The sequence below is a fragment of the Lonchura striata genome, chromosome 4 (genome assembly GCF_046129695.1).
Source record: "Lonchura striata isolate bLonStr1 chromosome 4, bLonStr1.mat, whole genome shotgun sequence".
In the NCBI taxonomy this organism is placed as follows: Eukaryota; Metazoa; Chordata; class Aves; order Passeriformes; family Estrildidae; genus Lonchura; species Lonchura striata.
The window spans coordinates 44771873-44834523 of NC_134606.1; the positions used below are offsets into that span (position 1 = coordinate 44771873).

General features: G+C 40.9%; 1 protein-coding gene across 1 annotated transcript; it reads right to left on the reverse strand.

Moving 5' to 3' along the window:
* Positions 1 to 31208: 31208 nt before the first annotated feature.
* Positions 31209 to 60201, reverse strand: CENPC (centromere protein C). The gene is made up of 19 exons (XM_021532613.3): positions 60094 to 60201; positions 58759 to 58805; positions 57661 to 57722; positions 57248 to 57336; positions 56131 to 56221; positions 55813 to 56032; positions 54747 to 54950; positions 54192 to 54571; positions 52696 to 53533; positions 52115 to 52147; positions 50869 to 50942; positions 49713 to 49781; positions 47840 to 47944; positions 46918 to 47016; positions 44216 to 44320; positions 43787 to 43941; positions 43273 to 43363; positions 41815 to 41884; positions 31209 to 31443 (listed from the first exon to the last, which is right to left on the reverse strand). Exons 1-19 carry the CDS (start codon positions 60106 to 60108, stop codon positions 31401 to 31403), a joined length of 2790 nt encoding a protein of 929 aa, XP_021388288.3. The 5' UTR covers positions 60109 to 60201; the 3' UTR covers positions 31209 to 31400.
* Positions 60202 to 62651: the final 2450 nt, after the last annotated feature.

Here is a 62651-nt window from a genome sequence, read left to right on the forward strand (position 1 = left end):
ATCCCCTGGGACGATGGAAGGGAAAGGTGCTAATGATACAATGTCCATTTTGCAGCTGCAATGTACTTCCAGAGAGAGGTAATCTAATTGGTACCATATTACTTTAACAGCAAAATCAGTGATAGGAACATGGACAGTGAAGTGCTCGGTCATTTGAGGAGAGTTCATATGAACTGTGATGGCTGGGCTCATTGCTGTGAGCTCTGAGGAAATTAGATAGAGGTGAGCTAAGAAAGAGGAAATCCTGAACTAAACTAAAGCCTGTGTGGATCCCAGAAAAGGCCAATAAATTTTCTCTCTTATTCTTCATCTATTGGGATGTTTTGTTTTTTTTTTTCAAAACCTGTAGCTCAGGATCTCTCTGGTCTAAACACTTCACTTTTTGAAGTCCTGGGGAAGTTGGTGTATGGTCTGGGGAGTCTCCACTAAAACAGACCTTATACATAAATCAGTGCAAGGCATGCCAGGGTGCACCAGCCACTCTGGGTCTGCAGATGTCCTTTGGGCATTTAGCCTTCGGCATCATCTGTGCAATGGCAGCACCTCCAGCCTCCTGGCTCTGATGACACTGAAATGGTCAGAAACCACAGCCCGGCTGACAGAGTGCAGCTGATGCTTCATTTGAATACTCACAAGGGGAAAAAAAAAAGGTGGGGGGAAAGCTCTTCTATTCAGTTTGTTCCTTCTATTATTCTTCTTTGCACATGCTGCGTTTGTTTTTGTCATTAGGTTTCTAGTGTCCCTAATAAGATATTAATGAGATGCTAATTCAACATGCAAATTACAGGAGACTGGCATGGCAAGATTGCTATATTTAGAGCCAGAGCAGGATTTTAATGGCTGTCTTCACCCATCTTGTGCCTTTTGTCAATTGCTTTCTTACTCCAGTGAGTAGTCTCGCATCCCTGAAGTGTCTAGGTGACCTTGGAGGTTAGGAAAGACACAAAAAATCTGGACTGTATTTCCATAGCAGTAATGAGAAAATCTCACTATGTTTCAAAGACACTGTGAAAAGGAAGCCCTCTTCCTTTAAAAAAAAAAAAATTAAAAAAAAGACCTTGGAGCAATAGCAAGGGGAAGTGAGAAATGGCATGCTCATTGCCACATTGCAGAGCTCAGGAGTGATGCCAGGATCCAGGTCTGACTCTGTCACACAGCTTGGTCTGGAGGAGTGGAGCAGAGGAGAGGAATCTGTGTATGTCTTGTGGTCCAGTACACACAGCATAGCCTGTCTCATGGCTGAGGCGCAGGCAGGGGCTCTGTTCCTCCATCCATAGACACAGTGAGAGTTGGCTGCCTTGAGCTCACAGCAAGCAAACTCCTAAAATGAAATGCTCCCTTAAGAAAGCAAGCAAGCTGAGTGCTCAGGTATTGAAGGATACAAAATACTCAGGATGACATCATCCATTCCTACCACCTTTGCATTCCCATGATGTGCATCTCTCCTGATCAGTGTGAAAGAGCACATTCTCATACTGAACTTGAGGACTAGCTCTGCAACTCATACTAGAATTTGAGGCTTCTATTCTGTCACCTAGAAATTGAGAATAAGGATAAAGTCTTCTATTCACAAATGTTGTAGCACCACAGACCACAAGAAGATATTTTTAAACACAGTAGCTTTAAAGGTACTGAAGCCTGAGAGAAGACCTAGGTAGTAAAAGCAACATGTACTTTCTTGCCAGAAGCTGTTATCAAGTATCTCACTTCAGAGGTTATCATGAGAGGTTTTCCTCTTCAGAAGCTTGATAACCATGTCCCACTGCAGTTTAGGGTCCATTTTCAGAGTGCTGGGACACCCTGTCCTGAAGCAACTGAATTCTGCTTCTGATCATACCAAGGGCCAAGTCCTTCAAACTACCAACTCTGAAATACTTTTAAGAAGAAACTGATTTTTAAAATTATTATTCTTATTACTAAAAGGTACCACCACCAAGCTCACTATCTCATTTGCTGTCACCATGTTATCATGTGCATATCAGATACCCCCAGCTTTATGACAAGTGCACACCCAATCCCTGCCAACAGCCAGTCACATTCACAGAGAGGCTTTTGTGTGCTTCTCAAAAGCTTAAACCATCTTTTTCCAGTCTATATGGACACATGTAAAGGGGCACCCAAAGGGACTGGCATACAAAGTTACCATGTTCACAAAACAGCACTCTCAGGTTGTGGAAACCAGTCACAGCCCCTGAACCATGTGTCTGCTTGGGCAGGCATTGCCTCATTCAGTATTTGCGGCTTCGTGTACCAGGCTTCTGGCTCACAAACAGCATTTTTAGTGTTACTCTATTTTTAGATATTACCCTGAATTTCTGGCTGAACCTTAGCTTGCAGACAGACAGCCCCATGGCTCTGGTGCTTCTTACAGGTTTTGATCATTTGCATCAACTGAGAAACTGGCTCCTATTTTATGGATTTTTTTTTTTCCCTCTGAATCACAGTCTCCAGACTAAAATGGTACCAAAATCTCTGCAGACTTCTCTCTCCCCCAGTGGTTTCAGCTAGTTTTATTGCTCTGAGGCATCAGGCAGTTTTGTTAATAAGAGTAAATCCTTTTAGCCTCTGGTTAGTGCAGGTTGTGCTGTGATTGACAAGGTAATAAAAGTGTTAATGAGAGAAACTGGCACAGCCAGAGATCAATAGTTGCCAATAAGAAAAACAATTCTGATACTTAATTTTGTAGAATTCCCCCAAAGCAGTTGAAAATACATCACAATCGGTCTATTTTATTGTTTAATAGATGTTCTCTCCCTGGTGGTCTCAGATAGAGATCAAATTAACTGGAGATTGGGTGAAATGGCAAAGAAGAGAGGAGGATTCTTGTTCCTCCCAAGTTTGCAGGACTGTTGGGACATGGAGCTCTAGGGCAAAGCCATTTCTGAAATAAATGTGTTTGGGGCTACCTTTCCCATCCAGATGATTTCCCAAATCACTCCTTTATGCACACTTTTCCTGCAGTACAAATACAGGGGGGAATAGCACACAATGACAGATGCAGTGCCAGTGGTCACATTGAAGTTACAGCCAGAGGATCAACCATAATCAAAATGCTGATTCAACAGTGCTGTCCCAAAGGGCAAAGATACAGCTATGCTGAAGGAGTCAGGGAAAATGCCCTTTGGAAAAGAAACAATTTTAAGATTAGTACCAACCTAGGTTTCTGAGAGTTAATCAGAGTGGAAAAAGCAGATGAAGTGCATACAACTTGTACCATAGATTAACATCAGTGTCTTGCTAACCAGCTCCCATAGACAGCACACCCTGTGTGGCCCTAAATACCCTGTAACATCCTAAATCTCCTCTTACAAATCTGTCTGGTGGCAGATGCATATAAAAGCCTAATCCCATTTCAAGGGCAGCTGTTAAACTTAGGAGAATGTGTGCTGGCAGTAGGAAACACTGCCAAACTGGAAATGCAGTGAGGGGAGGGAACCAATTTCAGGAAGGGTACAGAAGGGCTGTAAGTCAAGTGGAAGAGAAACTGCTCTGCATTTGGGAAAGTATGGAACAGGGGAGAAGGACCAGTCTTTAGCTATACAAAAATGACTGTGAATACATTATCCAGAGGCCGGTTGAATTATGCATGGATGGTAAGACTCTTTGGGCAGCTTAATGACAACAGATTGTGCGGTCCCACTGGTTGTGCACAGGGAGTACCAACAAAGTCAAAGGGAAGGACAAAAAGAGGCCTCTTCACGTGGGCTGTGCTCATGGGGGACACTGCTGTAAAACCCCTTCTCAGGCAGGACAAAGAAACTGTCAGTCCAGTTCTTACAGCAATTATTTATTTTATATATACATTATTATTTGACAAAAAATTTTAATTTCTACCCCTGTATTATGAGGGGTTTGAGGCATTTTGCTGGACCGTGGTACAGAGAGGAGCAGTAGAGGACACTGGTACAGGGCTGACTGAATGCCAAGCCCACCAGTCATAAAAAATTAGTGGCAAAACTTCACTTATCTTGACAAACAGAAGAGCCTGGGCAAAGTTGAAGGCTTTTAGAAATAACTTCACCCTTTTTTTATGTGTAGGAATGATATGCAGGCTCTAATGTAGACTCTTCTAGTATTACATCTTACAGGTGTCTGTGGGCTTTTGGGCAGGCTGGCAAATGCAGATGCTCTCACTTTATAACAGGAAAGTTCTGCACAGTGATAAACCCAGGCTAATTAGGCTACACAGGTATGCAGACAGCAGCATAACAGAGAAGTGCTCTTTCCTGAAAGTTTTGGTGTGAGCTCAAAGGTGCTGTGAGCCACACTCTCACCTGGCAGGAAAGGAGTCATGACTGAATTTTCCAGCATGAGCCCTTGATTTTTTGACTAAAACTACACGGAGCCAACCTGCAGGTCCAGTTGGGCATGCAAGGTCTCCAAATGTAGTCTCTGACAAGGTATGTATGGATTTCTGTGGAGCAAATACAACTATAGTAGAGCCAAAAAGGCTAGGCAGAACCAAATCTGTTCTTCCTTACTCCTCCCATCCCATAGCATAGTTAAACAAATATTTCTGCCTGTAAAGAGAGGGGAATAATTGGAATCAAAGGGCATGAAGGGAGAGATCAGCATGAAAGGATACCCAGATGAAACCAAGGGGTTTGACTTATCCCTTTGGCTTTATCCCCCTTTTCTCATCCTGTCTGTATTAATGTGGTGCTAAAACCTTATTGTCTGACTGCATTATTATTAATGACAACTGGTATCCCAGAGGTCAGGGTGGCACTGCAGCTTGCCATTCACTTTAATTATCGATGCACATCACCAGCTTCAGAAATAAAAAGAGATAAGATGAGGATTATTGAATCCCATCTTATGCTGTGTGTTATCGTACACTCTACATCCTGATCAGTTCCTATCAGCTTTTCTCAGCTCACTGCAGGAGGGGAGGGGAAAATAAAGAAGGTTTTCCTTTTATGTTTTCATAAAATTAAATTTTGCCTACATCTTTACAAGTTTGGCCAAAGCAAATTCTGACTATCACATTAATCGCTACATTTGCCCAGTGATTTGGCTCGTGACCACAATATTTAGGTATTTAGCTCTTTAGATATCCAAATATAAAGGTATTTAGCTCTTCAGAAACACAAATCTTTAGATGTGTCTACATCTAAAGTAGTTGTTGCTGTACTTCAGGACTATCACTGAGACAGATACACAGCTTAGTCTCATTTGGTGGGAATGGATCAGAATAAAGAGAGCTTAAAGATGCAGACAAAATTCACCATTCTCTGATGAAACACACCATTCACTGTCATTTTATCCAGATTCAACACTGAACTAAGCAAGCTGACTCAAAACAGGGGTGGGAATGCTTTTTCATCAACAACAAAAAAATAATATCTCAAGTGTATGAAGTATTTTCCCAGCAGAGTCCTTCCAACCCAAAGAACCATCTCTTACAAAGCATATTCAAAGAGAAAGAATTGCTGGGTGAAAAGAAATTAACAGATTCTCTGCATCTGCAGAGAACTCGTTCCACATATTGGGCCTTCCACTATAATAATAACAATGTATTATTCATGGAAATGTATGCAAAAGCCAAACAAGAGGAGCTATCCATATGCACTAAATACCCATGCTAGTTTTGAAAGGCAGCTCAGAAGGAATGGTAGTCTTTTATCTATCCTGTCATTTACAAGGCAGGTAACCCAGCTCTCAAGTTCCAACATATTGCACACTCCCAAACGTAACTCATGGTGTTTGTTGTTGATAAAACAAGACCAGAAGAAAGGGGGTTGGAATGAAGCTTCCTGTGAGGAATACTGCCCACACCAGTATATGGCTTTTCCCCATTTTCATGCAAGGCACAGGTAACCTTGTTAGTTTTTTTATACACCTCCAATTACAATCAAGAGGCAGATAGGCCTGCCACATGAGTTAAAGAAAAGGTCTTTCTGAACTGAATCAATGAAATATATATATTTTACCAATGAAATATATATATTTTACATGTATATACATGGCTCAGCTCTGCTCCCTTTCAAAGCATGATGATTACCTCTCACAGATGCAATGACAAGAGGCGCCTTTGGCAATCCCACAGTCCCCTTCTCCTTCTGAGAACTGGCAGAATAAAGGGGAAGAAAAGCCCAGAAGCCTTTTTTAGCCTCCTTATTTTTCTTTGTCACATCATTAAGGGTTCAATGAATCTCCAATTAAATTTCCCTGACTGCTGTCACCATTTTGATTGATAGGTGTCCTTGGATCAACCTCAGTAGGGCATGTTGTTGCACCGAACTCCCCCTTTCCACTCACCATCCATTATCAGCCCCTTGTCATCATTACCTTCACAAGTCACTTCATTTACCACAGAAACGGTGTCACCAACCGATAGGGGAAATAGAAAAACATTTGTTACAAATAGGGAAAAACATTAATAAATCAGGTTGGGCTTCAGCCTGAAACTCATGGAGAAATAGTTTATCTCCGCTGTGCTTGTTCACCAGTTGCCCTTATAAAAAACTCTAAACACACACACACATAAATACTCATGCTCAGAAGGAAAAATAAACAGGGCAGAGCTGTGTGCAGATAAAGCTAGAACAGGTTTTACAACTTGGGACTTTCTTCATTTTGAATCCCCCAAAAAATATGGGTCCTTGAGTTAACTTCAAAACCCTGATATACTAACAAGATTTAAGCTATAGAGGCTGAGTCTTTGCTACTGACACTATCTGGAGATTTTCTACCAAAACAGTTTTTCATCAGAAAGCAAACACTTTGTCAAAATTAAAGCCATTTTTACAAAAAAGTTCATTTATGATGGACTCCTGACTGAAAAAAAAAAAAAAACAACATAAAAAAGCAGGAAGAAAGGGAGCAGGGTATTTTAGGCTTCTAGAAATCTTTTTTTTTTTTTTCACGTCATCTGTTTAGAAACCTTTTAATAAAACTGTTTAGAAACCTTTTAATAAAAAAAGCATCATTAAAAATGAAATGTATGAAATAAAATTTTAAATTTGTGAAAAAATAATTCAAATTTAGTTTAAACTTAAATCTGATTTAAAAGTTACATAAAAATTTTCTTCTGACTTTTGCAGCTTTGGGTCAGAATTTGGCTCTATTTAGGAACTCCTCTGAAACTCAGAATACCTGCATAGGGTGGGAGCACCATTCTGTGTTTGCCACCAATGCAAGGAGTTGTACACACAGATTTCAGGTTACATATGAACTGACCTAGCTAGGACAATAGCCAGGTTTTTGTTTCCTGTTTGTTCAGGATCTGGTGGAGTAGGAACCTGTTTGTGACAGACATGCCTATCCCTGCTGTGATTTATCATACAAAAAGGTCTTTATACATTTCACACCAAGGACTGTATCCCCAAGGACTGACACAGAACCACTGCTGCAATCCCTCATCTTTTTTTCTCTGATCACCATGAAAGGATGGGAACACTCCTAGATGCCTGGCAATTGACAACTCAGCAGGGAAGGCCTGCCCTTCAAAAACAAATAAGTAAAACCAGAACAGCCTTACTAAATTATTTGTAAATGAAACCTTGCTGCAAGTGTTCTGCAACACACCATCATTCCCATTGCAGCAGCAGCTCCTGGTACGGGAAGCAGCCAGCACACACTGCCCTAAAACCCTTAGGGCTCAAGGAGCCACAGCTGCCTCTCATTTGCATGAGTTTCATCTTTTGCTAGAGGTTTAACACCACAGTAAGAGAACATGTGTGTTCCTGAAACATGCTGGACAGTTTTACCCAAGATCCAGTCCAGTCCTTACCTGTAGTTCCCATGAGCTCCATCTATTCCCAGGAAGACAGCCAACGTCACAACAGGGGAAGACCAGCTTTTCCCTTAGGAAGTGTTTGGAAGACCATCTCAGCAATTAAAAAGCTTCACCACTATTGAAATTAAGAGGATTAATGGTTTTAAACCCCAGGGATCCCTGGTTCATCAATCCACCAGCACACACTTTTTCCTATCTGCTTATAACTAATTTTAGCTGATGCATCCAGGAGCAGTAGGAGAGTGAGTTCACACAGGCCAAGGGCTGCTTGGTGAGCAGAGGCTGCAGGTTTGCAAAGGCCACTCCAGAGCACCACAGCACCTCGCAATTTGCCCTGATTTATTATGCAATTAGCAGTGAGTGCATCTCGGTGCACTGCAAGAGACAGCACCAGCAGAGCTCAGTGTTTAAAGCTGACTCTGTACTCAAACACCTAAATAACTGCTCTGGTTTTCTTCACTGATTTCAATGCAAATTTTGTCTGAAAACGAACTTCTACAGATTCTCAATGCAGAAAATCTCAATCAAAGACCACAAACCACGAACCACGATTTTAAATGGATGACTTTCATGTAGCTTCATCAGACTGAATGCTACAGACACAGAGAAGAAACTTAGTTTACTGTAAAGCCACAGTGCAAATGCTTACTGTGGAATGGAGATGCATAGACAGAGAGCAGAGATGAGGAATTCCTGTGGGAAATCAAGTCATATGGTAGCTATAAAAACCAGACACACATGGAGACGTGGAGAAGGTTTTCAACACGTATGCATTGACCATGATAAACAGTGGGCACACAGGAGCTGCTCTCCATACCCAGACCATGGCACCAGGCGGCAGAAGATGGGGTGAACATAACCTTGCAGAGGTCAATGTGGTTTTAATTGCCCAGTTTTCTCTGTACTTGCTTTTGTGTAGCTAAAATCCTCTGTTTGTGGCAAAACTCTCAACTCTTGGGACCCTCACAAGATGGATCAGAAAAATGAAAAAGTCAGCCATTGCATTTCTACAGAATATTTGTTCCAGTGGCTGCCACTTTCTTGGTGGAAAAAGTGAGATAGGGCAAGATAATTAATTTGGGGCTTTTTTGGACGGGTATTCTGAGGTTTCTGAGTGTGCCCCAGCTCCCATAGCCTATTGAATGTGCCCTCAAGGCAGCTTCTTTTCCCTTTGTAATTCACAGCAGCATCTCTGTTTTCTGTGCATTATTGAAAGCCTCTAACCCAGCAAATACTTTTTTAGGGTGGAATCACTTGTCTTTGACTAAAAAAACTTCTTCTAGCCCTTACAGGAACATGGGCAAAACAAAAGCCCAGAGAAAGGAAAAACTTAAGTTAATCCTGGACATGAGTGTACAGAGGTGAATGAGAGTCTTTCACCAATAGGAATGGGATGTAATGCTGCTCTTGCAATCACAGGAGAAACTTCCGCTGCCACAATGTGTCTTTTTCCAGTATTTGTACATTTCTTCCTCTCCTTGCTAGCAAACTGAGAAGACACAGAAATGCCAAACTGCTAAAAGAGCCAGACCAGGTATCAGAGAAATAAAAATGAAATAAAACCCAATTGCACATACCTTTTAGTGATGCTGTTTGTAGATGTCCGAATTGCAGTCATAAAACTAGGGAAAAGGCACTGAAGGGATGGGAGAGCTCTCCCCAGCACTGCAGGCCTTGAGCAAACCCTGGGCTCCCCTTGGGCACTGGGTGCTGCACACATTTTCCTCTTGCTTTGCTCAAGTCACCAGCTTGACCACATGAAGAAGAGTTTACTTAAAACTATACCAAGCAATAACTCAGCCTTTTTAAAAAAAAAAAAAAATTAAAAATCAACTATCATTCACAGTCTTAAGACCACATTTGTCAAGAAACATCGGCAAGTTCTTCCCTCCTGCAAAGCCGGGCTGCTACCTCAGGTGAGTCGGCCCCGAGCATCCGCACCTGGGACCCCGGGACACCAGAAACAAGGCCTGGAGGAGAAGCTCGGCTGGAGGACATTTTTAGCCCACAGTAGGTGGGAAGCAGCGTGTCTGCACTGCCCTCACACCTCCATTCCTGCGGCTGGGTGCCGGTGGCTGGTGCAGCCTGCGGAGCGGAGTCCCGGGGAGCTCCACCCGCCCGGCGGCAGCCCCTTGGCAGCGCCGCGTGGGAAATGCATCCCAGAAAGGGCAAAGAGCCGAGTGAGGAGTGAGGGGGGAATGTGGAAAACGGCCCCGAAAGCACTGTGAGGAGAGCAAAAAGAGGATGGGTATAAGGTGGTACCCCTGCAGCTGGTGGAGCAGAAGACCCATGCCTGAGCTGAGGAGTGTTTCCTGCAGCTGTGACTTATTTAAATCAATCATCATTAAATTATCATTTTTGAGAGATGGAAAACAATTAAAAGATTATTCCTGATGACTAAGCAAGCCTAAGTGCCATGAAAATGAGTTGTTCGGCACCATCACTATCAAAAATGAAGTTCACTTTGGATGTGAAATACGTCTGATGAGCATGATGAAGAAAATGGTGTTAATTTGGGCAAGTGAATAAAATAAGAATTTTCTGACTATCTATCAGCTGTTTAACAGGGTATCTGCTATCAAATTTAGAAGTGCAAAGGGGAGAGAATTCAGAGAGAGGAGGTCTTTTCAAGTTCAGCATAGTTCGGCTTTCCTGGACCTTACTCAGTTCAGCACAGTTCAAATCATGAAGAGAAACCATCAGGAACTACAAAAAAAATAACTGATTGCAAAGGTCTTCTGAAATTATTTCCCAGTGTTAGATTGAAAGGAGATTTTATATTTTTTCCTCACACACACATCAAAATAAAGCTCAGACAGGAAGATTTTTAAGAGTCTGAAAGCTACAAACAGTGAAGAGGGAATTTGCTATGCCTGCAGCTGGGCTGGAAACTTTTAGTCTGAGTCCTACCACACATTTCAGTGAGCACAGAGCTTTGCTTTAAAGACCTAAGGCAAAAGAACACACACCACAACTCGGTGAGCTGCTTCCAGAGTTAATTTCCTCATTGTTAAAATCTGCCTTTTGTTTTGTAGCCCTCAGCTTCCAGCCTTCAGAGCTCAACACACCCTTGTGTGCTCGACTGAAGAGCTCTTTAGCTAAAGGAAACATGGCTACATTCAGTCTTTGATCAAATCACTTTCTGGTTTTTTCTTTGTCAAAGGGAATGGGCAGAGCTTCTGGGAAGCTCCTACATCTTTCATTGTGAAGTGCAATCATGGAAAATGCAAAGTGTTATTCCAGAAGCATCTTCATAGAGGCTTGATACAGACCTTATCCTCTTAATTTTGCGCTTCTTTTAGAAGACTGTCATTCAGCTGTACCTTCTTTGAGGACTTATAATCACACTAAAAACTGAAGCTGGGCACTCCCTCATATTGGCACAAGAGGCCAGCTATTTCCCAGGTCTGCATCTTACAGAATTCAGGGAACCTCACACACTGATTAGAAGGAGGTTAACACAGACCAAACCATTAAAAATATTAAAATATTTTTGAATATTCAATATACACAACAGTGGGTTTTACTAACTTTAAAGCACTATTTCAATTAGTGTCTGGTTGTTTGGGTTTTTTTCCCATTAACCTAATTCACTACAATTTTCTTTTCAATAATAACTAAAATGAAGGATTCCCCCCAGCTGTTTGTATGAAGGAAGGCACAGACAGGAACAGTTTGATGTCCGTTTCACTGCAATTGTGAGTAAAAATGCAGATAAATTAAAATTATGCATAATTATTATCACCATTAACACCATCTGTCATCACCCAAATGTGCTGGTGGGTATACTGTCTATATTTTTTTCATGTACATACACACACACACAAACCTGGATATAACCACCCCCAGGGAGCAGATTCTTTGGGACAGAGTATCTCTGCTCTGCTACTGGAGCATCACAGTCCCAACTCTCTTGGAGCTGCTGGCTGCTCTTGTAACACACCCACCAGCACTTAGGGGAGAAAACAGATGCAAAGCAACCCATGGCTCCCAGCCCCTCCAGTCATCTAAGGAGGCAGAAGGTCCATAAGTTGAGACCAGATTCAGACTTCCCTTTGTAAGCACAAAAATAATGGTTTAAATATATGATATCCAGCTCCTGAAGGGAAAGACCTCCTGTTTTATTCTGCTCCCATGATGTCCCACAGCTGTGCATTTGAACAAGACTTTTTTCCCCCATTGTTAAAGAGTCATGACATTTTCTTGATTTAGCACTTGAGGTTTTGTTTGAAAATATGAACCACCTAATTTGTAAATCTTAACCAGCAACATGAGCCATCTGTGCATATTTATAAAGTACACTGGCTGGAGATACGTTAATGATGGAATATAGCACACATGCATATTCCTGCTTGGGATATATTTTTTAAATGCTCTTTTTCTCCAGAGGAGGCAAATGACTAATTGCTTCTGTTGTTTAGGTGCTTGAAGTGGAAAATGGGCATTTCTGCTGTTCTGACTCCATTTCCAGGTGTTAAGTCCACACATGTACAATAAACATAAAGTAACCAACAAATGTTCAGACCTTGGCAAAAACTCCCTCTCTGCCCTCTTGCCCTAGGCGAGGACTAATTGCTGCCTGCATGTTTATGTCAAACTGTCCCAGATGTTTTATGATTTACTCTTGTGAAATGAAAATAGATCTGAAAACATGTGAATGAATTCAAGGTTAATCACACTTCTGCTACTGACTCTAACTTCCCTGCTGCACACCTTCATAAATAGGGGTACTGTCCATGTTTTATCCTCATCAAAAAACAAATTCAGGTTCCTAAAGCATTATCTCTTTGGAATTTAAATGACCAAATACTAACCATGATGTTGAAACAATATCATAATATGTTACATTGCCATAAAGTTTCTTGGTCTAGCTCTGCATACTGGAAAAATCAAGACGAAGCCATGGATTTCTGATCACATATGATCCTAATAGCAACCTCAAACCACGAGTACCTCACCCATTTCCCCTGGGCTTGCTCCAAGGCCTCCTGTATCCTGGGAATTCATGCCAAAAACCAATGGGAGCTGTTGATGAGAGAGAGAGATGTGGTCACAGTTCTTGTCTTCATGTGGTGAATCTGGACTCCTTCACTGAGCAATCCCATCACCAGGAAAGAGCATTGCTGACTCTCCTTTCAAACTTCATAGCTGTGCTTGAAGAAACTAAAGATGCATTTGACCAGACAGGTAAACAAAAGAATTTTGTGATCCTCCTTCTATTCCATAAATAAATGTATGCATTGAAAAATGACGCATGGTTGGACTGACCCTTTCCAGCTCATTGGCTGCAGGAAAGTATTTTGAAAATTACTTTAATACATATTTACTCAATGGACCAGAATTATTCACTTCAGCACATGAATATGCCTTATTAAAAACTGCTTACACACAGATTACCCAAACCAGTCCTTTTATTCAACTCTCCAAGGCATGTATGAAATACCGTGTTCATTACATGTAAGTCTGGGAAACCATTATTTCACCTGTCTTCTCCTAGAGAAAAGAGAATGCCTTAAAAAGAGCAGAATAAAAATGATTGCAATGAGTGCTTCAGATGTCATGAACTGGTTGGAGAAAGTCTGCCTGTAACTGAAACTGAGCTATGAGCCAGCCTGGGGTGGCAAGTTCTTAGCAGGGCCTGTTGTGACAGGACAAGGGGGAATTGCTTTAAAATGGAGGAAGGTAGATTCAGATATGGAAGAAATATGGATTACTATGAGGACAGTTAAACACTGGAACAGGTTGCCCAGACAGGTCATAGGTGCCCCATGCCTGGGTTAGGCTGGATGGGATTTTGAGCAACCTGATCTAGTTGAAGATGTCCCTGCTCATTGCAGGGAAGTTGGCCTGTAAAGGTCCCTTTCAAATTAAAGCATTCTATGAATCTATGTTTCTTCCCATACTCCATATAAAACTTCCTGCAGAGGATGCAGGCCCCCAGGGTGCAGAGACACTTCTGCAAAATGTTCCAAAACAGGCTCATTTTTCAGTGGGATAAGAAAACCTTTCCATTATCCTCATCCTCTGTGGCAGGTCAGCCCACCCGCTATGTGAGCCTGCATCGCTTGATGGGCTGGGGCCGAGCAGCCTCGGGGAAAAGTGTCTTAATTGCTGGTAATGCAATAGCTCCACTTAGCACCAGCAAAGCAATTCAAAAATGGAATCAAACATTTTCTGGATACACATCCAGGGAGCAGCCGGCTGTGTTGGCATGTTGCTCCATTACTTAACCACTGGGTCATATATCTGTGACTACAGATGGCTTTTACATCCGCACCTCTTAAGCAGCATCTGATACCATGACCGAACGCTGGCCCAAAGGGAGAGACACAGTCATTCTGACCAGAAAGACTTTTTCCTTTAAATTAAACATCATCTCAGGCAAGGCATCAGAAGGTTTTTCTGTGGCCCCATTAGACCCAATGGAAATAGCCTTTCTCAGCTCCAGCATGGGAAGAACTACACATCTGCCTTGCAAATTCCAGGGATGGGCAAATGAAATTACCCTTCCATCAATCTCTCACCAGCACACCAAGACACCCACACTGCTTCCTATGGAGTACCTTTAGTGTTTCTTAAAAACATTTTTTCTCCAACTCCCCTTCATCTCAGTTTTTTCCTTCCAGGCATCTCTAAGGAATCTACAGCCTCCAGGGGCAGCTGCAAAAACATCACCATGCCAGTATTTGCAGTGTAAATCTGTTGAGCTTAATGCTGACAGAGCTACAGCTGCTTAGCTATATGACTGCACAGGGAAGGCAACACAGAAGACCAGAAAAAAAGTGCTTTGGTCTACCTGAACCAACATACCAGCAAAGTCAATGACAGCACAAAATATGAAAGCAGAATGGGACTACAAACAGACCCATGGGGCATCAACTCACCAGGTACCAATGCAAAAGTATTCATGCTATGGAACCTGCTGTAGGCCGGGCACTCTGTGGCCCAGAGAAGAAATGGTGCAGACCATAGACTCATGGTCCCTGGCTCATTGTACATACACAGGCTTTGAAAAATGCCTTGGTGAACACCTGTGGTCTCTCACTCTCATCCTCAACCACAAGCTAAGTGTCCAAATGCCCCAGCTTTATCAGAACTACTTATTTGCTTGAATATTTTTATATAGGGTTATATTGTGAAGAATTGTTTTGTTCAAGGAGAAGAGTGATGGGTGAAAATTGCATAAAGCTCCTCAGAATGTATTTCCTTATTTGCATGTTTCTCATGCAAGGGAAGCCACATATGGTAGCAAATATTTTACAAAATATATTCCACTTGTAGAATAAAACTCCAAATTATTCCATGCTATTAAAGACCCATGGTATATAAAATGAGATGTGAGCAGTACCACATGACACACTTCAGGTTAACCAAAACAATTTGTTTAACTCAAAATGAACCTTCTCACTCCATGTTTGAGGATAGGCATTTCATATTGCTGAAAGCAATTTCTCCTAGAATTAAAAACTAGGGTATTTATTTTTTATTTCCCAATTTCACCATATTTCCATATGCTACTTCAAAAAATCTGTCCTTTCTTTCATGCAAAACTGCTTCTCGGACAGACTTGGAAATAGAACATCAACCCAAACTGCACTCTTATAGCAAACATAGCACTCATTCCAGCACAGGTGAGACATGTGTGAGAAGAATTTTGCTTTCTTCCCATATAAATATTTAACTGGCTCAGACCCAATTTGCCTAAAGGATCAAGCCTTCTCTTCTCATTGATTGCTCTGCTAACTTCTTATTAGTGCTGGAGATCATCTCCATGTCTTTAAAAAGAAAGCTGGAATAACCTTGAAAATGAAGAAATATTTACTAGAGAGAAAGAGGAACGAGGCTTCAATGTTGAGAAGAAAATTAGTTTGAAATCTTAATTTTAAAGCAAGGTGGGAAATGGAGAAGTTCCTGGGGTTCTTAAAAAGTTCCCAACCAAGCACTTTTTTTCTTTTTTTTTTTTTTTTTTTTTTTTTTTTGAAGCTATGAAGTGGGCTACCTCCCACTTCACTAACAGGTGCATAAAAAAAAAGGAGAGGTTTAAGAGGATGCAATTTGATTTCAGGGTAAGAAACAGACCAGCAGCTAGCTTTTGAAGATAACTATTGCTGGATGCTACACAAACCTGTCCCTTAAGTAATGCCATGTACTGAGAATGTTGTCCTTTGCATGTCCCTTTCAGTGTTGTGCCCATGGGATTACACAAAATGTATGATTGCTAGCTGAGATCCTTCAAAAACGTGGACAGAATATGGTGTCCCAAACTTGGAAAAATACAAGTGCAGAGAAATTTCCAGAGTCAGCTCTGGTTTGGGATGTTTGTCCAAAACCAAGTCATTTTAGCTCAGCACTGTATGCTGATCCTTCCCCCTGATCCAAGTCAGAGCTGTTACAGTATGCCACTTGAACATGGACTTAGGGGAATATATACTCTCAGCATGAATCCAAGGGCTCAGAGGGGCAGGTAGGATGGACACAACTCCAAACTGCTGCTGGAAACAGGAATTGGTTCCTCACTGCATTCACTTCCATCCTTAAACAGGTGTTTTTCTCCAAGGCATCAACCTTTTTCATCTCACAACCTTGTGGAGATAAAGCTTGGCACTTGGTATATTTCTTTGGTGCTTAAATCTGTCAAAATTCATCATAATTTACAAGAACTGTAGAGGAAAGATAGGGAGACATCTTGTCCCAAAGACCATATTTAGGATTGTTTGGCTCAAAATAACACATTGCTCTTTTCAGCAAATGCTGTGTGCAGGTAGCAAACTCTAAAACAAATAATTTAATTTCTAAAATCTGAAAAAAATCCTTCTGTGATAAGATTAAGAAGCAGGTAAGAAAGCAATTCTTCTGGGAGGAAAAAAAAAAACACAGCTGTGAAATAACCCTTAGGGGCTTTAGAAGGAAGGCTTGATCTTAGGTGATACATGTGGTCCTGCCTGAAGAGATGGTGCTGGATGACTTGTGTGGGGCTCATTCAAAAATTCCTGGTTACCAGCATCCTCAGTGCCTGCAAACATGTGTTGGAGCCAGGTTTTAATCGAGAGCTCAGAAAAAGAGCATGTTTTCCACTGGGGAATTTGGGTGGCATAAATCTGTAGGCTTAACAGGTTTGAGTCTCAAGGGTAGGCATGCTCCCATTGCAAGCGCTTTCCTTACAGCTAGATAAAAGCTTCCCATAAATAAAGCTTTGAAATCTTCCAGGAGAAGTTAGCTATACAAATTTGGGCACATGAAGCTTAGTGTAAGCAATAATTCCACAGATTTTTATTAGAAAGTAGATATATGGGAGCAGCAATACATGATAAATCAACATATTTGCCTCTTTACTGGCTTTTATGATAGGCATTAGCAGTAGTGACTGTCACAGAGATCATAACAGCTTTATTTCCACCATTACTGTAAGACAAAATCAAATCTAAGCAGTTGATATTATTTTTAAGTATAAAATCTTTTCCCTTGCTTTGAAGTGGTGACAAAATCATTCCTGGTAAACATCAAATTCAGGGGGAGGATGGAAGTGGGGAAGAGGGAGGGAGGGAGGAAGGGAAGGAGGGAGGGAGGGAAGGAGGGAGCGAGGGAGGAAGGAAGGGAGGGAGGGAAGGAGGGAGCGAGGGAGGGAGGAAGGGAGGAAGGAAGGAAGGAAGGAAGGAAGGAAGGAAGGAAGGAAGGAAGGAAGGAAGGAAGGAAGGAAGGAAGGAAGGAAGGAAGGAAGGAAGGAAGGAAGGAAGGAAGGAAGGAAGGAAGGAAGGAACTCAGTCTCATTTGCATCCTTTTGGTAAGATTTTCTTGGAGCCTTGGAGGCAGCTGACATGACTTGCTCAGTGCATAGCCATCACAGTGTCTCCCTGATAAATTGGGAGGTTTGGAGTTATTGATGGCATCACAGGAACTGCTGACCTCTCCCACAGGGTTCTGGCATGACTTTTGCTGTTGCAATGTGGATATGACCAGCAAAAAAGTGTTTAATCTTTTTCAGTTGTCTCCTTGAATAAATCATCTTATATATAATCTGATTATAATTTAATATAAATACAGAAATTAAATAGATAATTGGTAAATAGGGCTTTAACAGCAAAATTATTATAATACAGGGTAAGAGAGGCTAGACTGTCTTAAAAATTTTTCTCTCTTTCTAGGGTAGGACTTAAAAGACAATTACAGAAGTTTTCCACCTAAACCTAGATCTGTAAAAGTCCAGGCACTCAGCTCTGACTGGGAAGTCCCCAGAGCTCTTTACAAGCTTAAGGAAGAGGAGGCTGTTTTGTTGGTATCAAAGTAATGTGGCCTTGCACCCTTCTTTATCTGCTCACTCAACATGTACCATGTAGTGAACAACTTGGTGAGTTGAATGCCAAATGGATGCTTTATTTTGCAGCTGCCCTTTTTGAATTCCCGTTGTAGGCAAGACTGGAAGCAGTGTCACGTAACACAATAGCACTACACAAGGTGAAAGGTAATTTTATCCACTGTTTCATCTTCCATGGCCACACTCATCATAATCCCACCTCTTTCAGACTCTCTTGCCTTCCACAAAACAACCCGTGCCTACCCTGGGGAATCATCGGACACATAATTGCAGTCTTCCTCCTTTGTGGTTAGTCCTGCAAAACAGTGCTTGGTCCATATGTTGCTGCTGACACTATAGAAATGATGCTATGGAGTAATTACAGGAGGGGACACTGGGAGGGGGGAGCTTGGCGTGCTGCTCTCCCACGAGGTGCGCAGTTGCGAAGCAACCTGACACATCTGCCAGGGCTGTCTAAGAAACTATTAACCAGTTGCTACCTCCTGTGCTCAAGAGCTGCAGGCAATTTTACAGTAATAGTTTCTCGGCTTCTTGCACGCAGGCAACCGCGGTGCCGAGGTACTGACTTAAATATGTATCACGGAATGGCATCCTTAATAGAGGCTTTACAGGAACAAAATGTATGTGGGTAATCCCCAAAGGCTGGGCCAAATGACAGCTTCGTTATTGCTCTGAGGATGCATGGCAGGCTCCGTGGGCCGGGAGCAGCCATGGGAATGGACAGCTTTGATTCACAGGAATGATTCTGCAGCCCACCTACAAGGACCCAGGGGTACAATCAAAAGCACCTGTGCAGGGAACCCTTAGTGCACCATTATTGTGTGTGTTGGGTTTGCACGGCCAGGTTGGGCAGGGTACAGTAGGAGGATGTGCTACAGGGGTGGCTTCAGTGAGGAGTTGCCAGAAGCTTCCCCCATGTCTGATAGAGTCTGTCCCAGCCAGCTTCAAGACAGAGCCACTGCTGGACAAGGTTTAGCCCATTAGTGGTGACAGTTGCATCTCAGGGATGACAGATTTAAGGGGCAAAAATTACCTCAAGAGCAACTGCAACCAGAGAGTGGAGCCCTGCAGACGTTGCAGCCCATGATGAGGCAGCTGTGTCCCTGAAGCCCATGGCAGGTACATGGATGAGAAGTGATCCCATGAAGGACTCCATGCCTAAGCAGATGGGTGCACAAAGGAGTCTGTGACCCTGTGGAAGCTCATGCTGGAGCAGGCTCCTGGCAGAACCTGTCACTCTGTGGAGAGAGGAGCCTGCGTTGGAGTAGGTTTTCCAGCAGGACTTGTCACTCCACAGGGAGCCCACACTGGAGCAGTCTGTGTCGGAGTAACTGCATCCCATGGAAGTGACCTACACTGGAGCAGTTTGTGAAGAGCTCCAGCCCATGGGAAGACTTGTGCAGACAAAAGATCATGAAAGACTGTCTCCTGTAGGAGAGGCCCCATGCTGGAGCAAGGGAAGAGTGAGAGGATTCCTACCCCTGAAGAGGAAGGAGCAGCAGAGAAAATGTGATGAACTGACCAAAATCCCATCCCTGCACACAGTTGGAGATAGAAAATTTGGGAGGAAATTTAAGCCCAGGAAGAATGAAAGATGGGGGAAAGTTTTTCAATATTTAGTTTTTATTTTCATTACCCTACTCTGATTTGATTGGTAATGTTAAATTTTTCTCCAAGTTATATTTGTTTTGCCTGTGATGGTAATTACTGAGTGGATCTCTCACTGTCCTCATCTCAACTCATTAGGCTTTTGACATATTTCTTCTTCCCTGTCCAGCTGAGGAGGGGACTGATAGAATGGCTTTGGTAGGCACCTGAATTCCAACTATAGAGAAGCAGAGGTGAGTTTTTGGGAGCCTGGAGCTCTGGCTTGAAGAAAGGACCACGAGCCAAGTTCTTCCACAAACACAAAAAGAAGGCAGACTTCTATGCAGTAAAGCTGGGCTGAGTATGGAACTCCCCAAAGTGGTCTGACAATGCAGTGAATAATTTGCCTTTTTGTTTTTTTAGTAAGAGTGAAACTGAACATGAAAGCAAAGGCAGTTCAGGCATATGAATGTGCAGAATTAGGTTTAAGGCTCATTGCAGGTGAATGAAGTAGGAGATCATGCTGGTAAATGTTGGGAAGCTGATTTAAAACATCTGAAAGCTTAAATGGCACTTAATGCCTCCAGAAAACTACCTGAATCCTCAGAGCAAGGGCAAAGTCTAAATTTGCACGAGATGTATATCCAGTACCCAGAGACATCTCCTCCTGATGCACAGCTTCCCCTTCACAATATTCCCTGCCCAAATGGAGGCCAAAAAAAAAAAAAAAAACCCACTAAAGGACTGGGCTCTGGAGGGGATGCATTAGTTGGCATTATTTTCTTAGTCATTGAATTTCAGCGATTCAGAACAAGAAGCAATGCCTCTCTCCACGGCTTTAATGACGTTTGCTGTCAGAGACGTGAGCCACAGGAAAGGACAGGGCTGTAACTTTATTTTAAGCCGGATAGGCTGTAGCTAAATCTCCTGAATCCTTTTCAGCTTTGGAAATGGTTTTCCCCTATCTCTGCCTTCTACCTGGTACCTTCACATTGTTTGTGCTAAAAGGGGAATGATACTTTTAATCTCAAAAATGCCTTTGGAGCTCTGGAGTGGATCGTTTTAAAGCCAACAGTGTTTAAAGCACATTAATGAGGGTATTCACCATAAAACAGTTTTATTTCTGTGTGTAACTGATAAACATGAATATGAGAGAATATAAAGGAAAAGAGGTGGGGAAACAGTCCTGCCTGGAAAAGCAAACAAATCACAGGTCCATGGTAAAAAGGATATCAAATTATTATAACACTAAAGCCAGCTGTGAATCTTCTGGTGGAACATATTTTTCTTTTCTTTTTTTTTTCTCTCCATGGCTTTAAGTTCACAGCTCAGAACTTTGCCTGGTGTTTGGAAAATTATAGGCAGACTACATTGTGAGAATAGCATTATAAGTTTTTTAAAACAAAAATGGTAGCTGATGCTCATCATGCTGGCTTATTCCTGTGCAGACTGGATAGTAAAAAATAGATGAGGGTAGTAGCAAACATGACTGTTGCCTCCTAGCAGGTAGAAAAATTAAAGAAGAAAATTTTAGGACTGTTTAAAAATTAAGATAAAAACAGGTCAGGTTGGTTCTGAGGCCCCAGCCATCTCTTTTTCAAAGCTATCCAGATGAAATAAGGTTTTGATGAGATAGCCACAAAGAGGTGAACTGGGTACCACCTTTGTTTCTTTACATGGAAAAGGCAAAACTTACAATCAACCTCACACAAAAAAATATACCAAAAATATATACCAAATAAACTTTGAGGGCTTCCAGCCATACAATGTCCTGGTGTCACTGAACCCAATGCTCCTTTTGCTGTTTACTGTGATGCGATCCTGAGCTCTCTTGTTACCATTTAACCACGCTTTGGTGTGGTTGACTTCAGAGAATCACTAAAATGTTACAGTGAGGTGCAGAGTGAATTCTTGTCTGTATCCCTCACAAAATATAAAAAGAAAAAGGAAAGATTTTGACAAAGAATAACTATTCTGCATCAGCTCTCCAAACTAAAATGAAAAACAGTTTAAATTCTGGATGTTTGAAGGGAGTGTATTTATCAAAACCATTTATATGGGGAGAAAAAAAATACACAAAGAAAAAGAATCATGAACTGTTTCTTCCAGACAAATTCTCATGTTTGATTAAATCTATTTCCGACGTGCAAAAGAATGAAATATATCAAGCCTAGGAAATAAATGCGTGAGCAACTTTCAAGAGTAATCAGGATTTACAATGACCTTTTATTCTAGGCAAGCAATGGCAAGCACTATGATGGATACAGAGAAAATATTACTGAGAAACAAGGAAATTTGCATCCAGGACCAGCAGGAGCAAAAAGGGCACTGAATTGTGCTCGCTTTACACAGAGGTTTACAGTGCCGTGTTATTGCAGACAAATGAAGGGCTTGCATTAAAAATGCATAATTTAATCAAGAGAAAAACTACTAATCAGATTGAAATATGCAGACCTGATATTGGTTTTTTAATATTAGTGTTATTAAATTCTGCTATAGTTTCTCACAAAATCACCCAAATGTAAATTAATATAAGGGGAAACGGTTAACAAAATTACAGGCCCAGATCAAACATTCCTGCTCATTCGCAAGCATCCTGCTGACTTGTGATATTGGGGATGGCATAAAAGGCTTAGTATAAAATACAACATGCACTGATCTAATAGTACTTTTCCCAGCCAGAGCAGCTTGAAGTGCACCCTCATGTAGTTGTTGGCTTGAGTTGAGCGGCAGCAGAGGATTGATGCCAGCATCTCTGCCTTGGCCAAACACAAAACTCCCCCCTACATGTGCCATAGCCCAAGCACGACTACAGGACTGCCAGCTCCACCCAAAGTCAGCCTGTGCTGTGAGGAGCAGGAACTTATTCCCTGGACAAAATCAATGTCTAGAATTAAGATCTGCACCAAAAAAACAGGGCTGAACATTCCTCCAATTTAACATATTAAGAAGCACTAAAAGTATCCCCCATTTGTGCAAGAGTCACTGCCGCTGCTCAGCATCTGTCAAACCCAAGGCTCTTCCTCCACTGCTGCTAAAGTGCAAGTTTCCAAATCACCCATTTTACAGGAGTGTGAAACAGCTGGGCAGGCAGGTACTGTCACCTGCCAAGGGAAATAGCACCTTGGACTTACATCTAGGAAAATGCCCCAAGCCCCTTCTCTCATTGAACATTTCTGATGTGGCAAACCTCAGCAGAGAGATCTGCTTGTCTTGAAACTCCAGTAAGAAACTAGGGGCTCATGTTTTTGTCTACACACCTGCTTTACAGTGCTTCAATCACAGCAAGGCAGTCACCCTGTAACACCATTCTTCAGAAAATGAAGAATTATTAATATTAACTTGGTTTATAAGGGTTGCTCCACTGTTTCAAAGAAAATTACACTTATAATTATGTTCCCCTTGCCAGTTAGAATATAAACACTGTAGAATAGAGATTCTGGAGTTTTTGTTTGCACAGCACCTTGTATCATAAGGTCCTATCTTTCATGAAGATCTGAACACAAAGTGCTCACCAAGCCACTTCCCATCCTTTACCTGCTGTCCTAGTTAATTGGGGAGGCCCCAGCTGACAGGAGGTGAACAAGCAAGACACCCAGATACAAGAAGGGCAAAAAGGAGGATTCCAGGAACAACAGGTCTGTCAGCCTGACCTCAGTGTTGGGGAAGTTTACAGACATTGTCTTGGGCACCATCACACAGCACAGACAGGACAACCAGAGGATCTGGCCCAGCCAGCACAGGGTTATGAAAGGCAGGTCCTGCTTGACCAACATGATCTCCTTTTGTGACCAGGCAGCCTGATTAGTAGATGAGGAAAAAGCTGTGGATGTTGTCTACCTGGACTTCAAGTAAAATTTTGGACACGGCATTCTCCTAGCTGGTCATGGCTTGGATAGGTGTACTGTTTGCTAGGTCAATGATCTTGGAGGTCTTTTTCAAACTTAATGATTCTGTAATTCTATTTTTAAAGAAGCACTGAGTATTTAACATTGATTCCCAGTGACACTTTATTTGACATCCACCTAAGAGAGAAAGAAAAGATGCACAGCAGGAAAACAAGGAAAATTAAACAGCATATGTGACCAGTAATACACAAACTGCTCATTTTGCAAAAAGAACTGTAGACTATTTTAGACTGAAGGCTGATGTGTCAGTCTCACCTCCTACTTATTTTTCAATTGATGTGATACACCGTATGAGTGTTTCTGACACTACTTGCACCAGGGCATAAATAAAGCTAAGCTAGATTCCCTTTTCTTCCTTTTTTCCCTTCATTTTTGCCAGCTGCTACCCCACTTATCTCAGGTCCTGCACAAACATAACACCATAGCATGGCACACACATGGCCATCAGCAGCATCAGATAACGGTCAGGAAGCTGCTCTCGATTCCCTGCTGTGTTACATCAGTGCTAATGAGAAGTAAATAATAGTAATAAATCAGCTTTCTGCAGTTGACAGTAAGGTGTTCAATATTCACTGAAGCCACTGGAAACTCAGGCTGTTTCCAGAGGCCCCTGCCTAGCAAACACCATTTATTCTGGAAGAGCCAGCTACCATATTCTGTGGTATAAACTTCAAAACAGCCCATCCTGCCATACTGGGAAATCCTTTTCAGACAGCAGATGAATGAAGTTGGGGGAGACACCTCATGGGTTACACCCTATCTAATGCAGCATTTGCCTGGCTTGACCTCCCCTCTCTAACCATAGAAAGGCTGCAGCAAAGCCCTTCTGGTTCATAGGCTGGGTCAGGGGCTTGCAGATGCTGATAAATCTTGAGGGGGCCATAAATAAGCATGCCCTAGCTCAAAGGACTGCATTAAGCCATGCCACCACATGATCAGCACTAACTCGGACAGCCCTCTGAGCTGCAATCCCACCTTACTTTTGCTTCCTACCATAGCAGCCTATTCATGCAAGTATATCCTTCCAAAGGAGAAGCCCAACTCTTTCTAAAATAAGGTTTCCTATAACCCCTACAGAAATCTCACTGCCTCAAGCAGTGCCTTTGTCTTACTGTAAACGTTTCTGGCTTTAACCAACACATTAGGCAGCATTAGTCTTAACTTGAGACAGAAAATGTGGGGTAGTTCCTAGGCAAATAAACATTATCCCAGATGGCTTCTTCTGTCTCTGACACAGAGCTGGCAGCACCAGCTCTTGTATTTGAGGGCTTTTGCTGTTCTGGACCTCTTAAAAACTTTGTAAGAGACTAGTGTTATTACTTAGGACTGAGATATGACCTGAGGAGTCAGGCGGCAAAGGCACTCTGACAGAATGATGTCACAGTAGGGACAACACCATGTGCCTCAGCTGGAATGGGATGTCATTGGCTTGGTCACTTGTAAGCAAAAACTTTAGGAAGCTCCCCAGTAAAATGTAATAGCTCAAGATGTCCATTTCCTCAAACTCTTTAAAAAGTCCCAAGCACTTCCATTACTCACTTTTCCATTGCCTTTTTGATGCGCCCTTTACTCCATGGAGGCTGCTACATAGTTAATAGCTAGGAATTGAAAACATGGAAGGAACACATATGAGCAAATCAAGATGCCAATTCTTGAACATTCTGAAGGTTTTGGGAACAAAATGCTGGGAGGAAGACAGCGATTGAACTCCACTTCATTAGAGGGAGAACCATTTCTAAAAGAAGAAATAATCATCAAGATGGAGATACCACTGTTCAGCAACAGGTCTGAAAGGGAATAAAAGATGGGGTTTTCCCTGAAAGCCTTGCAGCAGCCATGTCCTGCGCTTTATTGGCCTCTAGTGGAAAACAGAAGCTATGTCTTGTGATCACAAAACTTCATTTACAGAATACAGACAAATACACCTCTGCCCACACAGAGCTTGAATACATACCCGGTGCAAGAATGCAAGGCATGTAATGAAAAAGGATGACTATTCTGTATCAGGTATGTACACAGTCTCAGTTTTGCTATCATTCAAGGAAGAGATTGAGTTAATTTTTTTTTTCCTATACATGTTCCCATTCTAGTGTGCTCCTACCTTGTCTGCCACAAAGGAAATAAAATTTCACTTGCAGAGCCACCAAGTTTGTTATATTTGGACTAGAAACGTAATACCACTATATGTGCTCCACTGAAAGTTAACTCTTGCAGCATTCAGACCACAGCAGTTTGGTTGCAAATAACAATCTAAACCAGGATTTCAGTTGCTGTATTCTGTAAACACAAGCTCTCAAAATGAAACTATATGCCTGTATGCAGCAGGCAGTGAGTGCAACAGCAGTCCTGCCTAGATATAAATTTAATGACTCAAAACCCATGGCTCCAGTTTCCATGGATATAAATAAGATGACACCTCTCCTCAACTCTTTAAAAATACAAACAATAATCAAAAAAAGCACTATGCAGGATCACAGGAATAAACCTCTGAGAAGGTGAGTGATGGAAGGCAGAAGGCTCAGCACAGAGCTACTGGATAACAGACAGCAGCAAGACATCTTATTGTGCAGAGCAGAACCCTCAAAATCAGGGCCAGCTGAAAAAGCAAACAGTGCCCCCAAGCAGAACCATGCACATCAGCAATGAGCAGATACCTCCTGAGCAGTGCAGGGGTGCTGGTGCTATCCTCCTCTGGCTGAGTATAATCTCTCTGCATCCCTCCAACAACTCCATAAACTTGGCTTGATTTCCTGCCTCCTCCAATGCCTGCCTTCTGGAGCCCAGGGCAATGAAGCAAGATTTGCTCCCTGGGAAAGAGCATCTGTCACAGCAGTCTGGAGAAGGTGGAAGGCAGATGGAACCTCCACCCTCCACATGGAGCAGGCTGCTTGGCTGGCCTTCAGCAGAGGTACAGTCCTGCCACTACGTTGTGTCTTCAATCCTCTGCAGATGCTCAGTCCTTGGGAGCCATGGCACACAGGAAAAAGGAGAAGAGCAACAGGCATTCTCAAACATGAGAAAAAAATTCTTCAAAACTTACTTTCAGTGTATTTTGACTGGGTTTTGTGTCCACTTGCTCCTGCACATTAGCAGTTTCTGTGCTTGCCAAGGTTGCAGGGAGCTGCTATTAGAAGTTTGTTTGGAGGCTGAACTACCAAAAAAGGTGCAAACAAACCCCATGCCAAAACAACACAGCATTCATTCATTCAGAGCAAGGTGATGTGAGCATAAAAATTCTGAAAAAAATTTTTTTTGAAAGACACAATCTTCTGACTCATTTGTTTTAGTCAAATTGACTTCATTCTCTTCAGGGAGAGAAGGGAAAAGACCAACATCCAAAAGACACCACTTCAATACATTTTGTGAATTCAGAAATGTTTGCACCCACTACCTTGCGTGCCTGTGCAGAAGAAATGCAACCAGCAGCAGGGAAGCTACCAGGCTATCTTCTGTTTAAGTATCCTTGGCTCAAGTGCCTCTTTTCCTGCAATATTTAGCAGAGTAACCTACAGCATCCTGATTTTAATGACATAAATGTAAAATAATCAAGCACAGGACTTCCAAACCATGAATCCTCATCAGGGCTGGCTAAACTCCCATTTGTAAATCCTACAGATTAGTTCTATTTACTTACATCGTTAAGAAAGAGAAAAAAAAAAGAAAAATATTAAATACAATCAGCCTGAGCTGGAAATGGGCTTCTCTCTGTCTCTTGCACAGTCTGGGATCTCAGAGCAGTAGAAAGCAGACATGATGGCAGCAGGACTGATAGGTGGCAGAGCTTCACCAGGCTGGGGCAGTGCCTGAAGCAAAGCAAGGCTATTGTAGCACCAGAAAGCTCTCCTCAGTGTGAAGACAGGCAGCCAGGAGAGCTGTCTACACCTCACTCACTTCCATCTTAATTCCTTAGGCTGCAAAACATTTGGCACTGGTTTGATATATAGTCTTTCACTTAAGCATGCATATGGATAACACTCAGCTGAAAACAGAAAAGAAGAAAAAATAAAAACGACACTATCCTTAACAGACAAGTTAAATCTGCTTATCTGCAGAGGAATGAAAATCTTTTTTTAGTAACAACTGAATCCCATGAGAAAGCAGTCACAGATGGGTACCAGCAGACCACATACCAGCGTGACCAAGTGGCTTCTCACAGGAGAGAAACTGTTTAACTCATGATACTGAAAATACACAAGAGATTCAAATGGTAAAGCTAACACTGAGCTGCTGAAGACATGTAATAAATGTGACATTTAATAATCTCTTCCACCACCACTGATCAACATGAAGCTTCCATTGCTGCTCCCAAGTCCCAAGTACAAACATATGCCTTTATGGCCACCATGTGTCACAGCACAAGTAAACACCCGAGCTCAGAGCTGGCTTAGCAATCCCCAAACAATGACTGTGGCTTGTGGCACATGCCATGCCCAAAACTGGGCTACTGTATGAACACCATCACCTTCGCTTGGTATGAGCCACAGGATATCCCACTCCCTCCTGCTGTGCAGTGGGGAAACATGGATGACTGGGGTAATTTTTAAGACCCGCATTCCGCTTGCTATCCTCCAAGATAAAATATTTAAGTTGAATTCTCTCACATGCAAAAAAAAATTCAGCCTCATCTTCCAATGTGCCCCTATGAACTATGCACCTCACCTGTTTATCCCTTCTTACAGCTCCTCAAACTGTGACCTTCCAGGGACATGACAAACTCCAAACAATACATCCATGTAACAGACAAAGAAGCTCCTTGGTTCCTAAAAGTTTATATTGGGTCGCTGTGCAGGTTTTACCGGAACTGCTCTCCTTCTATGAAGTTATGACTCAGTCTAACTGGCATAGGAAGGGCAAATGTTCTGATTCTTCCAGGTTAGAGCAGGTAAAAGAAAATTTTCTTGACTACCAAAATACAGCACATTATCTATGTGGTTATTGCTGTTTCTGTTTGATGCATAGGTTTGAGCCAATTAATAAGAAAATCTGAGACTGTTCTGAATGAAAGCATCTCCTAAACACTGTAAAGAAGATAAGCAATAACCATTGCTCATGTCAGACCACAAGCAAAAGAACTCTGTCTGAGTGAGTCAGGGTGAGGAGACTCCCAGTCCAGGTACTGCCCTGAAGGGATCCTACAGTGACCTACACTGCGCTCAGGCCAGACCAGATCTGGGCTCTCTGGAACACACCAGCACCACCCTCCACTTCCCAACCTGCACAGCCCAGGAACACAAGCACTGTGGATGGGTGTGGGCTTACCCAGGTGCACAGAAGAGGCCACAGGAGGCTGTGCTGTAGAGTCAGGTTCTCTGCTGCTTCAGTGAATGGGAACTACTGGAAATGAGACAAGGCTTCAAGGAGCACGAGAACTGTAGGTGGAAATAGTGCCCTCCAGCAAGGCTCTTGCCAGCAAAATGCTCACTCCATTGCTCCTGGGGTGTAGGAACTCATCTCGTACAGGCCACCAATTGTTGGTGTCGGTGCTTGGCACCAATCAACGGTGGATGGGAACTGACTGTCACTGTTAGTTTATTACCTCACTGTAAGACTTTCATACCTTCTCTCTCCGAGTTCTCATGGGCAGCTCTCGCAGCACTGACTCCTTTTCTCTTCCGCACAAATGGCTGACTTCTACCTGTCCCCAGCAGCACAGACTGACCCTTTCTGCCCCTAGCACAAACACCTGACCCTTGCTCCTCGCAGCAGCACAGCCAACTGACTCCAACTCTCCTCTTGACCAGCTAAACCACCCTTTTACAACACCCATCCTTACTGGACACAGCTGTGACCTATTAAGGGCAGGCCAGTTCCTGCTCTTTGGTAATTAATACACCTGCAACTCCTCAGGGGTGAGATCACCTTCAGCACTATCTCTGTTCCCCTACAATCCATCCTCACACAATTCCCCCTTTTCTTTTAATTACAAAGTTGCAGCATCTTTATAAATACATATTCAAGTAAATTGACATTATGACTCATTTACATATTTCACTTAGGACTAACAGTTATACAAATGTTCAGGCAACACATCATAGTAAGAACATATGTTTCTAAGTTTTGGTTTAGTTTTGCTTTTCACAGTACAGAACATCAACCTAAGGCTTTCTATAAACTAATGTTGTGTTCACTGTCCTCTGCAGGGCCCTTGGCAGAAGACAGTAAACACAGTACAATCCATCCTCCCACACTGGGGCACGGCTAACAGGTGATTATAAACAGAAATTCCAGAACCTTCCAGAAGTGGAAAACTTCTCTTGCTCCCTTCTCTGCAATACTTATGCAACAATACACTATCATTCATAGCATAGTATGCTGCTATTCAAGAGGATTTTTCCTCAACCTTTCACCTCCAGAAATTGTTTTGGTTCCAGAATTATTTTTAATACTCATCCAGACTCCCAAGTTTTAAATGCTGGACAGCCCTAGAACACTCACCTTTATCATAGAAAAGAGTGACTTCAGATGAGGCAAAGCTGCTTTAGGAAAAAACAACCAAACCACCACTACCAACAGCCACCCAGCACTATGCATAGGACACTTGAGTGCAATTTGGATATTAAATAATTCCTGGGGAGACCTATTTTTACCACCCACTGTAGAGATTTTTGAGAAAATGAGCTTGTTACTGTGGAATTAATAATAGATCTATGCAGATTGATATTCCCAGGAGATAGAGGGAAAGGGGAAAACATTAAAAACTGATGCTCCTAGCAAATTAAAAACTAATGGACCATATTTTCCTTGAAGGAATGGGAGGTGTTTGTATTTTATTTCACTATGATTAGGCAAGATTTGTTCTCAGGAAGCACCATCTCCAGCTAAATGGAAACACCTTGAAAATTTTGTAGAAAATGTAGGGCAGAGCATAAGTCATCACATACCAAATACAAAGACCACTGAATGATCACATGCTGCAGCAGAATGTATTTCTGATGGTGATTTACTTGAATACCAAATAATTCTGCACCATTCCAACCAGATGTTTCTGTGTAAGTTTGGCAGGAACATCAGGGATTCAAACTACAACCAAAGCCACTGTCAAGTGTTTTTCAAATCTCACCTCCATTTCCATCTGAGGTTCAACAAGGCCAAGTGCTCACAGGTGACCTTCTCTCTCTACAATCACCTGGAAGGAGGCTGTAGCCAGGTGAGGGTTGGTCTCTTCTCCCAGGTAACAGGATGAAAGCAAATGACTTCAAGTAACGTAAGTGGAAGTTTACACTGGATATTAGGAAAAGTTTCTTCACTGAAACTGTTATCAGGCACTAAAACAGGCTGCCCAGGGACGTGGTATCACTGTCCCGGGAAGTTTTTAAAAGTCATGGTACTCAAGGACATGGTTCAGTGATGGACTTGGCAGGGCTGGGTTAGTGGTTGAACTGGACAGTCGTAAAGGTCTTTTCCAACCTTAATGAGTCTATGACTCTATTTTTTGAAAACTATTTTACTTTCAAACTCCCTTTGAATGTTTCAACAACTTCAGAGAAACAGTGAAACATTTCAGTTCCTGACATCTTTGAAGTTACTCAAGGTAACTCACATCTTAATTCATAAATATTTATAAGTCAAACTCATGCAATTACCTGCATTTTCAAAACCACATGGAATGCTAGAAAACTGATTCTAAAATTATTTAAAATCAAAGAAATCAAAACTGATGTGCATTACTTCAAATTTATTGATACAAAAGAAAATTCATAACAAACGATGTCTTTACCATTTACAATGAAGAAAGATCTTTAAGATCAATGAAACAACACGCCCCTAAAACTAAAATGGGGATGTCCGATGAAAATGTTCGGTGTTCTTTAGAATTCCTCTGCATTAGATGATCTTCAGTTTGCAGGTAAAGTTATGGAGAAGAGGCGTCCAACAACACATTTCTTGGTCTTGTTCTAAATTATAGAAAAAAAAACAGCAGTTCAAATTAACACAGTTAAAGATAGGCCTATAACATAATACTGGGGAGTTACAAGACAGTAAAGTGGAACAACTGCAAATTGTACTCACAGCAGCAAGGACATCACAGTATTCACCTACTCCAGTGGCAAATCAATAAAAACATTAGTATCATTTCAATTATGCTCAAAAGAGCACATTAGTCTAATTTAATTTCACTAATAGTGGTCTCTGACAAATGTGTTCATCTCTGCAAAACCTGGAGCTGTCAAAGCCACACCTGGTTGTGGCACTGACACTTGCTCTCTGGGTATTTCAAATATGAAATATATCTTGTGAAGGACCAAGAGGCCTCAGTAGTTAATGTGCATGTGCGTTTCATGTTATTTTTATAAACATCTTGCATGTACTTGAATTCCCTTTAACTTGGATTTACACAAATGGTTCACAATCTCTGGTCTGAAGTTCCAAAGGTCACAAAAAGCTGCTGACAGTAGGGAAAATAACCAGGAACTAAATCGCTTGCTGAGAGAATAATATCTGATGCAATTCCCCACATCAAGTGACAGCTGAGTACTGCTACTACACATGTAGAGTTATATGGGAAAAGCAGACGCTTGATAGCCAGGACTGCGCAAGATACCGAATTTTCAACTGGTTTAAAGCCCATGCACAAAATAAAGACTGCTGTTAAGACTTGCAGGTGAAAATAATATCCAAATACAGTAAAATGTTTTGCGGTGTATGTGCCAAAAAGTGTTAGCTAATTCGCCCAAACTGAGCAGTGGGCTTCACATCAAACCCAGGTATGTGTCTGCCCTAGAGGGACTCCTCAGAGCCAAGATTAGAAAAGCAAGGTTAAAGCTGACACTTGTGACTCTACCTAATATGCACATTTTGTCCTTTAGTGTGGAGAAGGATGGCAGTGGCTGGGGCTCAGGCACTGCCCCACACTCTGGTGGCAATACTGGTGGGCTGCTCTGTGGCATGGAAAAAACTGCTCTCCACTTGAGGGGTACAGAAATAAGGGTCTTCCCAACAAAAGTGTGAACTAAACTTATGGAAGAGCAGCTTCCGTAGCACAAGTTGCAGCTTCAGGATGTCTGAGGTCAGAGGGGACCTCTGGAAGTCATTTGATCCAACACATCTGCACAAGCACAACCACCAAGAGCTGGCTGCCCCAGGTTCAGATAAGCTCTTTCCCCTCACATGAGCTTCTGTTTCCTGACCTCTTCTGTACCTCTTGACCTCTCTGCAGCAACCACAGCAGTAAGAATGAGGATGCTAAGTGTGTACACCAACACTCTGATGTGCTTTGCCAATACATGCTCCCACACATGGCACTAAGAATGGTAAAACGGAGATGATGGGATATGAACTTTGTGGACAGAACTGTTCCACATGGAAAGGTATGTCACATGTGCTTGGCCAGGTCTCAGCTCCATCTCCAAGAGAAATATATGAAGCTGATCCTAAGGGGCTACCCAACCTTCACAGCTCTTTCAGTCTAGACTCCTTAGACACCGCAGAAACACTAAAAACTAAGATTACTTTCTCCTGGAATTTACCAGAAAAGTCAAGCAGCAAGAGGGTGTGAGAGGGCACATCAGAGATCCACACCCACACATGCAACAGCAAGCACACCTCTGTGCCAAAACCAGCTGGTGCCAGGTGGCACTCCCACTGGCAAGAAGAATGAAGATGTAAGAGCAGGTGAATGCCTGGACTATCCTGCCAATACAAAATCAGGGTATGGCATGGTGCCTAAGTGATGGCAGACATACATCAAGATTGTGCCAAGGCAAAGGAAGTCACCAGCATGCTGAATTTGTGCTCTAAGATGAGCAAAAAGCACGATGCTACAGTGCTGCAGGGTAAGTCTGGCCATGGGGAATGGTGCTAGGATGGATTCTTCCAGCACTGCAGAGCCAGCCTCAGCAGATGGATAAGGTTCAAGGGCAACCAACTAGACCTGAAGCAGTCTCAGCTCTGCTTCTGCAGCCAGGAAAACAGCAGATGATGACAGTAACAAACACCTTGCCAGTGACATCCTAAGCCAACCTTCTTGGGATTAAAACTACACAAAAGCCCTTCAAAGAACAGAAGCCAAAGAAAGCTTTGCATCACTTCTCTGAGGGTGAAAACTGGAAGCTATGCCAGGCCCTGTACAAAATTTGCAGGAAAGGTAGCAAAGGCACAAGAACACCTCTGAAATAATTCAAACACCTGGAATGAGCTAAAAAATTATTCAATCCTTGCAAGTGGCAAAAAGACAGAAATCTTTAGTAAGGAAAATGCAATCTGTTGTGGTTTGACACAGAAAAATAGTTTTCTTGGAAGGAAGAAGTCAATTTGGATATTGACCAATTGAAGGTGGACACGCCTCTGAGAACACAGAGGGGTTAAAAGCAGAATTCCCAGAACTCATTCTCTTTGGTTCCGGTCAGCGTGCACTGCAGCCTCTTCCCTACAGATGGAAGGGTGGAGAAATCTGGGATGTCTCCGTTCTCCCCCCCGCCCCCAAGACAGTTCGCATCGAGCCATCCCTGGGAGTCAGGACTTTTAACCCTTCCTGAGAAATGAAAGCTTTGTGAATTTTTCCCCTCCTCGGTTTGAAAGAGAGGAAGAGAGACAGCTTGGACCCTGGGATGTTAGAAGGAGAAATTCTAGATGGGAGGGGATGATGGAGTGGCTTTTGGCTGGACTTTTTCCTTGGTAGCCATAGACTGAACCAATCTTCTCCTCCAAGAGAGACTGTATTTTAGGAGGATGACAGTGAGCCAAGAGACCTCCTTCAGCTGGGAAAAGACAGAAGTGGAGCGAACAGAGGAAAGTTAGGGGGTTTGTGGTGGTGCCCTCTGTCCTCAAAGAAGAAGAAAAGAAGACCTCTGTTCTTGGACCCTCAGCCCCAGGGGAAAATGGGGGGGGACTGTGGTCCCAAAAAATGAAAAACTGAACTGTTGTTTTTTTCCCCTCTTGGCAGGGCATCCTTGAAAGGAAAAATCCTAAAAGCAGTCTGTCCATCCATGCATTGGTGGTGAGAGCACTGTGCATGGAAAGGAGAAGGGCCACCATGGCAAACTTTTTCTCCGGGCAGTGCCATGTGTGACATGGAAACACAGGATGTGGAGCTGTGTTTCTTGGGGGGTCTGTGGCACAGGAGAGACTCTGTTCCCTCGATGGACTGAGTATCGATTGTCTGGAGGGTGGGAACCTGATTGGGGTCCAGATTGTGTCTCACTGTGGTTTGTTGGAGTTGGGTGGTGGGAGGAGGAATGCTTTGCAAGGTTTTCATTTTGATCTTTGTGTGGGTTTTTTTTTTTCCCTTTCTTTTTTCTTTTATAGTAGTAGCTTAATAAAGTTTTTTTTCCCTGTTATTAAGCTTGGGCCTGCTTTGCTCTATTCTTGATTGCATTTCACAGCATTCAATCGAGAGATTGCATTTTCATGGGGGCACTGGCATTGTGCCAGTGTCAAACCATGACACAATCCAAATAGGGCAGGAAATTAGTTTAGGCAGCAAGACAAAAAATGAAGGAGCAGATTGAAACTTGAGAGAACAGCTGAGCTGCAACAGCAGTAGGTGAATGCCTCATCCTGCAGCCTGTTCCAAGAGAAGAAAGAAAAAGAGACAAAAGTGAACTTTGGGCAGATACTTCAAGACTTGCATATAAAGACATGGTACATCACACTGGCATAGTATTCACATGGAATTTCATGAAGAAAAAGCAATTATTATCAACATTTGAATAAATACTTGAGGAGACCTCTCCAATGTAATTTCTGCATTAATTCAAGTTCCAGATATGAGGGGGGAGAAAAGGGAACACTTACACAAATCTATAGCCCATGCTAAGTCAAATACATTAAGAGAGGTTTTGTACTTCATTAGCATCACATATCAGAATGGAAATGAGCAAGGAGGGATGAAGGAAATCTGGGGCTGTAGCCTCATCTAAAAGCCTCAGCTCATTAGAGTTTAGTTTTGCTAACTTAAAAAGTTCTTCAGAAGAAAATTTAAAATATTTTCAGTTAAAACAATACTGGCGTTATAGGTTCCTCCTTTTTTTTTTCCCAGCAAAACCATAAATATATCATGCAGCATGAATGCAGGACTGTAGGCTGACCCTGGCTGGATGCCAGGTGCCCACCAAAGCCACTCTATCACTTGCCTTGCTCAGCTAGACAGGTGAGAGGAAATATAAGGAAAGGCTCCTGGGTTGAGTTGAGGACAGGGAGATGTCACTCACCCATTACCATCACAAGCTGCAGGGGAATCTCAGCTCCAGTGCCTGGATCTCATCCCTGCTCCTTCTGTACTGACCTGGGTGTGGACAGGGCTGTTTCTCTCACGTATCCTCACTCCTCTCTTCTCTGGCAATTATGACTTCTGCACAGTAACATTTTTTCATTCTTAAATGTTACCACGGAGTAGTTAGCACCAAGTCTGGTGGGCTCAGCCTTGGGCAGCGGCAGGTTGGCACTGGAGCTGTCTGGCACTAGCTCTGTCAGACACAGGGAAGCTGCTACTGGCTTCCCACAGAAGCCATCCTAATAACCACCCCCCACCACTATCAAAACCTGGCCATACAAACCCAATACAAGGTCATAAGCAGCAGAAGCCATTTCATAACAAGATAATGGATTCTGTGAGCTTCAGTGGGGTGAGCAACTGAACAAAATGAAGCTCTTTAAATTCTGATAGTTCAGCCTGTGTAATTTGTCTGAAAGGTTAAACACGATGCTAACATGGACTTGGTATGCCACAAAATGAAGAGGAAAATAAAGCAAACATTTAGTTTGTCTTTAAATCACAGTGGAGCTTTTTCACTATCTAAAATAGTATTCAAGTCTGGAAGCTAAGTTCTAATTTATAGCTGTAGCAACCTCTCTGCTTTACCTGTGAATTACCTTAAAAGTGCATGGTAGAGCTTAGCTCCTCATCAGGCAAATGTCTGCTTCTACTAAGAAAATCAGCCATAAAAAAAGGCAGAAGGCATTTGCTAGATGCAAAAAGGCCTCTGCAATTATCACTTAATTGTCCTTCATGGGCCAGTACTGGGAGTCTCATACTTTCCCCTTAAGGTTGCTCCCTTCTTCAGCACTTTTCTTAACTGTCTACTTAATTAGTCTTCCTTCCTGGGCTTAATTGTGAATTTGTTTTGATTAATTAGCCTCAGAGCTCACTCGGCACTAACTGAAATATAGGAGAAGTGGTCAGTTTCTTCAGTGAATAGGCTAGTCCATCTTAGGGGAGCCCCCTCTTTGTCAGCAATTAAATTTCAAGTCTCGATAGTGTTTGAAAAAAACTTTTTTGTAATTAACTTTCAAATTACCCCCACTGTACTACAACACAAAAGTGTTGCTAACAAAAAGAAAGGGTACAATTCATTAAATTCAGGCCTCTTCTTAGGTCATTAGGTCTTAGGTCATTCTTCAGCTTATTAGCTGAACCTGTAGTTTTAGATAAGATGACATAATGCTCTTAAATGCAAGTGATCAGATCACTACTACAATGCCAAAGGAGTGTGGGTTACCAGCAGAGACATCTGTGTCCTTGTGGCACCAACACCAGAAAACCTTTCCTATATAATCTTTTCAAAGTTATTGAGCTTCATTGAAAATGCTTTGCACAACCTAGACCAGTCAGTCTGCAACACCTTTGAGCACTAACATAGAGCTCTTAATGATGTTTACACCTCTCAGATCACTCCTTTCTCCTCCCTCTTTACAGCACATTGACTCCAGAAGACACCCTCACAGCATTCCCATTCATCTGCCATCTTGATCAATTCTCATTTCAGATACCGAAAACACAAGAAGAGGCATCTTTAAACACATCACAGTAAAACAATTTAATAAACCAAATGAAATAATGTGTGTTAACAGATATCATAACCATTTAATAAACTTCCTAAATATTTGTCAAGAGTACTGGAATTCTTTCGTTTTCAACTTTATAAATCCTTATCTATCAAGCTGAAAAGAGATATTTAGCATCTTATTCTAGACATAAATTTTTTTTTTTCTGTAAACACTTTTAGACTTGCATCTCAACAGTCAAGGTGACAAAGTAAACACTTTGTTTCTTCCAGCTCCTTGTTTCACTCACTGTTGCTCTTGTCTCCAAAACAGTACTGCAGAAGGAGCACGAAGTACCTGTGATTTTACAACCCTTTGTGCTGTACCTTTACTTGGGCACAGAAGCTCAAATGAAGCAGATCAGAACATGAGCTTTATGAGTGGGCTTAAAAACACAGAGCAGCTCTGAAGACAAACTGTTCATGTTTATGTTATGTATATGTTTAACGTATTTGTTTCCTAATTCACCACTTAAAGTAAATCCTGTAATACAAACGACATCATACAGTCTATACAGCAGTAGAAATACAAGAAATATTCCTTCATGCTCAAATGCCTTATCAACTGTTATGAAATGAGGAAACAGCTCTTTATGTTTATTGCATTCCCCAAATGTTAATTTAAAATAATCTACAGATAACCAATTTAGTTGTGCATTTGCAAAATAGAAGAAGCCGTATATGTGCCTCAACAGTTTGTTTTATTGGTCCTGTTTATTTTGTCTGTAATTACTCAGCTCACAATCTCCTATTTTAGGTTTACAGAGTTGTACAAATATGGATGTGCATACACACTTGACTGTACCGCAATCATTCTTCTGCTAATTTAAGCTTCAAAAAGCTTTGCTTAGTAAAACAGGAACAGCTTTCTAACCAAAGGAAACTACAAAAAGATAGATTTGAAAAAGAACCTACTAATCTGTAATTTTTTTGAAGGGAGCCACAGCCTTCAAAGCTGTGGCTTTTTATTGTGGCATGACTTCTCAGTTAAGCCTCTTAAAAGAAGGCCCTGGATGTTACCATAGTACCTGCTGTAGAATACATTAACCGATTAACATAAAGCTGAAATATGTGACTTGGCTTTTGCTTCCAGCTCTCTCAATTACTGCTGATAGAAAGCAATGAATTAAAATACTGAAAAAGGGATATCCACTAGGATATCAGTATGTATCCTCTAGGAACAATAAGTGTATCTCACATTTTGTCTCTTTCAAGACAAAGATCCCAACTTCACTCCACAACAGGTAATACTGGTTAACTAACTACAGCCTAGCTCCCTCCACAAACACCTAGCTAAACCACAGTAGCCAGTGGAAGTAAGATAACTCAGCAGAGCAGAAAACAGGCTGGCAAAAAGAATCACACATATGCAGGAAGAACACTAACTTCTCACATTTCAAAAAAGGCTTGTTTCTTTGCGATATCCTATTTGGCCTGCTATACACAAAAGTGTAGGAAGCAGGAACTAAAACAAGACCAGGCAGAGGTGAAACATCAGCTGCTATTTCTGACTAGCAACTGATTATTGATTGACACACTGCAGAACTCAGCAGCCATAGGAGTCCTGGCACTCTAAAGATTCTCCTGCACCTCCTCACACTGTATTTAGGCTAATGACACAGCAGCAAATTTTTAACAAGTGCCAAGTTGAAGGAAAAAAATTTGAAATGCAATCCAGACCAACAGTGAATAACCCAGGTCTTGCTGTGCACTAATGATTAAAGAACGATTTTGTACAAGTGGCTGTAACAAGTACAACATCCATGTAACTGAATGAACTTAGCAACGTTCAGTAGTTAAGTCCTACTGTGAATGGTAACTGATTTAAATCTCCTTGCAAGAGAATTCAAATAAATTTATCTCCACCTTTAACACACTGTCCTTCCTGCCTTTCAAAAACCAGACCCTAATGAGTACAGAGGCCAGCAAAGGACTAAGAGCTGTGCTTGAAGCCCCATCTACTGACAAATAATAGAACTGTTGCTAAACTAGAGCAATATTCCAAAGAACATCCCTTGACAAACCTGATATTGCTTCTTAAAAAAAGGAAACCACAAACATATTCAGATGTAGTCCAGCTACAAAATGTTCTCTGCAGACTACAGATTTCTCAAGAAACCAACCAGACAGAGAGCAACAAAACCATCCAGCCTAAAAGGTGACATACTTTACCAAATCAGCCCTTTTCTCCTTGACACTTCCAGCCATAGAATTAAGAAAAAACAAACAGGCATGCTGACCTGAAACCTGCATTTGAACATCTGTACTTTCCAGCCTGTGTCAGAAAAAGGTCTGCACACATTAAATCTGTTTTGGAAAGCATCCTGAAGAACTTACTTCTCTTGACTCAAAAGAAAACCCCCTCACAATCTTGCCGCCAAGATGCAGGGGGCAAAGACACATCAGTGCCTGATAGAACATTGTCATCGCTTCTCATGCCAGCCTACCAAATGAAAACACATCCCTGGCAAGCAGCAGCCTGCTGAGCTCTGCCACAGCATCCACCCACACTCTCCTTTAGCACCACAAGCCCTGTAGTCCATCCACATAAGTTACCTACCCCTTAAGTATCCATCCTTCTGCTACCCAATATGCAGACAGGTAATACAGAAAAGAATCGGCAGGGTATTTTTGTTCAGAACTCCCCAGCCATTAACACAACTGAAAACTTTTCTTGTTCTCATTTTTTAACTGGAAGCAATTTGCTGCTGGGATCAGAGACCATCACATCCATGGCCTGACCACTGGGAGACCTGCTTGGGTTGGAAGCAGAGCCTTAGGTTTAAGGCTAGCCCTGTACTTTTTCCAAGTGGCAAAGTTCCAGATCTCTGTAGGCCCGAGGAGCTAAAAGACTTAAAAACTAAATGTTTTAGTGGGTGGTATCCCCTCAAGCAGTGAGACAGCATGTGTGCCCATCTGGTAGCTGGTATGGCTCCAGCACAGGAAGGGCATTATTTGAATCTTGCTGACCTTGACAAGACCAACTCAAGTCCAAAATTTAGAAAAGCTGCCAACATCATATTTATATCTATTGACTAAATGACTGTTTTCTTTTTTAGCTCTTAAACTGCTTATAAAAGTTGAGGCTGGAAAAAAAAAAGGATTTTCTGTGTAGTCTGAACTCTGACAGTAAGTAGTTTGTTTCAAGACAGAACTAAATAGCAATAGGCATCTTCCTGTTTCATTTCAGAGTTACATGTGACTTTGCCATGAATGAAAAGACAGTACACAACTTCTACCAAGTATTTACACTGTCAGTCTATATATGCACTAATCATAGGAACTACTGCTTGAAAGAGAATGACAAAGTATTAGCTCAAATTCTGCAATCCAAAGGATCTTTCAGAGGCACGGTCATCTTGGTGTCCAAGACCTGTCACAGATACTAGAAATTAGCTGACAGCTAATAGCCAATTCCTCTTTCCTACTTTAATGTATACTCTAGATTTAGCATAAAGATCATGGCCAAGACTGGTTACAAGGTTAGTGTTCAATCCTCAAGTCCTTAAGAGTTCACAATTCCATTTCAATTTTCCTTATCTCCTTCTCTTCAAGGATAGCAATGACCAGAGAGAGAAAGCAGCATATGAGAATAGCTGTAGCTTGTCCTTATCTTCAGCCAGAAGGAACCTCGAAGAGCTTGGGAGACAAATGCTATGTATACCATCTGCTGTCTAGACTTGGCTTCTGGAGTATACAGTATAATTACAGCTTTCCCAAAGGTCCTCATTATTATCCAGGAACACAGCAAGCAAATCAAAAGGAGATATTAAAGTAATACATTTGGCAATGACCTATCACTGCTACACAAAATAAAGCTATCAACAATGTTCAGAGCTAATCAGGCCCTAGCTTCCACACAAAAGACACAACTGATAAGCTCCTACTTAAGAGCTCCCATTTTCCTATTGAGATTGTAGGCACTAATCATCCTGCTGCCAGACAAGGAAGGGTTGCCTGTCGTTAACACATGAGAAGGCAGCTGGACTCCAGCACAGCAGCCTTGACGCATCCCATCTCCTAGACAACAATTAGACAACAATTACTGAAATGCAAACAGCAGGTTTGTCATTTAAAAACAGAGATTATTCTAAGCAGGTTGTACCAGGCAGTCGTTAAGACTATCTATCAGATGTTAGCTGAGGATGACAACGTTTTTTTAAGTGCTAAGCATCTTTAGAGAGATTAAGCATATTGATACAATTTTGAACAACAAATACACCCAACACATTTTATTCTTGTATCTTTCTGTCACTGGATGGCCCAAGAACAGTAACTGATTCAGAGCAAGGTCCTTCAGTATGTCATTTCAGTTTGAAAGCAAACTACCAACAAGATTCTGATTTTTTTCCCTCAACTCTTCCTATCTTGATTTCAGCTGCTCTGTATTCATTTGTAATGTTAGGGTGGGCCCACTCAAGCATTTTTTTACGTAAAAAGAACTTCAGAACATACAAAGATTTGGCAACTGTATTTAAGCAAACGTCTTTGCAGAAAGTTTTTCACCTGTCTTTGAGTTGTGTGAAGAGAAGAACACTTTCTTCATTCAGAAGATTACGTATGTTATATCTATTTCCTACAAAGAAAAACAGAGTAAGTTTTCCTTAAGATCCACTGGCAATTTTTGAAGTCATCTCCTGTCTTCAGCCAAGTATAGTTTTATTTTATATATTTTAACAGAAGGAATATTAGCTCTTAATCTAGGATGCCACTCTTACAGGCAGGTCAGTGCATTTCAAAGAGATGATAAGGAATACACCTAACATCATTTACTTTCATTTATGTTTAAAAGACTTTTACTGAGAAGAATGTAACAGGCATGAGCTCTCTGCTCTCAAAACCCACAACAGAACTTTAAGGTGACTGAATTTACTTTAATTTATTCCTACAATAAAAACTGCACATGGAAACTTCCCTGCAGATCTTCTCTTGAAATTTTCACACTAACATAACCACAAAATAGAATTATCTAATAGGCCTTGAGTACTGGGAATGAACAACATCCTCACATTCATATACAGCCACACGATGAATTACAGGGATCACCTGCCACAAACACTGCACTGCCCATCCAACCATACTAAGACTGGCCATCAGGAAGCAGGGAAGCATGAAGTATAGATCCTTATGGTCATACAAAACCTTCAGCATTTTATATAATCTGCTTTCCCATAAAGCAAATGACAAAATTGTCTCTGCAGACCCACTAAACTTGCAAGATTGTAACACTAAAAAAACAGCTTCAAAGCACCAAGCATTGACTCAGCAATGATTGTTCAGTCAGGGCACTGCTGCAAAGTTAACAGGGAAAAAATGGGCCAATTCCTCATTTTCTGAAGATAAGGCTCTTCACAAGTAAGAAGAGCTGTACAAAAGCCCTCTATAGCTTCATGAACCGCTTATTTTAACACTACTTGAAATCTCCAGACTAGTGTCTTAATCCACTGATGAACAACTTCCCATATGGAATTCATACCACTTTTATATCAGGACAAAATCAGGTATTTAAATTGTCAAGAGAACATATGAAGTTATAACTTATTCAACAAGCTAGTTTGAACCTTCTATATACAAGCACAAAGCACAAAATATGGTGAACTGATCCAAATGGATTTTCATGATTTTACACAGGAAAAAAGCAGCAACAATTATATTAATTACTAGTAACATTAGGCTGTCTCTGATGTTTCCTCAACATTACAGCTAGTGACAGAACCAGAATACCAAGAGCAATTTGCTCTTAGAACTTGGTAGTGTAATCAAAATTTTAAGGCCAACTCACATAAACAAGAAGTATGTGTATCCCTGCATTCAACCAATGTCCAGTGTTGTGTCATATTCCATTCTTCCTCTCCCTGTACTGTCCCATTCTCTGTTCAATCATTCTGTTTGGTTTTGATTCCTAGCATGCTGATTTAGTCTCCTGCACCTCCCAACAAATGGGTTTCAGACACACACACTCACCTGCTGGAACATAGAAGCAGTCCCCTGTAGTCAGGCAGTATGATGTCTCATGTAATGTCACAATAACTTTGCCATGGACAATATGGAAAGCCTTAATGGAAGCCAAAAGGTTCTAAGGTTAGCACCATTCAAGGAAGTTATCCAAGGAAATACTTGCATACACATAACAAAGATAAAAACCCAGATCAGCCAGCAGAGCTGCAATCTCTTTTCCCTATATTGATGAAAAATAAGATGTACAACCCAAAAGGGGGATGTGGTCCGGTTTTATTTTTCTGATATTTCTATCTTGCCTGCAAGATTCACAAAGTAGGAGCACATGGACATACAGATTTACTACAAAGCAAAGCAGGTCAATATGCATGCAAAGAACCTTCACCAAACAATTGGTTAATGTTTATCTTTTTTGGGGGGTGGGGTGGACTTCTCAACTTCTCATGTTATCTCTAACCGCCCCAACACATCTTCTGTTTACAAAGTCCATTTCATAAAAAGTTTTAAAAACCACACTTACTATTGTATCCATGCCAACAAACTGGTGCCCTTTTTCTTTATATGGTTTCACAAACAATATACCAGTTGCAAAAAGAGATGTATTCAAATTTTTTTGTATTTTTATTGCTTCATCTTTGAAGAAGTAACTGCGATTTCTTGCAGTGTTTATACAATCTACAAAAAAAATGTCCAAAAGATTAACATTAATGCTAACACATAATTAGTCTTGTTACATGCTCAGTGCAATACATAGTGTTTCAGTGCAACACCTCCAAAAGACAGACTCAACATTTAGCTGAAAAATTATGTAGGACACTCGGAACTTTCACCAGAAGAGCAATGAGTATTTCAGAACCTCACCTTTTTATGCCCAATGTGGCATGAACATTTTTTTTCTCACAAGTCTATGTAATTCAGGAAGTCCCTTGGTCACATCCATTCAACTCACCTAGATGCACTTCCTTATTTGTTACTGGGTCCAGTACAATGGCTGGCTTAGACACATCAGCTAGACTGTGGTCCAAACTTGCAGGTATCTCTCCTCTATCTGAGGCTACAAATAAACCAAAACAAAACCAAAAAAAGTAATCAATATAGATTTCAAAAGGTTAATAATTTAACCACAACCTTTCCACAATTCTAATGTCTAAAATTACATACTTAAATTTCCTTTAATAAGTCGTTAAATAGACTGAATACTTTTCTTTCAAATAAAGAAAACCATCCATAACAATTCTCTGAAAATGTATTTTCCATTGAAATAATTTCTGTGTGTTATAAATGAACACACTCTAAATCCTAAGGAATTTCCTAGGGAAATGCCAACTATTTATCCTATGCCATTAACAACAGTATTTACTCAAAACTAAACTCTGTGTTTTGAGAGAAGAGTTTTTCTAGCAACAGATGCTGAGAGAATATGAAATACATGATGAAGCATGAAGAACAGGTGGTTTTGCTCAACTTATCGTTGATAGGCATCAGGGGACTTAAGAGAGAAAGCATTCGAAGATAAGCACATGTCCAATTTTCCTTTTCTCAAGAAATAACATTACAGGAATCTCACTCTAAGTTGTAAATCAGAGATCTATTGCTATAATAAAAAGGTCTTTTTGAGAGAAAGAAATATCCTAAGAATTGATGATAACACAATGCTTTTCAAACAGAAAAGACATGCTTTAGAATGTTCATGGCAGAATAAATATCCCAAAGCTCTCTTGCAGAATTCTCTTAGGCAGACAATTTTACCTCTACAGTACACAGGAAATTTCTTTAAATACAGACAGAAGAAGCATGCTAAAAGCAAGCTATAGCACTTTGTAGGCACTCATGGCAGCTTAAATGCTCTTACAGCAAGACGATCAGGGGGAGGAAGAAAGTTACTGTTTGAACAGCTTTGTTCCAACATAACCATCTCTCTATAAAAAGAAGCAGCAACAGGTGCAACTCTATAGCTATAAAAACAAAATTTTTATTGTATCAGTAACATTTAAGAATTTGTGCTAGAAATTTTACTTGGCTGACAGGCCTTACATGCATCACTAAGACTCAAGGATATGAGTGAAACACTATCTCTGAGGATGAATGTCTGCCACAGAGTAAATCAATCACTTCTGGAAGACAGTTCAAAGACACTTGAAGCAACCAATAGTTCTTGTAAGATACAGTATGAACAGTCACTATCAGCTCAGGTTCTCATGGGCTGCAAGTGATTTATATTACAATATAAACTGTACTTAGATCAAATATTGATCTATACCAGGGTCCTGTATCCTATCACTGGCCCAAAGCAGGTACTCCTTCCATTCCTCAAAATGCCTTAATAATATACTCAATATAATACATTCAATGGAATACTTTCCACCTCTAACGTGGAGCTCCCACACTTTATTTAGAGCTATTAGCTCTCCCATTAAGTCTCCTGTTAATGTATCTGGTTTCTTGCCTTGCAACGACATATTTTTACGCACAATATTCTGGGCGGGAAGCACACAGCAAGAATGGCCACCTTATTTTGCTGAATAACGCAGCTCTCACTGTCTTCCTTCTACACTTTCTAGTTCTTGTGTTTAAAAAAAAACAAGCAGAAAACCCCAACAAGACCATTTACTTCTATTTCCCTTCTCCATGTCACTCATTATTTCAGAGGTGTTTTTAGACCTCTTCCTTAGAGGCCTCCATAGTATTCTCGTCAGGGCTGAGGAAAATTCACTACAGAAGTCCTAGGTTTTTGATGAGCTTTCCCTAAACCTTCTTTAGTCCTACCACTTTCTTTTTGAGGTAAGGAATAAAACTTACACTAAACACATGTAAAATCAGGAATTGGTGCCAACTGTGATTGTTTTCTTCCTTATTTCTCTGATGATTATGTCAGTCCTGATTAGTTTAGTACTAAAACCATATGGCATTTTCCATGTTTGCTAGCACTTGTTTTAATAGTTCTGTAACTTCACAGAGAAACACTTCAGCTTCAAACAAAAGCCCTAGACAGTCTCTGTAAAGAAAAGCTCTTTAGCATTAAAACATCTTCCACAGAGCACAGCAAAAATAATTTGGCTTTTGGACTTTTGACTCTCTTTTCTGAACACTACTTACATATTTATTATATACTAGCCAGAGAATCTCTGTTTGCTTAAACACAGATTTATTGCCCACTTTTAACCATTTTATGCACTGCTCTTAAAGGTCTCTCTTCACCTACCGTGTTGTGGTTTGGTATTTAAACTACAACATCGTGAAGCCTTACTAACACTCTCTGCTGCATTTTTAGATGTGTTACAGGCATCAGCAAAATGGCTACAAGTTTTTATACCTTAACCATGCACACTAGCATCATGATCTGAAAACAAAATGAGTACAGTTTAGTCTCTTCAGTCCCTGCTTTAAAGGCACAACAGCACTTCTGGGTATGTCCAGCATTTCTTCCCTATGCTGAAAAGTGAACAATTTTACTACAACAATGTACAGCATTGCTGTAGATCCAGTAGGAGCAGATTTTTCCTCATCAGATCATTTTAATAAATTATGGTATAAAATTATTTTCACCCAGAGAGAGAATTGAGTGTTATGGGATAAAAATCTTAGAACAGTAGAGCATTTGATTAAAGAGACTTTTAAAAGTATCCAAAGGAAAAAAATCTTCGTTCTTACTTGTTTTATCTGTTTTATGCTTGGCACAATCCTTCCTCTTTTCACACTTCCTGGGACATTCTGCTTCTGGATGCAGTAGTCCACTAATCACAAGCCCTCCTGAAACAAAAGGAAGTTAAACAAAGTCCACTAACTCATAGTAAATCTAAAAGAATGCAAACTTGCACAACCAACCAGCATTTCAATTCAGAATAGACTTCCTTGATGCTGAACTTTTCAGATCACTTCAGAAAGCCAGAAAAAAAACCTTTTCGACATTAAGTACTTTGGAGTGCAATGTAACTTGAGACATTTTGAAAATTTTTTGATCAAATTTCAAAGAACATTTCAGATAGCCATGACATGCAAATAATTTTTTAAGACAAAATATCACTTTTAAGGACACAAAAAAATACTATTTTTGAGTGAACTAATTAATTAGGAAAGGACTAAACTAGGCTGAATTGTCAGTAAAAAAATTCCTGAGAACAAGATCTACTTTCTCACTTAAGGTATTTAACACTGAGACTATAAAATTTTATAGCATCTGCTCTCAAATACAATCCTCACACAAAAAGAAATGCTCTAATAAATGATCCAGTAGATTGTCTCTTTTTCCAGTACCATACACAATCTCTGACATAAAAATCCCACTAATACAGAGAAACATAAAAAACCCACTAGTACAGAGAAACTGTTCTGTTCTTCCCTCAACAGTGAAGGCAAAAGTACTTAACATGCTCTGCTGATATTATTTTCAGCTGACACAGGAGTGTCAGAAAAGAAAACGACATGGAGGGATGACTAAATAACTGGAGACCACAAACAGTCTTTTTGAAACAGTTACCCAACAGTAAGCATCTCAAGGCTTGCACAGCACAAGATCAACTCAGATTTTTCTGCTTTATCAGAAGGAAGCAAATAGGTTTTTTGGAACTAATACCTGAAGGCTCCATAGTATAGTTTATGCGCTCGCCTCTCCAATATTCCAGAGGTCTCAGCCGTATCCTTTTTGTCCGACGAACATTGGGTGTATTGGAAGGCATAACTGATTTGAAGGATGAAGTCATTCACATTAAGTATGAAAGAAAAATTCAGAGACAGAAAATATTAAGTATTCTTTCCTCTTGTTCTGTACCACAAGCAGGTCAGCCCTTCCCAATTGATATTTTTATCACATTGCTATCATAACAAGAAAATAGGATTCAAGTACTACCAAATGCCTTCTTTTACATACATCAGTATTTCACCCTCCTTTTTCTTAAACAATCACCACCTTGACTCAGACATCGGATTTCATTCTATATATCTTGGTGAACCACTGATACACAGACATTAGGAGCTCAAGCTGAAGGACAGCAAACATGTTTCATCTGTGAAGACAGAGTTCTCAACAAAGACTTAAGAATCCTGCCTGAATTTGGGGGATTTCATTAGCAACCATGAAAAGGCACTGCCTCAGTTATGGGAAGGGGATAGTAATAGAAACTGCCTATGTACATCCTCCTATTCCAGATTCAGAAGTCCTGTTTCCAGGGTCCAGAAGAGCAGCACTTTTGTGAAAAGAAACTCCACACATTTTCAGGATTTCTCAGATATTTACCTTCAGATGTACTAATCACACAGTCTCAACTTTCAAGTTGTGTAAGCTGCCATATATGAATACCATGTGGTATTTTAGTGCTTGTACGGTGAGTAAAAGCCCTTTAAGACCTCAAAGCAAAATAATCAAAAATATTTAAATGTTAAAAACAGTAAATACAAAACAGTTGCTGAAACAGTTTTTGAAGGTAGACAATTAAAGTGTTGTGCACAAAATAACAACGAAGCCAATAAAAAACACCCACAATGTAAAACAGACAAGCATGTGACTACAACTGACTGCACGCCCATTGTTCCATCCTATGCAGACTCGGACCACCACAGAAGGCAGGTTATTTGCACCCTCAGTTTTACTGCATAGAAGCAATTCAAACTCTTACTGTTCTCACTGAACAGTAAGAGTTTTTCTCCTGACTCAGTTTTTTACGAATGTATTCAGTGCACATTGCTGGGTGTGGAGCTGCAGTGCCAGCCAGAGATCGAGCTCTGCACGGGAGCCTCAGGCATGAGGTCATGAACTGATGCTGAACAACAGCGGGCACAGGGACTTGTGGCCCAGCCTGGTGACCAGACACTCAGGGACACAGCAGGAGCCGAGGACTCAGCTGGAAGGACCAGCAGGACCCTGGACTGTCGAGCACACAGAATGTGAGGGTACAAAAGCCCAGACAGTCCTTTGTTCCAGTTTAAGCTGTTATTCCCTTGCTACACCATGAAATTATTTAAAGGAACCAGAGGTCTGAGACTGCTATGAGAAACTCATGGTAAAGCCAGCAAGGAAACCTTGTCTGGCCGTGTAGAGAGTCAAATAGGGCACCTGTCAGGGAACTGGAGCCACCCACTGTAAAGGGGTTTAGGTCCCAGGACTTAAAGTCTGTGGTAGAATATGACTGCCAGAGTGGCTCCTGGATGGTCAGATCTGAAAGTTTCCTTAACACAAGACCATGAAAAACAGAAGTGTGGCAGTTAAAAAGATAATTGTTGAACAGAGCAATAAAAAAAGAGAAACACTAGAAGTTTTAAAAATTAACTTTCAAATTAAGAGAAGGGCTGAAGGCATGAAGAAATAACAAACTTTATCTGTAAATACTAATGAACAGATGAATCCTAGGCGATTTTCTTGGTGTTTGTGTCTCCTTCAGCAACATTTACATCTAGTTGAAAATGCATTTGCATTTACACACTTACATTATGATATTTTAAAATATTCTTACCTATTTTATGCCTTGCTATTTCATCCGACAACAGATGTCTTAATTTGTAATTCAAATCTTCGGAACTATCTGAAAAGACATTCAAAATCCCCATCACCAAAGGCATTTATTATTCCTGACTTTTATTCAATATGCGGACTAGAAGCAACCAAAAGTAACACAAACAGAAGTCCCAAGGATAGTGCTTCCACCAACACCTTTTGTTATAAACATATATGAAATCCAGTGTAGATAAACAATAACTAATTATTTTTAAACAGAGTAAACTTTAAAATTACTTGAAAACTATACATTCAAGTAAATACTCCTCAGACCTATCCCTCTTGATAAAGTGAACATTGACAAATCATAAACTATACACATAATTTTATTGATCAAAGTGCAAGGTCATTCAAATTTATATCACTGAAACCTAACTTCAGAAAAACTTTTTTACTAGAACACACACAAAAAACTAGGTTATCTGAAAAAAGCATTACATGGACTAATAACATTCGCACCTGGTTCTGAAACACAAAGGAAAAGACTTTGTATCTCCAGGGTTCATGTTCATTACAACAACATGTGGAACTTGTGCAGTGAAATTTAAAACTGAAACCAAACAAATAGTAATAGCCCTTATAATAACCCTCCCCACACAAAAACCAAACCAAACAACTAACAAAAAACCCTAACACAACAAAGCAAATTAAAAAAAACCTCACAAACAAAAAACCAAATAAAACAAACAAACAACCCCAAAAAAACCAAACAAACACAAAACCAAAGTGTCCTTTGGGGAACAGGCCATGACTCCATCAATGCTGTAATTTGGCTCAGGTTTGCCTGAAGTGACTGCATACAGGACCATCACATGGCAACACAAACTGGTACAAACTGAGCCTGAAAATTTTATTTAAGTTATTTTAGAAAGAATATCTTTCTCCTGGTATGCATGATGCCAAAACATGGGGGGCTGTGTTCTCCCAAAGCTAACAATGTAAAGCTGGCATGCTGTACCACACACTTGGATAGAAATTTAACCACAGAAAATAAAATCTGCATTTCTTGTTCTGAACAAGCTGAACACAATTCTCCTGAAATTACTGAACTGTCAGTTATAGTTTTTAAGAAGCTTATACATAAAATGCAAGAAAATACAAAGTTCAAACATTACCGGAAGATGTATCATCCTGCTCAGGAGGCTTAGGGCTGCAAGCAAGTTCATCGCCATCTTCTAGAACAGGCCCACTGCAAACGAAAAAAATACCCCTGCTTGAACATGTCAAAGGAACACTACAGCACTACCAAGAATAGTGAATTTAAGTTTTTTTCAGATCACGTGGGCTGGGTTTTATTTTGCTTTTAAACAAATCAATAACAATTAGACACTGAAGCAAATTAGAAATCACAGGCCAGAAGTTCATTAACTACTCCCCTACTCAGTCATCAGGCAATTAGTGTTCACACCTCCTCTCTAAAGAGGTTTCCTAGACTTTTTATTTTTGATCCATTCCAGAACAGACCACCTCCCTGTCTTTGTGGCATTACCTTACAATTATATACCATAATTATAAAAGTGCTTTAAAGAGTTGTTTTGCACACTCTAAGGAAAGGACAGTAAAATAATATGTAGTCTGTCATGAAATCTCCCCCATAAAATAGCAACAATTTACATACATAACTTCAGATATTCTCTAGCAATCAGGCCACTTGTAACAGAACTTCTACAGCCTTAGAATCAGTACCCTTGACCCTCCTTGCCCCATCTGAGGCTGTGCTTCACTTTTACTGCGCCAGTGAAGTTCAGCTGTTATCCACCTCAACTCCAAAAGGTGCATTTCAATCACCCAGGTTAGCAAATCTACATTGCAAATTTGTCCAACTCAGTCTGCAGTAGATTCCTCTCAGAAATAAAGCCCCCCAACATTTTCAGTACAATGACTGTGTAAGAATTTAATAAATTCACAGACTACCACTCCTGTTTGCTTCGTTATTAAGCTTCCATCTTATGAAAGGGGAAGATACATGTCTATGTACATGCACAAAGAGTATGCATTGTAGATAGACTTCTATCTTTCCTACTTGACATCAATTTTATTAGAGCAGCTGTCATTAGTTCTAGAAGCACTGGTCTTTCTGTTCAAAAATGTGGAAGCAAGCCTCAAACAAAAAAAATCCCCAAAGGCGAGAAGCTTGTTATGACCCCTTATTCATGATAGGAAGAAAAATTGTATTACTTTATTAACTGTATTAGCACAGTATTTAAAGCCCTCAAGCAGGAATCACAACCCTGTTCTACTTAGTGTTTCACCAGTAGGGCGCAGAACACAGCAGCTGTTATCAGCTGCCCAGTCTCAAGGGGTCTCTGCGGGGCAGAAGTAGGATTAAAGTAACGTTTTTCAGACAACTCAGAAAATTACCTTTTCTCAACCTTCCCAGCTACAAAGGAACCCCTAGAAAAGAAAAAAATATTCTTGTTACATTTGGTGTTATGTGAACTTAATAAAAGGAATCTATAGGTCAATAATTTTATGACCTGAACAAAACTATAGAAGTAACATTAAAAAAATTAAAAAGCAATGCAAAGACCAATGATTATAAACCAGATTTTAGACCACTTGAACCTAGTCTTTAGACTAACAAAAATAAATATAGCTGAAGAATTAAATGCTGTATTTTCTAAATTTATTTTTAAAAAGGAACAAACTTGACAATGAAGTTATTCCATGGGTGGTGAGGTTGCGTTAAAGTAGATCTGCTATGCAAGTCTCACAAGAACACTAGCTATAACAAGTTTCCTCATGTAGGAGACACTAAGTAAGGCACCCAGCTTTGAGAAAAGAATGTTGATTAAACTACTTGGTTTCTCTATTAACTCTTCAACCAACCTCAACTACCACATACTTGAACTGGGCCATCACTGCTTAAAAGCTGACAAGATGCATTTAATTATCTACCAAGTTATACACCATATTTGTAAAGAATCACACAAAAAGATTACTGTGGTCCATGCTGTCTGTCACGTTTTCTTTTGTTACTTTTTATTTTCACATCTGGTAATTTCTGTTTTCTCCTTGCCATGTCCTGTACAGAAGAGCTGTCAGAATCTGTTTGAGACTCAGGGCCTTCACGGCTTGAGCGAAGAGCTTTGCTGGTTCTACATGGAATCTTTTTGGGTTTCTTCCCTGAAGACTTGGCAGACCGTTTCTTTCCAGGATTCTTCACACTCTCCACGGGATGCTGGAGTGCTTTTAGAGTTCTGTTATTTGCACCACCAGGTGACTCCGATGTGTGTATTACATTTCTAGGCTTTTCAGACTTAGTCAACTTCTGAATCATGGGAGTCTCTAATTTCTGATGCAAGGGTGTGGTGAACACTTCATTCAGTTCTACAGGCTCTCTTTCAAGCTCTTCTTCAGGTTCACTGTCAGAACTCTCCTCTCTTTGCAACTGAGGCTTTTTATTACTACTTTTCTGGACAGATATTTTAAGCTTCTTCCTTGGACTTACTGTCCCTGTCTTAGCTACTTTGACTTTTGGAAGTTTCTGCTTAGCAGTCTGTTTCTTCTTGTCTAACTGCTGAGAAGCTTTAGAAGCCAACTGCAGATTCTTGGAAGACCTGAGAGACTTCTTCAGTGACACGGTCTGCTCTTCCTCATGCCCAGATGACGGCAGAGGCAAATCCTCATTTGGCATGCGTGTTTTACACTGCTCTTCATCAGATGGTTTTGTTTCCAATCCAGGCAATGACCGCATAAGTTCTTCAGCTTCTCGTTTCCAGGATGTGCTCTTTTTCTGGTTTGGAGAGTCTTGTCTAAATGCATCCTTTTTAGTCTTTCCTGTCAATACAGAAAGTATTTGGACATTAATACCTTTTTCCATTAAACCTGAAGATACATGTTGACATCTGAATGCACAAAAAACCCCAAAGAATCAAAATAGGGAAGAAAAAATAAAAAAAAGAGGTATCACAAAAACAGTTTAATCACCACTGACTAAAAGAAGGCTTTAACTAAACTAAGAGTCTACAAAAAACTTTTTGGTGTACTTCAGTATTTCCTATTAAAAAAAAGGGGGCAAAAATGTTACATTCAGTCTGCTTTCCAGTTTTCAGTGTTTCAGGCTACAAAACCCTTCACAAATAATTCCTAAAACTCAACCCCTTTCTGTACAAAGCACATAACTGCCTTTCTATGGTGAGAGGAACAAAAGCTTCTTGGGTATCTACCTTCTGTGACTCTTCATACGAAAAGCCAACATTGCTAATTTAATTTTTAACGTTCTAACAGGGAAGGGAAACCATGTGGCAAAAAAAGTGAAGACACCGTCTCACTACCTCTCTGTCTCACCCAAACCTAACTGCGCAACTGAAAGACTAAAAAAGGAATCCATTGGTATCTATCATCTACTTTATCATAATTTTCTTATAAACTACCAGAAAACAATCCAGTAATGTGACCTGTAAGGAAAAGTCTGAAGAGCTGTTAAATAACTTACCCTTATGAGTACTCTTTAGGCTTTGAGATGCAAGGACATTTTCTTCACTATTAGAGACTGAATCTGATTCTGACATTTCTTTCAAGTCAAAAGCTTCAACATCCAGATGACCCAGTTTCTGTTTAGTAAGTACTTTAGCCTCTGCTTTTCTCTTCTTGGCTTTCTTATTCTTTGTCTTCTCCTTTTCAGAAGGCTGAAGTTTAGAAATTGGAGTTGCAGAGCCATCATTTTTTGATTTTTTGTTCTTAGTGGGTATTGAAATCCAAGAAGTAAAAGATGTGCCACATGATTCATCAATTAAAAATTCACATTCATTTTCTGTATCTATTTCTTGGTATTTCACAGGATGAGGTGATGGTGCTGATCTCAAGGTCGAATATCTAAAGAATGGAGGGGAAAAAAAATTAGTATCATTCAGGGTGGGGGGGAAATTGACTTTCAGTCTTCCAAATCTGGTGGTAACTCACCACACCTAGACACAGTACAGAACATTCCTCAGAAGAATTATTACCAAGTTCATCCATCATACATTCCATATTAAGCCTCCATACAAACCTCTGTCCAAGTGTTCTTGTTGCTACAGCTGCTAAGACAGCTGAAGAGAAAGTCTTCTCTGTCCGGGCAGATGATGCAGTAACACATTCTGTTCCTTGCATAGGAACAACCTGCTCAACTCTCCCAGGCTGAGGTCCTTCCAAATTTTCAACTTCTCCATGACTCTTTGCTGCAGCTGGTGTACTGCACCTATCAAAATGCACTCTACGAATGAGAAACAGCATTCAAATATGTTGCCATAAATCCTGAGTGCACTATAAAGTGAGGATGGACAGAAGCTCCTGCTGACAGCATTTCACTTCCTATGATCAAGTTTCCCTTTGGAAACTTGCTGCAACACAGGTTAGCAGTAGCGCTATCCAGTATAGCAGCAAGTCCCCACAGGCAACATGGAGTCAGCACGTGACTCTTGATCAATGTAAAGGCTGCTCAGCAAAACAAATTCCTAGTTTTGGGAGAATGGCTTGAGAAAGTGTCAGGTTTCCTAGACTGTAGGTGCACTGTCTTTCCAACCTCATTCCATCAATGGGAGTCAATAGGATCAATGTCAGTCCATCTTTATGATCTACCCCATAGATTCAGTCCTCTAGAAAAGCAGAACTGTGGCTAGGACATTGGCCAGCGCTGCAGTTCAGCTTCAAATCTTCCAACAAGATGATAATCACAACTGAAGCTATTTTACTTTGAATAAAGCATTTGTATATTCAGAGCAAGAGGAACAATGACTGCTCATTTCTGCTTTAACAAATTTTTGTTAACTTTTAAAGTCAACACTGTAAATAGGATTCACTGAAGAAGTCCAGACAATCTGAGAAGCTGATACTTTGGTACACGTTCCTGGAAAGAAGAGTTTAACTTTATTTTGACAGGCTTCCTTCACTTGAGTACTGCACTTATCACCAGAATATTAAATAAAAAATAAAGCTGCCCTTTCTAAACACAGTTAAAGAAACTTTCTACATAACTTGGAATTATTTTTTATGAGTTCACAATCCAAACTCAATTTATCCTGAGGTGGGGGGCACACCTGGAATACGACACCACAACCATATTCAGCTCTACTTACTTAACTGCAGGAGAACTTTTCACTTCCTCCAGAGGAACTGGTGATCCAACAGACCCACGATGATTCTTAGGGTGCAAAGGCATGGCCGGATGCTGGCAGGATGCTTCAATGTCTTTTAAAGTATTTTTTTTTTCACTTTCAGACACAGGAGACTCTGTCCTTTTAGAAGTAGCTACATCATCAGGTGTTGCAAGCTTTAGGTACGATTCACATGACTGTCCTGCCATATATACAGAACAGGTTTCATTCTTTTAATTAAAACCTAACAAAATCCCAAGAATCCATTAAAAACCTTAATTCGGTAAGAGTGCGACCAACCTCTGCTGCTGACTGGTTTTAGCGGTGATGCAGATGAGGGTTCTGTAGACTTACGGGCTCTTTTCACAGAGCTAGCTGACCTTGCCTTGGGCTGTCATAGTTGGTAAAAATGAGATTAAGTGAAATATTTTATAAAGCAACAGTATTTTAACAGGAATATACATTTCTATAGAACATGAATATAATTCATACACTTCCCTTAACTCACACTAATTCAAATCACAGTTCTATTTCACTTAAACACTTCAACTTTATATGGTGTAAAACTTTCTAAAAGTAACTGTAAATTTCAAGCAACAGGTAAAACAGTGTGTAAAGATCTATATGCAGCTTTAACCAAACATCTGACTAATCTCGAGGTAAACTACTTATTATTGTCATTAAAATGAATTAAACTATTTAATTACCATTTATTAAGATAGGCTGAGGTTTAGCAAGAATTGATTTCAGATTATATTCTAACATCAGACTGAATTAAACAAACACCATTATAAGGCTGCACGTTCTAAACCCTACCATTAATGGACTATCCTACTTAAAAGAAAAAAATAAAATCAAAATATTAAAATTAAATATACAGTCTAGATTATTAGCAGCACATTAACAAGGCCTTCACCTTGTTTCCACTCATCAACAAAGTTACAGACATATGAAGTTATTGTACAGATAATTATCAGGACTTAACCAGCTGCTTTTCTACATGAATCCCCTTTAAATTTTACTGCCCATCTGATAGCTAAGAATGTGTCCATATATCTGGCAAAGTGACCACAACCAACTCCAGTGAGGTCCAAGACAGCCATACCCACCACCAGTAAGAAGGCCTGCTTCAGCCTGAGACCGTGAGAAATCTAACTATCCTGGACAAAAAGCTGAAGAAGCTTTCATTAGTAAAAACTCAAGGAAAAAAGCTACTAAATAATAACTTATAGAATATTTACTATTAGAGCACAATAATCTAAGGAAAAAAAACACATTTTCAACAACTATTATAGATCGTTAAATTATAGCCTACATACTTTTACAGGTGCTCATACAGAACTAAATGCTGCAGAATTTAACTTGTACCCACATGAACCTGTATCCAGTGCTACACTATGACACTGACAGAGCTTACACTTTGTCTTGATTCTGAAGTCCTCTTCTCATCTTTCAAAACAAAGCTTGAGCAATTTGGAGAGTTTGTTGTAAGATCACTGCTACAACCTATGAAGAAAAAAAAAACAGTAAATATGGGAATCTTGGAATTGTCCAGGTTTTATTTATTTTAACAAGTTCTAAGGCTCACTAAGATCATGTAAATTCAAACAAGAAAGTAATCAGCTACTTGAGAAAGAGATTATAAGAGAGCTAAGATACAGTTTTAAAAAGCTGAGAAGGGGCTGTTCTTAAAAATCCTGAGAAATACTATTTTTTTTTCCATTTTATCCCTATTTTTTATTTCTATGTACTTACCACTAAATAACACAAGGAAGAAAACAATTTTTTCTTTTAGCAGCAAATCAAGCAAAACACCAAATAAGAGCTTACTTTCAAAACAATCCTGTATGACCTTCAACACGTTTTGACCTGGCTGTAGATCAATCTTATTTCTAGAAAGAAGAGGGAAAAATATTTTCAATCAAAAATGCTAAATGCTTTTATCCCAAATACTAAAGTAGCAAAGCTTTACTTCTAAATATTTTAGGTTATTACTTCTTCTAGTTCAAATTTTAATATATTTTTACCTACAATTTCTATGTATACATATCTGCAAAGAAATTTGTCAAAGCAGGAATTCCAGGAAAAAAAGCCTCACTGCCACAGATTATAATAAGAACGAAGAATTCTCTCTACATTAAAGAAAACACGCAACTACTGCAACAGCCCTGAGGTAAATGAGCTTTAGGCTGACTAGAGCCTCACTTAAGTAATTTTTTATTTTTTTTTTTAATCATATCTGGAGCTATGTTGCCTGCACAGTGGTGCAGTTGCAGCAGACCTAGAACCAAGCCTGAGGTATCGTATCCATAAGCAAGTGAGCAGCTCAGCTGGTTGGATTATTATTTCAGACCAACAAAATGAAAAGGGCAGAAGTGAGTGATTCACCAGCCAGTGTTGATCAAAACCAAAATAACACACCTATAATGATCATGATATACCTTTAAAAACAGCAAAATGTATACATTTGGTAAGCTCATGAGATGCATGTCCAGAAATTGATTTCAGCAACAAAGTCTTCAGAGACACATGTAAAGAACATCACAGTACTGCAAATCCTCAAACTCATCCCTAACATTTAGCAGCAAGGTCCAAATATGCTGGAACTCTGCCTGGGCTTAATTTCTCTACTCCTTGAAAGGCTACACGTTTGCACAGATAACTGCTTCCCTACTCAGGCAGCCCAGTCAGGGGTCCTACACAGGTGTACAGCTACACCACAATCTGCTGCCTCAGCGAAGAAAAACCTTGGAGCCTTGTGCCCCCACAGAGCTTGCTCCTCTTACCATTAAGAAATACAAGAAATTTGGGAAACATCATACGATCAATTTAATAAGGTACACCAAGTAGTTTTGACATTTAGCTCATAGATAAAGTCAAGGTAAGTTTTCCAGAATCTAAGAATAGGTTGTTTAAAATGCAAATTACCCTCCTCCATGGCAGAACCTTGCTCTGTAGTCTTTTTTTAAACGATTCTGTGAAGAAATAAGAATCCATTTTTAATAAGCATGATAGCACTTGAAAAATAAATAAGCAGATCTCAAGGATTCTAGAGACATTTTGAAGTAGTAGGAGAGTGGGAGTTATTGCAGCACTGTTTTTCTTAGAATGCCACAGTGCCTCTTCATACACTTGAAACCCAAATATAAAACCAGTAACTCAAACAGCAGACAGGACTCCCGCCATTTACCACAATTAAAGCAGTAATAATTCAAGCAGCAACACATTCTCTGTATAATCAAATAAAGCCACTAACCTGGGAACCAGCAATGGTTGTAGAGAATAAAATAGGAATAAAGGGCAAGAAAAATTCAACAGCAAAGCAGAGTGTAGTTCTTCACAAATGTGTCACAAAAATACCTTAAAAAATGTAAATGTTTAGCCGAAAAACAACTATAACCTCTTCCTGATTCGTGTAAATTTAGAGTATATACAACGTGGAGTAATGCAATTATCTAATAATTTGGCACGTTTTCCTGAAGTTTGCCATACTGACAGTACTTGGCACTTCACTGTAATTCCCCGTTAGATATTACTCCTGGTATCAAAAATAATCAAACTCTATATGGATTGATTTCACTGCAATTTTTCAACATCGGTTTAAAGTGGCAGAAGGAAACAGGTGACAGGGAAAACAACTGACCAAAAGACACCACTTCAGAAACTATACAGAAGCACACTCCGCAGTCAACCCAGCACTCGAGCATAAACGTAAACCCCCTTCCCTTCGCAGCAGAGCGAGCAAATGACCTTGCTCACTAAAGAAATATAATATTCCTGTCAAGGGCCTGAAAGAGCCTTTAACAGTTCATTTATTACTGTGTTCGTGTCGCGCTACACATGAAGAATTTTAAAACTTAAGCGATTCTAGGGTGACGGCACAAGTGTCCTGCTGTTGATGCGCTCGCCGTCCCGCGGCAGTCGTCTCTCCAGAGGCAGCCCGGGAGGAACGGGGTCTGGCACGGACACGGGTGCGCTGAGGGCAGCGGGGCTCCCGACGGAGCAGCCAGCATGCCTGTGCCAACCGCCCGGATCCGGAGCGAGCGCGGGCCGCCAGCTCGAGCCTCGCTCTCCTCAGGGGGAAGACCCGCCCTGCCCCTCCCCTCAGGAGCGAGCCGAGCGCCGCGCCTCCGCGCTACTGCCGAGCTCGGCCGCCGCTCACAACAAACCAGACAGACAGACACAGAGACACAAGCAGACAGACGCAGACACAGAGAGGCAGACTGACGGACAGACAGAGCGGCCGCTCCCGCCCTCTCTCACCAAAGCCTGCGCCATACCAGACCGGGGCCGGAGCGCGCTCCCCGCGCCGCCTTCGAACCTCGCGCACCCTTCCCGCCGGGCAGGCGCGCGCGCGCACGGCCGGCGGCATCCCGGCCACGCCTCCGCGGCCCCGTCCCATTGGTCGGCAGCCGCCGCGCGCCAAGCAGGGAAGGTGATTTAGGCGCGCGCGGTTGTCGCGCCTGCGCACAAGCAGATGCTGCGCCCGTAGCCCCGCCCCCCCCCAACCTCCTGGCCGCCTTTCTCCGAGGGGACGGGCGGGCGATGCTTCCCGTTCTTTTACTTCGCCGGTGGGAAACGCTCAAAATCCTCGGGTTTCCAAACGCTACAAAGCATTCCTTGTCACCACGGCGCGTTGCATTTTTTTCTTTTTACTTGTGGTATAGCTAACAAAAGCTTAAATCCATCTGATCCAGCAGTCTTGGTAACAGTATTGAGACCCTCACACAGAATCCTCACTACTCCTAACATTAAAGAAACATGATGACTAATCAGAGAACAGTTGATCTGGCTGCTTAATACCGGGTGCGGGGTTTGCAATTTTTTCTTCCCCCCCCTCCCCCCTTCCCGCGCGTTCCCTTATCACACCTCCCGCCTTTCCCTTCGCCACGCGGTCGGTCCCTGCCCCCCGCCGCTCCCCTCGCTGTCCCCGGGGTTTCCCTGCCCCTGTCCCCTGCCTGCCGTCCCATTGGCCGCGGCTCAGGTTCCCCGCCCCGGCACGGGGTGTAACCGGCGCCGGGCCGGTGCGCGCGGTCTCGGGAACACGTGTCTGCACCCGAGGCCCGTGCCGCCATTTCGTGTGCCCGCGCTGGAACTGAGCCTCGCAGAGCCTCCCGCCGGCGCCCGCCCGGAGCCGGTCTCGCACAGCAGCAACCGGGCATGCACAAATTAATTAACTTTATCTATTAACAGTGATAGAAATTTAGAGAAAGCTGGTGTACATATGAGCAAACTTCAAGAAGGCATTTGAGTGAGGAGCTGAATTACTGATATAAAACTTAATTCCTGCAAATCAACTGCTCTCTCAAAGAATAACATTCTGAAAGAAAGCTTTTTGAAGTGCTCTGTGGAAAGACAGTTCTTCATTGTTGCAGGAAGACAGCAAGCTTCAGCTGCTCCACTGGAATTGTGCATCAAACAGTCCTAGACTAATACAAGTTTTCACTGCCACAAAAGAAAAAAAAAAGAAAAAAAAAAAAAACAAAAAAAACAAAAAAAAAAACCTAAACTAACTAAATAAATAAATAAAGCAGTTCTCAGGTTCTAGGTAATACTACAAGCCTCTAGTGTGGTAACACTGACAACATTGAAGATTTGAAGATTGGCAACCCAACATTCGCTTGCCCAGGGCCTTTTTAGTGTGATCGTGCTGGGCACCTGCAGAGATTTTTGATAAAAAGCAGGAGCAGATTGAGAAACGGGCTCTATCAAACACAAATTCACACTGAATCAGTATACTCCACAATCTTCCATATAAATACCTTCACTCTCCATATCAGCAATTCAAAAAGGTTTAAAGCAAGAATAACAGGTTTAATGAGCCACTTGACATGCTGAGTTCTTCTACAGAAAGTCCTCTTGAAGTTACTAGTTCTGAGATTTTACCTAGATTAATTTACATCCAAAAATTTTAAAGGTGTGCTAATAAATATCTAGAGCCATTGTGAATTTTTACTTTTTCCATAATCAACTTTTTAACTAAGCAGAACCTATCCACAGAGCATCCATCCATCCATGACACACACAATAAGAGCAGCATAAAGATACAGCCATATCTGCAATTTCCGGCTGTGATCCCTGCCAGCCTTGACCTGGACTTTTTACAAGGCTCTCAAAGGTGTACATGTTGTGATTAGTAAAAGCCATTGCATTAATTATATCTGACAGTTTACTTTAAACCCTGAGGACAGTTATATGGCATTCTAGAACAGTACTAAGACTTTACTATTTTTAAATGCTGCTTATTTCAAAAGCATAAGCATGACATTAACACCACACTAACGTAAGAGAATATACTTACTCAAAGTTTCATTTGTTTCCCAGCCTCCAGCTGTGAGAGGTGACAGTTTTTCTTGTTGACCTAAACCTTTATGTGATCCTTAGCGCTAATTAGTGACATCATTACATTAAATGTGAAGACATCCCTAAAGCTTAATAAACTATGATTGAGGATAAACAGCTAAGCTGTTAATAGCTTTTGCAACAGCTGCAGGATATAATGTTAAATAACAATCTCTAAAGCTGAAACATATGAGAGGGTATTTCAGTTTGTAAGTTTTTCTTTTAATTTTGCCTTGCTCTACTGTGATGGGGAGAAAAAAAGAACTACAACCTCAAGTACTCAGTGCTTAAATGACTTAAATGATTATGTTTTTGTAACACACCTCTGCCTCACCACAGAAGCAAAACTAGTCCATAATGATTTCCAATTAAGCAGAAATTTTATAATTACACATCCCAATAACTAACCAGTGAGGGTAAAGACCTCACGGTTCAGTGCAGCTCAGACTTGTTCTGAGGACAGGTATACAGCACAACAA

Excerpts from the sequence above, each read along its gene's own strand:
- CENPC (XM_021532613.3), bottom strand. Across the intron at positions 44,321-46,917 it reads GCATAAAACAGATAAAACAA|CCTCAGATAGAGGAGAGATA; the intron begins GTAAGAACGAAG and ends GTTTATTTGTAG. Across the intron at positions 43,942-44,215 it reads AAATAAGGAAGTGCATCTAG|ATTGTATAAACACTGCAAGA; the intron begins GTGAGTTGAATG and ends TTTTTTTTGTAG.